We start from the raw sequence: 68,927 nt of genomic DNA, 5'->3' as shown, positions 1-68,927 counted from the left end.
GGGTGCACCGGACAGTCCGGTGCACACCGGACACTGTTCGGTGCCCGATTTCCTTCCTTAAATGACGAAGTCGACCGTTGCAGATGCGGGAGCCGTTGGCGCACCGGACATGTCTGGTGCACACCGGACAGTCCGGTGCCCCCTTCCGACCGTTGGCTCGGCCACGTGTCCCGCGCAGATCGCGCGGCCGACCGTTGGCCCGGCCGACCGTTGGCTCACCGGACAGTCCGGTGCACACCGGACAGTCCGGTGAATTTTAGCCGTATGCCGTCGGCGAATTCCCGAGAGCGGCTACTTCGCGCTGAGGCAGCCTGGCGCACCGGACACTGTCCGGTGCACCACCGGACAGTCCGGTGCCCCAGACCGAAACAGCCTCTTGGCTGTACACAGCCAACTCTTCTCTTTTCTTCTTCTTTCTGTTTCTGATACTTAGACAAGTATATTAGTACACAAAACCAATGTACCAAGACTTAGAAACATACCTTTGCTCTTGATTTGCACTTTGTTCACCCATGGCTATAGATTCACTTTTAAGCACTTGTGTTGACACTCAATCACCAAAATACTTAGAAATGGCCCAAGGGCACATTTCCCTTTCATCCTTCCCTTTGGAGGAGTCTTTCTTTTCCTTCCTCTTGGTGCAGGACTCTTCCGATGAAGTGCTCCCGTGGCTTGTAGTGGGCTTTTCACCGGTCTCCATCTCCTTCTTGGCGTGATCTCCCGACATCACTTCGAGCGGTTAGGCTCTAATGAAGCACCGGACTTTGATACCAATTGATAGTCGCCTAGAGGGGGGGTGAATAGGGCGAAACTGAAATTTACAAATATAAACACAACTACAAGCTGGGTTAGCGTTAGAAATAAAACCGAGTCCGCGAGAGGGTGTAAAACAAATCGCAAGCGAGTAAAGCGGTGAGACACAAGGATTTGTTTTACCGAGGTTCGGTTCTCGCAAACCTACTCCCCGTTGAGGAGGCCACAAAGGCCGGGTCTTTTTCAACACTTTCCCTCTCTCAAACGGTCCCTCGGACCGAGTGAGCTTCTCTTCTCAAATCACTTGGGAATCAAACTTCCCGCAAGGACCACCACACAATTGGTGTCTCTTGCCTCAATTACAAGTGAGTGTTTGATCACAATAAAGAATGCCAAGGAAAAGAAGCGATCTAAGCGCAAGAGCTCAAATGAACACTACAAATCACTCTCTCTAGTCACTAATGCTTTGTGTGGAGTTGGGAGAGGATTTGATCTCTTTTGGTGTGCTTTGCAATGAATGCTAGCTCTTGTATAGTGGTTGGAAGATGGAGAACTTGGATGCAATGAATGGTGGGGTGGTTGGGGTATTTATAGCCCCAACCACCAAACATGACCGTTGGTGGAGGCTGTCTGTCGTATGGTGCACTGAACAGTCCGATGTACACCGGACATGTCCGGTGCGCCAGCCACGTCACCAATGCCGTTGGATTCCGACCGTTGGAGCTTCTGTCTTCTGGGCCCGCCTGGATGTCCGGTGCACACCGGACATGTACTGTTCAATGTCTGGTGCGCCAGTATGGGCGTGCCTGACTTCTGCGCGCTTCTGGCGCGCATTGAATGCGCCTGCAGGTGACCGTTGGCTCGAAGTAGCCGTTGCTCTGCTGGTTCACCGGACAGTCCGGTGTACACCGGACATGTCCGGTGAATTATAGCGGAGCAGCCGCTGCGTTTTCCCGAGGCTGGCGAGTTCCAGAGGCCGCTCTTCCTTGGAGCACCGGACACTGTCCGGTGTACACCGGACAGTCCGGTGAATTATAGCGGAGTGCCTCTGGAAATTCCCAAAGGTGGCAAGTTTAAGTTGGAGTCCTCTGGTGCACCGGACACTGTCTGGTGGTACACCGGACAGTCCGGTGCCCCAAACCAGAGGTGCCTTCGGTTGTCCCTTTGCTCCTTTGTTGAATCCAATATTTGATCTTTTTATTGGCTAAGTGTGAACCTTTTACACCTGTATAACTTATACACTTAGAGCAAACTAGTTAGTCCAATTATTTGTGTTGGGCAATTCAACCACCAAAATTATTTAGGAACTAGGTGTAAGCCTAATTCCCTTTCAATACACCCAAGTGATCAAATCCTCTCCCAATTCCACAAAAGCTTTAGTGTTAAGTGAGAGAGATTTGTTGTGTTCTTTTGAGCTCTTGCGCTTGGATTGCTTTCTTTCTTATTCTTTCTTGAGATCAAACTCACTTATAATTGAGGCAAGAGACACCAATCGTGTGGTGATCCTTGTGGGAACTTTGTGTTCCAAGTGATTGAGAAGAGAAGCTCACTCGGTCCGAGGGACCGTTTGAGAGAGGGAAAGGGTTGAAAGAGACCCGGTCTTTGTGACCACCTCAACGGGGAGTAGGTTTGCAAGAACCGAACCTCGGTAAAACAAATCCGTGTGTCACACTCTTTATTCGCTTGCGATTTGTTTTACGCCCTCTCTCTCGGACTCGTTTCTATTTCTAACGCTAACCCGGTTGTAGTTGTGATTAATTTTGTGAATTTCAGTTTCGCCCTATTCACCCCCTCTAGGCGACTTTCAATTGGTATCGGAGCCCGGTGCTTCATTAGAGCCTAACCGCTCGAAGTGATGTCGGGAGAACACGCCAAGAAGGAGATGGAGACCGGCGACAAGCCCACTACAAGCTACGGGAAGGCTTCATCGGAAGAGTCCCGCAAAAAGGGGAAAGGGAAGGAGAAGAAAGCCTCTTCCCACAAGTCACATCGGAGTGGCGACAAGAAAAAGAAGATGAGGAAGGTGGTCTACTACGAGACCGATACTTCATCACCTTCCACCTCCGGCTCCGACGCGCCCTCCGTAACTTCTAAACGCCATGAGCGCAAGAAGTTTAGTAAGATCCCCCTACGCTACCCTCGCATTCCTAAACATACACTTTTACTTTCCGTCCCATTAGGCAAACCACCAACCTTTGATGGTGAAGATTATGCTAGGTGGAGTGATTTAATGCGGTTTCACCTAACCTCACTCCACAAAAGTATATGGGATGTTGTTGAGTTTGGTGTACAGGTACCATCCGTAGGGGATGAGGACGAGGTGGCCCAAATCGAGCACTTCAACTCCCAAGCCACAACTATACTCCTCGCCTCTCTAAGTCGAGAGGAGTATAACAAGGTGCAAGGATTAAAGAGCGCCAAGGAAGTTTGGGACGTGCTCAAGACCGCGCACGAGGGAGATTAATTAACCAAGATCACCAAGCGGGAGACGATCGAGGGGGAGCTCGGTCGCTTCCGGCTTCGCAAAGGGGAAGAGCCACAAGACATGTACAACCGGCTCAAAACCTTGGTGAATCAAGTGCGCAACCTTGGGAGCAAAAAGTGGGATGACCACGAGATGGTTAAGGTTATTCTTAGATCACTTATTTTCCTTAACCCTACTCAAGTTCAATTAATTCGTGGTAATCCTAGATATACACTAATGACTCCCGAGGAAGTAATAGGGAATTTTGTGAGCTTTGAGTATATGATCAAGGGCTCAAAGAAAATCAATGAGCTAGATGATCCCTCCACATCCGAAGCACAACCGGTTGCATTCAAGGCAACGGAGGAGAAGAAGGAGGAGTCTACATCAAGTAGACAACCAATCGACGCCTCAAAGCTCGACAATGAGGAAATGGTGCTCGTCATCAAGAGGTTCCGCCAAATCCTCAAGCAAAGGAGGGGGAAAGATTACAAGCCCCGCTCCAAGAAAGTTTGCTACAAGTGTGGTAATCCCGGTCACATTATAGCAAAATGTCCTATTTCTAGTGACAGTGACAGGGGCGACGACAAGAAGGGGAGAAGAAAAGAGAAGAAGAAATACTACAAGAAGAAGGGTGGCGACGCTCATGTATGCCGCGAGTGGGACTCGGACGAGAGCTCCTCCGACTCCTCCTCCGACGAGGACGCCGCCAACATCGCCATCAACAAGGGCCTTCTCTTCCCCAACGTCAGCCACAAGTGCCTCATGGCAAAGGACGACAAAAAGAAGAAGGTTAAATCCAAATCCTCCACTAAATATGAGTCCTCTAGTGATGATAATGCTAGTGATGAGGAGGATAATTTGCGTACCCTTTTTGCCAACCTAAACATGCAACAAAAGGAAAAATTAAATGAATTGATTAGTGCTATCCATGAAAAGGATGATCTCTTGGACTCTCAAGAGGACTTCCTTATTAAAGAAAACAAAAAGCATGTTAAGGTAAAAAATGCTTATGCTTTAGAAGTAGAAAAGTGCGAAAAATTATCTAGTGAGCTAAGCACTTGCCATGAGACCATTGACAACCTTAGAAATGAAAATGCTAAGTTGTTAGCTAAGGTTGATTCAAATGTTTGTGATGTTTTAATTCCCAATCTTAGAAATGATAATGATGATTTGCTTGTTAAGATTGAAGAATTAAACATCTCTCTTGCTAGCCTTAGGATTGAGAATGAAAAATTACTTGCTAAGGCTAAAGAACTAGATGTTTGCAATGTTACAATTTCCGATCTTAGAGATAAAAATGATATATTGCGTGCTAAGATTGTTGAACTTAATTCCTGCAAACCCTCTACATCTACCACTGAGCATGTCACTATTTGCACTAGATGTAGAGATATTGATATTGATGTTATTCATGATCATATGGTACTAATCAAGCAACAAAATGATCATATAGCAAAATTAGATGCTAAAATTGCCGAGCATGAACTTGAAAATTAAAAATTTAAACTTGCTCGTAGTATGCTTTATAGTGGGAGACGCCCTGGCATTAAGGATGGCATTGGCTTCCAAAAGGGGGACAATGTCAAACTTAATGCCCCTCCTAAGAAATTGTCCAACTTTGTTAAGGGCAAGGCTCCCATGCCTCAGGATAACGAGGGTTACATTTTATACCCTGCCGGTTATCCCGAGAGCAAAATTAGGAGAATTCATTCTAGAAAGTCTCACTCTGGCCCTAACCATGCTTTTATGTATAAGGGTGAGACATCTAGTTCTAGGCAGCCAACCCGTGCTAAGTTGCCTAAGAAGAAAACTCCTAGTGCATCAAATGAACATAGCATTTCATTTAAAACTTTTGATGCATCTTATGTGTTAACTAACAAATCCGGCAAGGTAGTTGCCAAGTATGTTGGGGGCAAGCACAAGGGGTCAAAGACTTGTGTTTGGGTACCCAAAGTTCTTATGTCTAATGCCAAAGGACCCAAAACCATTTGGGTACCTAAAGTCAAGAACTAAAATTGTTTTGTAGGTTTATGCATCCGGGGGCTCAAGTTGGATCATCGATAGCGGGTGCACAAACCACATGACAGGGGAGAAGAAGATGTTCTCCTCCTACGAGAAAAACCATGATCCCCAACGAGCTATTACATTCGGGGATGGAAACCAAGGTTTGGTCAAAGGATTGGGTAAAATTGCTATATCTCCTGACCATTCAATTTCAAATGTTTTTCTTGTAGATTCCTTAGATTACAATTTGCTTTCCGTTTCGCAATTATGTCAAATGGGCTACAACTGTCTTTTTACTGATGTAGGTGTCACTGTCTTTAGAAGAAGTGATGATTCAATAGCATTTAAGGGAGTGTTAGAGGGTCAGGTATACTTAGTAGATTTTGATAGAGCTGAACTCGACACTTGCTTAATTGCTAAGACTAACATGGGTTGGCTATGCACCGCCGACTAGACCATGTTGGGATGAAGAATCTTCATAAGCTTCTAAAGGGAGAACACATTTTAGGATTAACAAATGTTCATTTTGAGAAAGACAGGATTTGTAGCGCATGCCAAGCAGGGAAGCAAGTTGGTGCTCATCATCCACATAAGAACATCATGACGACTGACAGACCACTGGAACTCCTACACATGGACCTATTCGGCCCGATAGCTTACATAAGCATCGGCGGGAGTAAGTACTGTCTAGTTATTGTGGATGATTATTCTCGCTTCACTTGGGTATTCTTTTTGCAGGAAAAATCTCATACCCAAGAGACATTAAAGGGATTCTTAAGACGGGCTCAAAATGAGTTCGGCTTAAGGATCAAGAAAATAAGAAGCGACAACAGGACGGAGTTCAAGAACTCACAAATCGAAGGTTTCCTTGAGGAGGAAGGCATCAAGCATGAGTTCTCTTCTCCCTACACCCCACAACAAAATGGTGTAGTGGAGAGGAAGAATAGAACTCTATTGGACATGGCAAGAACCATGCTTGATGAGTACAACACTTCGGATCGGTTTTGGGCCGAGGCGGTCAACACCGCTTGTTACGCCATCAACCGGTTGTATCTACACCGAATCCTCAAGAAGACATCATACGAACTCCTAACCGGTAAAAAGCCCAATATCTCATATTTTAAAGTCTTTGGTAGCAAATGCTTTATTCTTATTAAAAGAGGTAGAAAATCTAAATTTGCTCCTAAGACTGTAGAAGGCTTTTTACTAGGATATGATTCAAACACAAGGGCATATAGAGTCTTTAACAAGTCCTCTGGACAAGTTGAAGTTTTTTGTGACGTTGTGTTTGATGAGACTAACGACTCTCAAGTAGAGCAAGTTGATCTTGATGAGATAGGTGATGAAAAGGCTCCGTGCATCGCGCTAAGGAACATGTCCATTGGGGATGTGTGTCCTAAGGAATCCGAAGAGCCTCCAAATGCACAAGATCAACCATCCTCCTCCACGCAAGCATCTCCACCAACTCAAAATGAGGATGAGGCTCAAGTTGATGAAGGAGAAGATCAAGCAAATGAGCCACCTCAAGATGACGGCAATGATCAAGGGGGAGGTGCAAATGATCAAGACAAGGAGGATGAAGAACAAAGACCGCCACACCCAAGAGTCCACCAAGCAATCCAACGAGATCACCCCGTCGACACCATTCTAGGCGACATTCATAAGGGGGTAACAACTAGATCTCGTGTTGCACATTTTTGTGAGCATTACTCTTTTGTTTCCTCTATTGAGCCACACAGGGTAGAGGAAGCACTACAAGATTCAGATTGGGTGGTGGCGATGCAAGAGGAGCTCAACAACTTCACTAGGAATGAGGTATGGCATTTGGTTCCACGTCCTAATCAAAATGTTGTAGGAACCAAGTGGGTTTTCTGCAACAAGCAAGATGAGCATGGTGTGGTGACAAGGAACAAAGCCCGACTTGTGGCCAAAGGATACTCCCAAGTCGAAGGTTTGGATTTCGGTGAAACCTATGCACCCGTAGCTAGGCTTGAGTCAATTCGTATATTATTGGCCTATGCTACTTACCATGGCTTCAAGCTTTATCAAATGGACGTGAAGAGTGCCTTCCTCAATGGACCAATCAAGGAAGAGGTCTATGTTGAGCAACCTCCCGGCTTTGAAGATAGTGAGTACCCTAACCATGTATATAAACTCTCCAAGGCGCTTTAGCCGGCTCAAGCAAGCCCCAAGAGCATGGTATGAATGCCTTAGAGATTTTCTTATCACTAATGGATTCAAAGTCGGAAAGGCCGATCCTACACTCTTTACCAAAACACTTGAAAATGATTTGTTTGTATGCCAAATTTATGTTGATGATATTATATTTGGGTCTACTAACGAATCTACATGTGAAGAGTTTAGTAGGATCATGACACAAAAATTCGAGATGTCTATGATGGGGGAGTTGAAGTATTTCTTAGGATTTCAAGTGAAGCAACTCCAAGAGGGCACCTTCCTAAGCCAAACGAAGTATACTCAAGATATTCTAAGCAAGTTTGGGATGAAGGATGCCAAACCCATCAAGACACCCATGGGAACCAATGGGCATCTCGACCTCGACACGGAAGGTAAGTCCGTGGATCAAAAGGTATACCGGTCGATGATAGGTTCTTTACTCTATTTATGTGCATCTCGACCGGATATTATGCTTTCCATATGCATGTGTGCAAGATTCCAAGCCGACCCTAAGGAAGCTCACCTTACGACCGTAAAACAAATCTTGAGATATTTAGTTTATACTCCTAAGTTTGGGCTTTGGTATCCTAGGGGATCCACATTTGATTTGATTGGTTATTCGGATGCCGATTGGGCGGGATGTAAGATTAATAGAAAAAGTACATCGGGGACTTGTCAGTTCTTGGGAAGATCCTTGGTGTCTTGGGCTTCAAAGAAGCAAAATTCCGTAGCCCTTTCTACCGCCGAACCCGAGTACATTTCCGCAGGCCATTGTTGCGTGCAATTGCTTTGGATGAGGCAAACCCTTAGGGACTATGGTTACAAATTAACCAAAGTTCTTCTTCTATGTGATAATGAGAGTGCAATCCGCATGGCGGATAATCCCGTTGAGCATAGCCGCACTAAACACATAGCCATTCGGTATCATTTCTTAAGGGATCACCAACAAAAGGGAGATATCGAGATTTCATACATTAATACTAAAGATCAATTAGCCGATATCTTTACAAAGCCACTTGGTGAACAAACCTTTAACAAACTTAGGCATGAGCTAAATATTTTTGATTCTAGGAATTTCTTTTGATGTCTTGCATGCATAGCTCATAAATATACCTTTGATCATGTCTCTTTCATGTGCTATGACTAATGTGTTCTCAAGTGAATTTCAACCCAAGTCATAGGTGTATTGAAAGGGAATTTATGTCTTCGGCGAAGACAAAGGCTTCCACTCCATAACTCATCCTTCGCCGTCGCTCCGAGCAACTCTCCGTCTTTGGTATAATCTTCACTCATGTTTTATTTGCCAAAGGGGAGAAAGTAGCTAGGAAAGGGCTTATATCTCACTCAAGTATCCGTTTTTGGCGATTCATGCCAAAGGGGGAGAAAGTATCAGCCCAAAGCAAAAGGACCGCACCACCACCTAATTTAAAAAAAAGAATTTCTCAATTGGTATGATTTTCAAATTAGTATCTCATTATGTTCAAAAAGGGGAGAGGAGTAGTATTTTCAAAATCGATATCTTAAAACCCTCTTGAACACTAAGAGGAGGATTTCATTAAGGGGGAGTTTTGTTTAGTCAAAGGAAAAGCATTTGAAACACGGGGATAAAATTTCAAATCTTCAAAATGCTTCGAAAAATCTTATTCATTTATCTTTGACTATTTGCAAAAGAACTTTGAAAAGGATTTACAAAAGAATTTGCAAAAACAAAACATGTGGTGCAAGCATGGTCCAAAATGTCAAAAAATTAAAGAAACAATCCATGCATATTTTATAAGTATTTATATTGGCTCAATTCCAAGTTACCTTTGCACTTACATTATGCAAACTAGTTCAATTATGCACTTCTATACTTGCTTTGGCTTGTGTTGGCATCAATCACCAAAAAGGGGGAGATTGAAAGGGAATTAGGCTTACACCTAGTTCCTAATTGATTTTGGTGGTTGAATTGCCCAACACAAATAATTGGACTAACTAGTTTGCTCTAGTCTATAAGTTATACAGGTGCCAAAGGTTCACACTTAGCCAATAAAAAGACCAAGAAATGGGTTCAACCAAAAGAGCAAGGGACAACCGAAGGCTGCCCTGGTCTGGCGCACCGGACTGTCCGGTGTGCCACCGGACAGTGCCCGGTGCACCAGGGGACTCCAAGCCAAACTTCGTATCTTCGGGAATTTTCAGAGGCGCTTCGCTATAATTCACAGGACTGTCCGGTGCACCACCGGACAGTGTCCGGTGCTCCAGAGGAGAGCGACTCTGAACTCGCCAGCTTCGAGAATCCGCTCCGCTATAATTCACCGGACATGTCCGGTGCACATCGGACTGTCCGGTGAGCCAGCGGAGCAACGGCTACTTCGCGCCAACGGTCGACTGCAACGCATTAAATGCGCGCCAGCGCGCGTAGAGGAGCAGAGCACGCGCGGGTGGCACACCGGACAGTCTATAGGACTTGTCCGGTGCACCACCGGACAGCCAGGCGGGCCCACACGTCAGAGCTCCAACGGTCGGAACCCAACGGCCTGGTGACATGGCTGGCCCACCGGACAGTGTCCGGTGGCGCACCGGACTGTCCGGTGCGCCATGCGACAGCAGCCTCCACCAAACGGCTAGTTTGGTGGTTGGGGTTATAAATACTCCCAACCACCCCACATTCAAGTCATCCAAGTTTTCCAACTTCCAACCACTTACAAGAGCTCTAGCATTCAATTCTAGATACACCCAAGTGATCAAATCCTCTCCCAATTCCACAAAAGCTTTAGTGTTAAGTGAGAGAGATTTGTTGTGTTCTTTTGAGCTCTTGCGCTTGGATTGCTTTCTTTCTCATTCTTTCTTGAGGTCAAACTCACTTGTAATTGAGGCAAGAGACATCAATCGTGTGGTGATCCTTGTAGGAACTTTGTGTTCCAAGTGATTGAGTAGAGAAGCTCACTCGGTCCGAGGGACCGTTTGAGAGAGGGAAAGGGTTGAAAGAGACCTGGTCTTTGTGACCACCTCAACGAGGAGTAGGTTTGCAAGAACCGAACCTCGGTAAAACAAATCTGTGTGTCACACTCTTTATTCGCTTGCGATTTGTTTTACGCCCTCTCTCTCGGACTCATTTCTATTTCTAACGCTAACCCGACTTGTAGTTATGATTAATTTTGTGAATTTCAGTTTCGCCCTATTCACCCCCTCTAGGCGACTTTCAAGTCTCATCAAACACAACGTCACAAGAAACTTCAACTAGTCCTGAGGACTTGTTAAAGACTCTATATGCCCTTGTGTTTGAATCATATCCTAGTAAAAAGCCTTCTACTGTCTTAGGAGCAAATTTAGATTTTCTACCTCTTTTAACAAGAATAAAGCATTTGCTACCAAAGACTCTAAAACAAGAAATATTAGGCTTTTTACCGGTTAGGAGTCCATATGATGTCTTCTTAAGGATTCAGTGTAGATATAACCAGTTGATGGCGTAGCAAGCGGTGTTGACCGCCTCGGCCCAAAACCGATCCGAAGTCTTGTACTCATCAAGCATGGTTCTTGCCATGTCCAATAGAGTTTGATTCTTCCTCTCCACTACACCATTTTGTTGTGGCGTGTAGGGAGAAGAGAACTCATGCTTAATGCCCTCCTCCTCAAGGAAGCCCTCAATTTGAGAGTTCTTGAACTCCGTCCCGTTGTCGCTTCTAATTTTCTTGATCCTTAAGCCGAACTCATTTTGAGCTCGTCTCAAGAATCCTTTTAAAGTCTCTTGGGTATGAGATTTTTCCTGCAAAAAGAACACCCAAGTAAAGCGAGAATAATCATCCACAATAACTAGACAGTACTTACTCCCGCCGATGCTTATGTAAGCTATCGGGCTGAATAGGTCCATGTGTAGGAGCTCGAGTGGCCTGTCAGTCGTCATGATGTTCTTATGTGGATGATGAACACCAACTTGCTTCCCTGCTTGGCATGCACTACAAATCCTGTCTTTTTCAAAATGAACATTTGTTAGTCCCAAAATGTGTTCTCCTTTTAGAAGTTTGTGAAGATTCTTCATTCCAACATGTGCTAGTCGGCGATGCCAGAGCCAGTCCATGTTAGTCTTAGCAATTAAGCAAGTGTCGAGTTCAGCTCTATCAAAATCTACTAAGTATAGCTGACCCTCTAACACTCCCTTAAATGCTATTGAATCATCACTCCTTCTAAAGATAGTAACACCTGCATCTGTGAAAAGACAGTTGTAGCCCATTTTGCATAATTGAGATACGGAAAGCAAATTGTAATCTAAAGAATCTACAAGAAAAAACATTGGAAATGGAATGGTCAGGTGAGATAGCAATTTTACCCAAACCTTTGACCAAACCTTGGTTTCCATCCCCGAATGTGATAGCTCGTTGGGGATCTTGGTTTTTCTCGTAGGAGGAGAACATCTTCTTCTCCCCTGTCATGTGGTTTGTGCACCCGCTATCGATGATCCAACTTGAGCCCCCGGATGCATAAACCTATAAAACAAATTTAGTTCTTGACTTTAGGTACCCAAATGGTTTTGGGTCCTTTGGCATTAGACACAAGAACTTTGGGTACCCAAACACAAGTCTTTGACCCCTTGTGCTTGCCCCCAACATATTTGACAACTACCTTGCCGGATTTGTTAGTTAAAACATAGGATGCATCAAAAGTTTTAAATGAAATATTATGATCATTTGATGCACTAGGAGTTTTCTTCTTAGCCAATTTAGCATGGATTGATTGCCTAGAGCTAGATGTCTCACTCTTATACATAAAAGCATGATTTGGGCCAGAGTGAGACTTCCTAGAGTGAATTCTCCTAATTTTATTCTCGGGATAACTGGCAGGGTACAAAATGTAACCCTCGTTATCCTGAGGCATGGGAGCCTTGCCCTTAACAAAGTTTGACAATCCTTGATGCCAGGGCGTCTCCCGCTATAGAGCATGCCTCTAGCAAATTTAAATTTTCCATTTTCTAAGTCATGCTCATTGATTTTAGCATTAAGTTGAGCTATGTGATCATTTTGTTTCTTAATTAAAGCTAGATGGTCATGAATAGCATCAACATTAATGTCTCTACATCTAGTACAAATAGAAGTATGTTTAACGGTAGATGTAGAGGGTTTGCAAGATTTTAATTCTACAACCTTAGCATGCAATATATCATTTTTACTTCTAAGGTCGGAAATGGAAGCATTGCAAACATCTAATTCTTTAGCCTTAGCAAGCAATTTTTCATTTTCATCTCTAAGGCTAGCAAGAGAGATATTCAATTCTTCAATCTTAGCAAGCAAATCAATATTATCATCTCTAAGATTGGGAATTGAAACATCACAAGCATTCGAATCAACCTTAGCAATTAAATTTGCATTCTCATTTCTAAGGTTGGTAATAATATTATGACAAGTGCTTAGCTCACTAGATAGTTTTTCACATTTTTCAACTTATAGAGCGTAAGCATTTTTAACCTTAACATGCTTTTTGTTTTCTTTAATAAGGAAGTCCTCTGGGGTGTCCAAGAGATCATCCTTCTCATGAATAGCACTAATCAATTCATTTAATTTTTCTTTTTGTTGCATGTTTAGATTGGCAAAAAGGATGCGCAAGTTATCCTCCTCATTACTAGCATTATCCTCATCGCTAGAGGTCTCATATTTAGTGGAGGATCTTGATTTTACCTTCTTATTTTTGCCGTCCTTTGCCATGAGGCACTTGTGGCCGACGTTGGGGAAGAGGAGTCCCTTGGTGACGGCGATGTTGGCGGCGTCCTTGTCGGAGGAGTCGGTGGAGCTCTCGTCGGAGTCCCACTCCCGACAAACATGGGCATCGCCGCCCTTCTTCTTGTAGTACCTCTTCTTCTCCTTTCTTCTCCCCTTCTTGTCGTCGCCCCTGTCACTATCACTAGACAATGGACATTTAGCAATGAAATGACCGGGCTTACCACATTTGTAGCAAACTTTCTTGGAGCGGGGCTTGTAATCGTTCCCCCTCCTTTGTTTGAGGATTTGGCGGAAGCTCTTGATGATGAGTGAAAGTCGCCTAGAGGGGGGGTGAATAGGGCGAAACTGAAATTTACAAAATTAATCACAACTACAAGCTGGGTTAGCGTTAGTAATAGAAACGAGTCCGAGAGAGAGGGCACAAAACAAATTGCAAGCGAATGAAGAGTGTGACACGTGGATTTGTTTTACCGAGGTTCGGTTCTTGCAAACCTACTCCCCGTTGAGGTGGTCACAAAGACCGGGTCTCTTTCAACCCTTTCCCTCTCTCAAACGGTCCCTCGGACCGAGTGAGCTTTTCTTCTCAATCACTTGGAACACAAAGTTCCTATAAGGATCACCACACGATTGGTGTCTCTTGCCTCAATTACAAGTGAGTTTGATCTCAAGAAAGAATGAGAAAGAAAGCAATCCAAGCGCAAGAGCTCAAAAGAACACAACAAATCACTCTCACTTAACACTAAAGCTTTTGTGGAATTGGGAGAGGATTTGATCACTTGGGTGTGTCTTGTATTGAATGTCTAGCTCTTGTAAGTGGTTGGAAGGTGGAAAACTTGGATGACTTGAATGTGGGGTGGTTGGGGGTATTTATAACCCCAACCACCAAACTAGCTGTTTGGTGGAGGCTACTGTCGCATGGCGCACCGGACAGTCCGGTGCGCCACCGGACACTGTCCGGTGCGCCAGCCACGTCACCTGGCCGTTGGGTTCCGACCGTTGGAGCTCTGACGTGTGGGCCCGCCTGGCTGTCCGGTGGTGCACCGGACAAGTCCTGTAGACTGTCCGGTGTGCCACCCGCGCGTGCTCTGCTCCTCTGCGCGCGCTGGCGCGCATTTAATGCGTTGCAGACGACCGTTGGCGCGAAGTAGCCGTTGCTCCGCTGGCTCACCGGACAGTCTGGTGTGCACCGGACATGTCCGGTGAATTATAGCGGAGCGGAAATCCGAAGCTGGCGAGTTCAGAGTCGCTCTCCCCTGGAGCACCGGACACTGTCCGGTGTGCACCGGACATGTCCGGTGAATTATAGTGAAGCGCCTCTGAAAATTCCCAAAGGTGAAGAGTTTGGCTTGAAGTCCCGTGGTGCACCGGACACTGTCCGGTGGCACACCGGACAGTCCGGTGCGCCAGACCAGGGCTGCCTTCTGTTAACCCTTGCTCTCTTTGTTGAACCCATTTCTTGGTCTTTTTGTTGGCTAAGTGTGAACCTTTGGCACCTGTATAACTTATTGACTAGAGCAAACTAGTTAGTCCAATTATTTGTGTTGGGCAATTCAACCACCAAAATCAATTAGAAAAATAGATGTAAGCCTAATTCCCTTTCAATCTCCCCCTTTTTGGTGATTGATGCCAACACAAACCAAAGTAAGTATAGAAGTGTATAATTGAACTAATTTGCAAAATGTAAGTGCAAAGATTACTTGGAATTGAGCCAATATTAATACTTATAAGATACGCATGGATTGTTTCTTCATTTTTAACATTTTGGACCACGCTTGCACCACATGTTTTGTTTTTGCAAATTCTTTTATAAATCCTTTTCAAAGTTCTTTTGCAAATAGTCAAAGGTAAATGAATAAGACTTTGCGAAGCATTTTCAAGATTTGAAATTCTCTCCCCCTGTTTCGAATGCTTTTCCTTTGACTTAAACAAAACTCCCCCTTAATGAAATTCTCCTCTTAGTGTTCAAGAGGGTTTTAAGATATTGATTTTGAAAATACTACTCTCTCCCCTTTTTGAACACAAGGAGATACCAAATTGAAAATCATATCATTTGAAAAACTCTTTTTAAAATTAGTGGTGGTGCGGTCCTTTTGCTTTGGGCTAATACTTTCTCCCCCTTTGGCATGAATCGCCAAAAACGGATACTTGAGTGAGATATAAGCCCTTAGAATTACTTTCTCCCCCTTTGGTCATAAATAAATGAGTGAAGATTATACCAAAGTCGGAGAGATGCTCGGAGCGACGACGAAGGATGAGTTACGGAATGGAAGCCTTTGTCTTCGCCGAAGACTCTAATTCCCTTTCAATACACCTATGACTTGGTTTGAAATATACTTGAAAACACATTAGTCAGAGCATATATAAAAGAGACATGATCAAAGGTATACTTATGAGCTATGCATGCAAGATATCAAAAGAAATTCCTAGAATCAAGAATATTTAGTTCATGCCTAAGTTTGTTAAAAGTTTGTTCATCAAGTGGCTTGGTAAAGATATCGGCTAATTGATCTTTAGTATTAATGTATGCAATCTCGATATCTCCCTTTTGTTGGTGATCCCTTAAGAAATGATACCGAATGGCTATATGTTTAGTGCGGCTATGCTCAATGAGATTATCCGCCATGCAAATTGCACTCTCATTATCACATAGAAGAGGAACTTTGGTTAATTTGTAACCGTAGTCCCTAAAGGTTTGCCTCATCCAAAGTAGTTGCGCGCAACAATGTCCTGCGGCAATATACTCGGCTTCGGCGGTAGAAAGAGCTACGGAATTTTGCTTCTTTGAAGCCCAAGACACCAAGGATCTTCCTTAGAACTGGCAAGTCCCCGATGTGCTCTTTCTATTAATCTTACACCCCGCCCAATCGGCATCCGAATAACCAATCAAATCAAACGTGGATCCCCTAGGATACCAAAGCCCAAACTTAGGAGTATAAACTAAATATCTCAAGATTCGTTTTATGGCCGTAAGGTGAGCTTCCTTAGGGTCGGCTTGGAATCTTGCACACATGCATATGGAAAGCATAATATCCGGTCGAGATGCACATAAATAGAGTAAAGAACCTATCATCGACCGATATACCTTTTGATCGACGGATTTACCTTCCGTGTCGAGGTCGAGATGCCCATTGGTTCCCATGGGTGTCTTGATGGGTTTGGCATCCTTCATCCCAAACTTGCTTAGAATATCTTGAGTATACTTCGTTTGGCTTAGGAAGGTGCCCTCTTGGAGTTGCTTCACTTGAAATCCTAAGAAATACTTCAACTCCCCCCATCATAGACATCTCGAATTTTTGTGTCATGATCCTACTAAACTCTTCACATGTAGATTCGTTAGTAGACCCAAATATAATATCATCAACATAAATTTGGCATACAAACAAATCATTTTCAAGTGTTTTGGTAAAGAGTGTAGGATCGGCCTTTCCGACTTTGAATCCATTAGTGATAAGAAAATCTCTAAGGCATTCATACCATGCTCTTGGGGCTTGCTTGAGCCCATAAAGCGCCTTGGAGAGTTTATATACATGGTTAGGGTACTCACTATCTTCAAAGCCGGGAGGTTGCTCAATGTAGACCTCTTCTTTGATTGGTCCATTAAGGAAGGCACTCTTCACGTCCATTTGATAAAGCTTGAAGCCATGGTAAGTAGCATAGGCTAATAATATGCGAATTGACTCAAGCCTAGCTACGGGTGCATAGGTTTCACCGAAATCCAAACCTTCGACTTGGGAGTATCCTTTGGCCACAAGTCGGGCTTTGTTCGTTGTCACCACACCATGCTCATCTTGCTTGTTGCGAAACACCCATTTGGTTCCTACAACATTTTGATTAGGACGTGGAACCAAATGCCATACCTCATTCCTCGTGAAGTTGTTGAGCTCTTCTTGCATCGCCACCACCCAATCCGAATCTTGAAGTGCTTCCTCTACCCTGTGTGGCTCAATAGAGGAAACAAAAGAGTAATGCTCACAAAAATGTGCAACACGAGATCTAGTGGTTACCCCCTTATGAATGTCGCCGAGGATGGTGTCGACGAGGTGATCTCGTTGGATTGCTTGGTGGACTCTTGGGTGTGGCGGCCTTGGTTCTTTATCCTCCTTGTCTTGATCATTTGCATCTCCCCCTTGATCATTGCCGTCATCTTGAGGTGGCTCATCTCTTTGATCTTCTCCTTTATCAACTTGAGCCTCATCCTCATTTTGAGTTGGTGGGGATGCTTGCGTGGAGGAGGATGGTTGATCTTGTGCATTTGGAGGCTCTTCGGATTCCTTAGGACACACATCCCCAATGGACATGTTCCTTAGCGCGATGCACGGAGCCTCTTCATCACCTATCTCATCAAGATCAACTTGCTCTACTTGAGAGTCGTTAGTCTCATCAAACACAACGTCACAAGAAACTTCAACTTGTCCAGAGGACTTGTTAAAGACTCTATATGCCCTTGTGTTTGAATCATATCCTAGTAAAAAGCCTTCTACAGTCTTAGGAGCAAATTTAGATTTTCTACCTCTTTTAACAAGAATAAAGCATTTGCTGCCAAAGACTCTAAAATATGAAATATTGGGCTTTTTATCGGTTAGGAGTTCGTATGATGTCTTCTTGAGGATTCGGTGTAGATACAATCGGTTGATGGCGTAGCATGCGGTGTTGACCGCCTCGGCCCAAAACCGATCTGAAGTCTTGTACTCATCAAGCATGGTTCTTGCCATGTCCAATAGAGTTCTATTCTTCCTCTCCACTACACCATTTTGTTGTGGTGTGTAGGGAGAAGAGAACTCATGCTTGATGCCCTCCTCCTCAAGGAAACCTTCAATTTGAGAGTTCTTGAACTCCGTCCCGTTGTCGCTTCTGATTTTCTTGATCCTTAAGCCGAACTCATTTTCAGCCCGTCTCAAGAATCCTTTTAAAGTTTCTTGGGTATGAGATTTTTCCTGCAAAAAGAATACCCAAGTGAAGCGAGAATAATCATCCACAATAACTAGACAGTACTTACTCTCGTCGATACTTATGTAAGCAATCAGGCCGAATAGATCCATGTGTAGGAGTTCCAGTGGCCTGTCAGTCGTCATGATGTTCTTGTGTGGATGATGAGCACCAACTTGCTTCCCTGCTTGGCATGCGCTACAAACCCTGTCTTTCTCAAAATGAACGTTTGTTAATCCTAAAATGTGCTCTCCCTTTAGAAGCTTATGAAGACTCTTCATTCCAACATGGGCTAGTCGGCGGTGCCAGAGCCAACCCATGTTAGTCTTATCAATTAAGCAAGTGTCGAGTTCAGCTCTGTCAAAATCTATCAAGTATAGCTGACCCTCTAACACTCCCTTAAATGCTATTGAATCATCACTTCTTCTAAAGACAGTGACACCTACATCAGTAAAAAGACAGTTGTAGCCCATTTGACATAATTGAGAAACAGAAAGCAAATTGTAATCTAGGGAATCTACAAGAAAAACATTGGAAATTGAATGGTCAGGAGATATAGCAATTTTACTCAATCCTTTGACCAAACCTTGGTTTCTATCCCCGAATGTGATAGCTCATTGGGGATCTTGGTTTTTCTCATAGGAGGAGAACATTTTCTTCTCCCCTGTCATGTGGTTTGTGCACCCGCTATCGATGATCCAACTTGAGCCCCCGGATGCATAAACCTACAAAACAAGTTTAGTTCTTGACTTTAGGTACCCAAATGGTTTTGGGTCCTTTGGCATTAGACACAAGAACTTTGGGTACCCAAACACAAGTCTTTGACCCCTTGTGCTTGCCCCAACATATTTGGCAACTACCTTGCCGGATTTGTTAGTTAACACATATGATGCATCAAAAGTTTTAAATGAAATGTCATGATCATTTGATGCACTAGAAGTTTTCTTCTTAGGCAACTTAGCACGGGTTGGTTGCCTAGAACTAGATGTCTCACCCTTATACATAAAAGCATGGTTAGGGCCAGAGTGAGACTTCCTAGAATGAATTCTCCTAATTTTGCTCTCGGGATAACCGACAGGGTATAAAATGTAACCCTCGTTATCCTGAGGCATAGGAGCCTTGCCCTTAACAAAGTTGGATAATTTCTTAGGAGGGGCATTAAGTTTGACATTGTCCCCCTTTTGGAAGCCAATGCCATCCTTAATGCCAGGGCGTCTCCCACTATAAAGCATACTACGAGCAAATTTAAAATTTTCATTTTCTAGTTCATGCTCGGTAATTTTAGCATCTAGTTTAGCTATATGATCATTTTGTTGTTTAATTAAAGCCATGTGATCATGAATAGCATTAATATCAACATCTCTACATCTAGTGCAAATAGTGACATGCTCAGTGGTAGATGTAGAGGGTTTGCAAGAATTAAGTTCAACAATCTTAGCACACAATATATCATTTTTATCTCTAAGATCGGAAATTGTAACATTGCAAACATCTAATTCTTTAGCCTTAGTAAGCAATCTTTCATTTTCATTTCTAAGGCTAGCAAGAGACATGTTTAATTCTTCAATCTTAGCAAGCAAATCATCATTATCATTTCTAAGATTGGGAATTGAAACATCACAAACATTTGCATCAACCTTAGCTAGCAAATTAGCATTCTCATTTCTAAGGTTGTTTATAGTCTCATGGCATGTGCTTAGCTCACTAGATAGTTTTTCACATTTTTCTACTTCTAGAGCGTAAGCATTTTTAACCTTAACATGCTTTTTGTTTTCTTTAATAAGGAAGTCCTCTTGAGAGTCCAAGAGATCATCCTTTTCATGGATAGCACTAATTAGTTCATTTAGTTTTTCCTTTTGTTGCATGTTGAGGTTAGCAAAAAGAGTACGCAAATTATCTTCCTCATCACTAGCATTATCATCGCTAGAGGACTCATATCTAGTGGAGGATTTGGATTTAACCTTCTTCTTTTTGTCGTCCTTTGCCATGAGGCACTTGTGGCTGACGTTGGGGAAGAGAAGTCCCTTGGTGACGGCGATGTTTGTGGCGTCCTCGTCGGAGGAGGAGTCGGTGGAGCTCTCGTCGGAGTCCCACTCACGACAAACATGGGCATCGCCGCCCTTCTTCTTGTAGTACCTCTTCTTCTCCTTTCTTCTCCCCTTCTTGTCGTCGCCCCTGTCACTGTCACTAGAAATAGGACATTTTGCAATAAAGTGACCGGGCTTACCACACTTGTAGCAAACTTTCTTGGAGCGAGATTTGTGATCCTTCCCCCTCCTTTGCTTGAGGATTTGGCGGAAGCTCTTGATGACGAGCGTCATCTCCTCATTGGCGAGCTTTGAGGCGTCGATTGGTTGTCTACTTGGTGTAGACTCCTCCTTCTTCTCCTCCGTCGCCTTAAATGCGACCGGTTGTGCTTCGGACGTGGAGGGACCATCAAGCTCGTTGATCTTCCTTGAGCCTTTGATCATGAACTCAAAGCTCACAAAATTCCCGATCACTTCCTCGGGAGTCATTAGTGTATATCTAGGATTGCCACGAATCAATTGAACTTGAGTAGGGTTAAGGAAAATAAGTGATCTTAGAATAACCTTAACCATTTCGTGGTCATCCCATTTTTTGCTCCCGAGGTTGCGCACTTGATTCACCAAGGTTTTGAGCCGGTTGTACATGTCTTGTGGCTCCTCCCCTTGGAGAAGACGGAAGTGACCGAGCTCTCCCTCGATCGTCTCCCGTTTGGTGATCTTGGTTAGCTCATCTCCTTCGTGCGCGATCTTGAGCACGTCCCAAACTTCCTTGGCGCTCTTTAATCCTTGCACCTTGTTATACTCTTCTCGACTTAGAGAGATGAGGAGTATAGTTGTGGCTTGGGAGTTGAAGTGCTCGATTTGGGCCACCTCGTCCTCATCATAATCCTCATCCCCTACGGATGGTACCTGTGCTCCAAACTCAACAACATTCCATATACTTTTGTGGAGTGAGGTTAGGTGAAATTTCATCAAATCACTCCACCTAGCATAATCTTCACCGTCAAAGGTTGGCAGTTTGCCTAATGGAACGGAAAGTAATGGAGTATGTTTAGGAATGCGAGGGTAGCGTAGGGGGATCTTACTAAACTTCTTGCACTCATGGCGCTTAGAAGTTACGGAGGGCGCGTCGGAGCCGGAGGTGGAAGGCGATGACGTATCGGTCTCGTAGTAGACCATCTTCCTCATCTTCTTTTTCTTGTCGCCACTCCGATGCGACTTGTGGGAAGATGATTTCTTCTCCTTCCCTTTCCCTTTGTTGCGGGACTCTCCCGATGAGGCTTTCCCGTGGCTTGTAGTGGGCTTATCGCCGGTCTCCATCTCCTTTTTGGCGTGATCTCCCGACATCACTTCGAGCGGTTAAGCTCTAATGAAGCACCAGGCTCTGATACCAATTGAAAGTCGCCTAGAGGGGGAGTGAATAGGGCGAAACTAAAATTTACAAAATTAATCACAACTACAAGCCGGGTTAGCGTTAATAATAGAAACGAGTCCGAGAGAGAGGGCGCAAAACAAATCGCAAGCGAATGAAGAGTGTGACACGTGGATTTGTTTTACCGAGGTTCGGTTCTTGCAAACCTACTCCCCATTGAGGTGGTCACAAAGACCGGGTCTCTTTCAACCCTTTCCCTCTCTCAAACGGTCCCTCGGACCGAGTGAGCTTTTCTTCTCAATCACTTGGAACACAAAGTTCCTACAAGGATCACCACACGATTGGTGTCTCTTGCCTCAATTACAAGTGAGTTTGATCTCAAGAAAGAATGAGAAAGAAAGCAATCCAAGCGCAAGAGCTCAAAAGAACACAACAAATCACTCTCACTTAACACTAAAGCTTTTATGGAATTGGGAGAGGATTTGATCACTTGGGTGTGTCTTGTATTGAATGCCTAGCTCTTGTAAGTGGTTGGAAGGTGGAAAACTTGGATGACTTGAATGTGGGGTGGTTGGGGGTATTTATAACCCCAACCACCAAACTAGCCGTTTGGTGGAGGCTGCTGTCACATGGCGCACCAGACAGTCCGGTGCGCCACCGGACACTGTCCGGTGCGCCAGCCACGTCACCTGGCCGTTGGGTTCCGACCGTTGGAGCTCTGACGTGTGGGCCCGCCTGGCTGTCCGGTGGTGCACCGGACAAGTCCTGTAGACTGTCCGGTGTGCCACCCGCGCGTGCTCTGCTCCTCTGCGCGCGCTGGCGCGCATTTAATGCGTTGCAGACGACCGTTGGCGCGAAGTAGTCGTTGCTCCGCTGGCTCACCGGACAGTCCGGTGTGCACCGGACATGTCCGGTGAATTATAGCGGAGCGGAAATCCGAACCTGGCGAGTTCAGAGTCGCTCTCCCCTGGAGCACCGGACACTGTCCGGTGTGCACCGGACATGTCCGGTGAATTATAGTGAAGCGCCTCTGAAAATTCCCAAAGGTGAAGAGTTTGGCTTGAAGTCCCGTGGTGCACCGGACACTGTCCGGTGGCACACCGGACAGTCCGGTGCGCCAGACCAGGGCTGCCTTCTGTTAACCCTTGCTCTCTTTGTTGAACCCATTTCTTGGTCTTTTTGTTGGCTAAGTGTGAACCTTTGGCACCTGTATAACTTATAGACTAGAGCAAACTAGTTAGTCCAATTATTTGTGTTGGGCAATTCAACCACCAAAATCAATTAGAAAAATAGATGTAAGCCTAATTCCCTTTCAATGAGCGCCATCTCCTCATTGTCGAGCTTTGAGGCGTCGATTGGTTGTCTACTTGATGCAGACTCCTCCTTCTTTTCCTCCATCGCTTTGAATGCGACCGGTTGTGCTTCGGACGTGGAGGGGCCATCAAGCTCGTTGATCTTCTTTGAGCCTTTGATCATCAATTCAAAGCTCACAAAATTCACGATTACTTCCTCAGGAGTCATTAGTGTATATCTAGGATTGCCACGAATTAATTGAACATGAGTAGGGTTAAGGAAAACAAGTGATCTTAGAATAACCTTAACCATTTCGTGGTCATCCCATTTTTTGCTCCCGAGGTTGCGCACTTGGTTCACCAAGGTTTTGAGCTGGTTGTACATGTCTTGTGGCTCCTCCCCTTGGCGAAGTCGGAAGCGACCGAGCTCCCCCTCGATCGTCTCCCGCTTGGTGATCTTGGTCACCTCGTCTCCTTCGTGCGCGGTCTTTAGCGTGTCCCAAATCTCCTTAGCACTTTTCAATCCTTGCACCTTGTTATACTCCTCTCGACTTAGAGAGGCGAGGAGTATAGTTGTGGCTTGGGAGTTGAAGTGTTGGATTTGGGCCACTTCGTCCTCATCATAATCTTCATCCCCTACGGATGGTACATGTACGCCAAACTCAATAACATCCCATATACTTTTGTGGAGTGAGGTTAGGTGATATCGCATCAAATCACTCCACCTAGCATAATCTTCACCATCAAATGTTGGTGGTTTGCCTAATGGGACGGAAAGTAAAGGTGCATGTTTAGGAATGCGAGGATAGCGTAGGGGGATCTTACTAAACTTCTTGCGCTCATGGCGCTTAGAAGTTATGGACGGCGTGTCGGAGCCAGAGGTGGATGGCGACGAGGAGTCGGTCTCGTAGTAGACCACCTTCCTCATCTTCTTTTTCTTGTCACTGCTCCGACGCGACTTGTGTGAAGGGGATTCCTTTTCCTTCCCCTTCCCTTTGTTGTAGGACTCTCCTGATGGAGCCTTCCCGTGGCTTGTAGCGGGCTTCTTGGCGTGATCTCCCGACATCACTTCGAGCGGTTAGGCTCTAATGAAGCACCGAGCTCCGATACCAATTGAAAGTCGCCTAGAGGGGGGGTGAATAGGGCGAATCTGAAATTTAACAACTTAAGCACAACTACAAGTCGGGTTAGCGTTAGAAATAAATGTGAGTCCGAGAGAGGGCACAAAAACAAATAGTAAGCGAATAAGAAGTGAGACACAAGGATTTGTTTTACCGAGGTTCGGTTCTCGCAAACCTACTCCCCGTTGAGGTGGTCACAAAGACCGGGTCACTTTCAAGCCTTTCCCTCTCTCAAACGGTCCCTCGGACCGAGTGAGCTTCTCTTCTCAATCAAACGGAACACGAAGTTCCCGCAAGGACCACCACACAATTGGTGTCTCTTGCCTTGGTTACAATTAAGTTTTGATCACAAGAAAGAATGAGAAAGAAGCAATCCAAGCGCAAGAGCTCAAAAGAACACAACAAATCTCTCTCTCTAATCACTAGAGCTTTGTGTGGAGTTGGGAGAGGATTTGATCTATTTGGTTGTGTCTAGAATTGAATGCTAGAGCTCTTGTAAGTAGTTGGAAGGTGGAAAACTTGGATGACTTGAATGTGGGGGTGGTTGGGGTATTTATAGCCCCAACCACCAAACTTGACAGTTGGTGGAGGCTGCTGTCGACGGGCGCACCGGACAGTCCGGTGCGCCACCGGACACTGTCCAGTGCGCCAGCCACGTCACCCGGCCGTTGGGTTCCGACCGTTGGAGCTCTGACTTGTGGGCCCGCCTGGCTGTTCGGTGGTGCACCGGACAGGCCCTGTAGGCTGTCCGGTGTGCCACCCGCGCGTGCTCTGCTCCTCTGCGCGCGCAGGCGCGCATCTAATGCGCTGCAGTCGGCCGTTGCGCGCGAAGTAGTCGTTGCTCCGCTGTCACACCGGACAGTCCGGTGAATTTTAGCGGAGCGGATTCCCGAAGCTGGCGAGTTCAGAGTCGCTCTTACTTGGGGCACCGGACAGTCCGGTGAATTATAGCGGAGCGCCTCTGAGAATTCCCGAAGGTGAGGAGTTCAGCTTGGAGTCCCCTGGTGCACCGGACACTGTCCGGTGGCACACCGGACAGTCCGGTGCGCCAGACCAGGGCACACTTCGGTTATCCCTTGCTCTCTTGTTTGAACCCTTTTCTTGGTCTTTTTATTGGCTTATTGTGAACCTTTGGCACCTGTAGAACTTATAGACTAGAGCAAACTAGTTAGTCCAATTATTTGTGTTGGGCAATTCAACCACCTAAATCAATTAGGAAATAGGTGTAAGTCTAATTCCCTTTCACATGTCCTTCAACAAGCAATATTCTCAACATGACAAAAATACATGTCTACATGTCTCAACAGAGCAGAGCGGAGCTCAGTGCAGCTGCGCAGGGTGGAGCTCAGAGCAGGGCGGATTTCAGATTTTCAGAGCTGCGTCTACGCGGGGGCCGACGGCGCTTAGAGCAGGGCGGAGCTTGGAGCTGCGTCTGCACGGGGGGCCGGGGCAACGCGGGTGGCTTGCGGGTTGCCTAGGCGGCGCGGGTGGCTTTTGCGCTTGAGGCTGCAGGATGACTGGGAGGCTGGGATTGAACGATTGAGGCTAGGGGATGGTCGGATGGGGATTGGGAAATTAGGGATTATGGTGGGCTGGTGGCTTGGTGCTTTGGTGCGCTGAATGTTACTTTGGTGGGCTGGCGCCTGGGCTCAATAATAAACTAATGGTTAATTTCGGATATCCAACGGATTATCCACGGGTGAGATTTAATATCCAAATCCATGCCCACTTTATCTCGGATCGGATACGGGTCTAACCCGCGGGTCAAAAAACATATCCATATCCTAATCCGTCGGGTTGGATATCCGCCGGATATCCAAATCCACGGATTAAATTTCCATCCCTAGTACTCATGCATATACCTGCTCACCACATTGATGACATTGGGGCGGGGGGACACAACGTCGCTTTGCCATCGTGTGACGACCGCCTCATGCTCTTCACCAGTGCTTTATGATGCGCATTGCTCCACCCTCTCCTCGCTTTGGTACGCACATAATGCCAACCACTCTTTGCCAGGATCCCACAACCCCATTGATGCAAAACCTTGTCATTGCCGATGTCTCGTGGAATCGGGCGCCGACATGCATTACCGATGTGAAGCTTGGTCCTTCGGAGTGAAGAAGGTGAGCACTCGCATTTTTTACTAGTGTTACAGATTGCTTGGTTCACATTATTATTTTCTTCGTGTGATTCTACAACACAGAATGCCAAGTGAGGGTCAACATTAATCAAATCTGAAACACACAAACACATTTAAGGGAAGGCAGGAAGATTCGGTACTTGATTTTACCTGTCATAATCACCATTGTTTTAACAGCTGACATCGATCCATCCATTACTAGCTCAGCTGTGGAGATAGTAGGATCATTATAACTGTAATATGGATTCAAAAAAATTATGCAACAAAAATGCAAAGAAGTGTCAAGCCTGTTTTTCATCTTCCCATCAATAACACATATGATGTTTGTATATAGAGCCCATTATTGTCAGAACTATGTTCAGCCAAACATTTGGACAGTAGGTGTTGCAGAATTAAGCTATCCCCGAGCATGTCTACGAGGTTAGGGCTCCTTTGGGTTGAAGGATTATTTCCTAAATCCTGTGTTTTTCCTAGGTTTTGACTAATTCCTATAAAATTCCTATATGGTTTATGTGAAATTCCCGCGTTCCAAAGAAGTACGCACATATAAAGATCAACTCAAAACTATGTGACACAAATTAAAGTCACCTTTGACTTGTTGTGATTATTGGCCTATAGGGATAGTAATGCTATAAACAATACATTGGAAAAGTTGCATATTCGGAAATGTTACTTGAAATCATTTATTTATTATTTTGAGCAGAACCATATTCAGAAATGTGCAATACCATGATGTTTAAGATGTAACTTCTTTAATTGGATTGGCTGGCAGAGGATGAGAATGGGGAGGGAGGGAGGCGGGCCGGCCGGCGGGATGCTCCCGTCGGTGACCAAGGTGGGATAACATGGTCTGGTAAGAAATAACCAAAAAATGGAAATGATTAAAAGGAAGTCAGAATACTATTTTAAAGGATAGATGAACTTGTTAATACATTTAGACAGAAACTAAAATCGTGAGTACGAAAGAGTACTAAGGCTATGTTAATACTATAGTGAACCAGTACTAAGGCCTACAAAATCATTACTATAGTAAATAAACCAGCGAATGTTCCAAACTTCTAAAACTAATTATTAGCTGTTAAAATTAGCCAAGAGGTTTAGAACAGGTTAGTTAATAAACCAACTATCAAATAGCTATTACTCCTGATTAGGATACCAGGGAAATTCGACCAAATGAAATGGAGGGAGGGATGTCAATACTGCTCGGTACTCGGTGTCGGTAGCCAAGGCATTGGCTGAAACAAGTAGATTACACCAGTATATTCGGAGAGGCGAATTTACAAAGTCAAGGTATCACTTGACCCCAACTGCAACTCTACGGTCTTGTTTGGGACAAAGGGTAATGGAGGGGATTGAGGGGGCTATAATCCCTCACTATTCAAAATTAAGTAATAGAGGATTCTAGCCCCCTTAATCCACTCCATAACCCTTGATCCCAAACAAGCCCTACAGGTAGAAATTTACACTTGAACAGGCTGTTTTTTTTTGTTTTTGTCATCATTCAGGCTAACAAATTCTCAGAAAAATTGAACCACTCTTCCGCAGGCTGTACTGCAGCTAAGCCTATTATATTATATACAGTGAGACGTAGCACTCGAGCTGAAGCCGGAGTTCAGAGACAACATCCTGCATCGCTCGAGCCGCGTCAGCCACCTGGGGAAACGCGGCGGCCGCCGCCATCTCTGTTCTTGTCGCCTTCCTTGCGCGCGGGTGCCTCGGGGGTGATGAAGCACCGGAACAGGCTCGCGAAGATGCGCAGCTTGATCTGCCCGCGCCGCGGCAGGGTCCGCCTCGCCGCCTCCTGCCGCTCCATTGCCGCCGCGGGTGGCTTCTTGCTCAGGAAGGCACGGGAATCAGGGGACTGAAGAGCCGTCTGCTGAGTGTGTTGTGTCTGATGTCAGAGTGAGTGACGGCAGGAGGCGAAGGCTTGCTCACTTTTATAGGCGCAGAGCAGATGAGATGCTGGGGACATGCGGCGATGGGGGAGAGTGTGTGTGACAAACTTCCTTGGGGAGCAAGGAGCTCGTCTCTCAGGTTTGAAAAGGTCCCGGAATGTATTGTACCCCATCTTCTATTCCATTCACACAGGGAAAGAAAGTCCTGGCCACCACCGTGGACCAATTGTCTGTTAAAACACATCCTAATGCCTAAGGCTTATTATTGTATGAAGGCAATGATCTGACATTGACCTGAATTTATCTGTAATAAGAAACGTGATTTTCATGTGTCCATCAGTTCCCCATTGCCCAAACACTCCCAACACTAGTACAAGCTTTCACAGGTTAATACAGCTTTAGGCTATCTCCACCAGATCGTGCGTAGTCGTACAAAACACTATTTTATGCTGCATAGAGTGAAGTTTGAAATATGTATGTGGTGGGAGATAGGATTGGTAAGTTGCTGTTTAGAAACACACATCAGGAGCATCGAATATCGACCAACATATAATTCTACCTGACCCCAAATATTTCTTCATTATAATAAGTGAATATAAGACTCAGACAGCAGCCATTTAGCACACAATTGAAGAAAACCTCCAGAATGGAATGGACAGTGGTGTTGTATCTACATGATTGCAATTGAATCAATACTGCTATAGTTGCCATAGTACACGTAAAAAATGTACAATGCAGACTTCCCAATTGAAATGCTACTAGTTTACAGCTCACCCCCCCTAGTAGTTGTCACCTCTGCAGTTACTTGGGAGGAGGAACAACTAGTGTATAGATTAGCAATGTCAAGACGATGATAATCGCCCCGACCAAGGTGAACTGGGGGCTTGTCCACAGCATCAAGTTAGATCTTTCAGTTCTCTTGATTGGATCCACCTCTTCTGACAATGGATACTCGCTGCGCCGTGGGTTCCAGGTCACGTACTTGTCCGGTGAGAAATCAGAAAACAGGGTCCTCTTCCCTTTCTTCTTGAAGGCAGACCATGCCTTGTCCCAATCAGCAGAGGTTTCACCTGACGAGGAAGAGAAGAGATGGTTACTTTTACCGTCATAATGGTATCCAAAATAAACTAAGTAACTATGGACAGATAAGTAGTGCGATTTTTTTTTCTTGTTAAAAAGGAAGGCAGGAACGGTGTCATCTTGATCAAAAAGGGAAGTAAGAAACTTTAAAAGGCACAGTGGGGTCACACCAGCAGATTTAAATCTATACAGAAGGTTTAACTTCCTAATGCTAACTTTGTTTGAGCAATATCCTCCCTGATGATGACGTAGTAGATGCTATATGATTGTCAGTTTTTTTTTTTTGAAACACGCTATGGTTTGGTGTATTGCGACGGTTTCACAAGATGTAGCCAACGATGCCACTCGCTTCCTTTCTCATTTCCACCAGAACTATTACCACATTTCTAGGAGGTCTTTTGCAATTGCAGACTAGAGCTACAGCTAGCCACGTACATCCAGTTCGGGGTTTTTCCAAACATCCTGTGCAAAGGAACAATATAGAGCAATGTACTTTGTGTTTTCAGGCTGATGGGAGCAAATTTTAGAACAGTGCCCCATCCTCTCCTTGCAAGCTATCTAATCTATGGTTAGAATTTTGTTTTGCAGGAGAGACCCGAGCCATCTACTGTTATTTTATTAGTACAGCAACAAAATTCTGGCCATAAGATGTTTCTCAGATCATACATAACCTTGTACCATAATGTAGAATAGACTTCTAAAAACAACTATAATTAAGATGGAAATTCATCAATCATCACCACCAAAAATCCACCAAAGCAAATGTAGGGATAAACAGAATCAAAGTCGGGTAGTAACTTTTTCTGTGTAAAGGGATTAGGTATACGAAGAATAGTGCAAATTCGAGTGTGGAAATCTCCGGAAAGCAGAAACACTGTTTCTTCTGTTAGAATTGTACCCCTGTATTTGTAATGGGCCAGGCCCAACTCAGTCTATTAATGAAAGGGAATTAGGCTTACACCTAGTTCCTAAATAATTTTGGTGGTTGAATTGCCCAACACAAATCTTTGGACTAACTAGTTTGCCCAAGTGTATAGATTATACAGGTGTAAAAGGTTCACACTCAGCCAATAAAAAGACCAAGTTTTGGATTCAATAAAGGAGCAAAGGGGCAACCGAGGGCACCCCTGGTCTGGCGCACCGGACTGTCCGGTGTGCCACCGGACAGTGAACAATACCTGTCCGGTGCACCAGGGGACTCAGACTCAAACTCTTCACCCTCGGGATTTCTCGGAAGCCGGCGCGCTATAATTCACCGGACTGTCCGGTGTGCACCGGACATGTCCGGTGCTCCAAGGAAGCGCGGCCTCCGGAACTCGCCAGCCTCGGTTTCGCGTGGCAGCCGCTCCGCTAAAATTCACCGGACTGTCCGGTGTGCACCGGACTGTCCGGTGTGCCAGCGGAGCAACGGCTCTCTTCGGCGCCAACGGCTCTCTGCGGTGCATTTAATGCGCGCGCAGCGCGCGCAGACGTCAGACTTGCCCATACCGGTGCACCGGACATCAAACAGTACATGTCCGGTGTGCACCGGACACCCAGGCGGGCCCACAAGTCAGAAGCTCCAACGGCTAGAATCCAACGGCAGTGATGACGTGGCAGGGGCACCGGACTGTCCGGTGTGCACCGGACTGTCCGGTGCGCCATCGAGCAGACGCCTCCAGCCAACGGTCAAGTTTGGTGGTTGGGGCTATAAATACCCCAACCACCCCACCATTCATTGCATCCAAGTTTTCCACTTCTCAACTACTACAAGAGCTCTAGCATTCAATTCTAGACACACTAAAGAGATCAAATCCTCTCCAATTCCACACAAAGCCCTAGTGACTAGTGAGAGTGATTTGCCGTGTTCATTTGAGCTCTTGCGCTTGGATTGCTTCTTTTCTTTCTCACTTGTTCTTGAGATCACACTCCATTGTAATCAAGGCAAGAGGCACCAATTGTGTGGTGGCCCTTGCGGGGAAGTTTTGTTCCCGGCTTTGATTAGAGAAGAGAAGCTCACTCGGTCCGAGGGACCGTTTGAGAGAGGGAAGGGTTGAAAGAGACCCGGCCTTTGTGGCCTCCTCAACGGGGAGTAGGTTTGCAAGAACCGAACCTCGGTAAAACAAATCTCCGTGTCTCTCTTGCTTATTCGCTTGGGATTTGTTTTGCGCCCTCTCTCTCGGACTCATTTATATTTCTAACGCTAACCCGGCTTGTAGTTGTGTTTATATTTGTAAATTTCAGTTTCGCCCTATTCACCCCCCCTCTAGGCGACTATCAATTGGTATCAGAGCCCGGTGCTTCATTAGAGCCTAACCGCTCGAAGTGATGTCGGGAGATCACGCCAAGAAGGAGATGGAGACCGGCGAAAAGCCCACTACAAGCCACGGGAGCACTTCATCGGAAGAGTCCCGCACCAAAAGGAGGGAGAAGAAGAAGAGCTCCTCCAACAAAGGGAAGGAGAAGAAATCTTCTTCTCATCACAAAGAGAAGAAGGAAAAATCTTCTTCCCACAAGCCGCATCGGAAAGGCGACAAGCACAAGAGGATGAGGAAGGTGGTCTACTACGAGACCGACACTTCATCAACATCGACCTCCGACTCCGATGCGCCCTCCGTCACTTCTAAGCGCCAAGAGCGCAAGAAGTATAGTAAGATCCCCCTACGTTACCCTCGCATTTCCAAACATACACCTTTACTTTCCGTCCCATTAGGCAAACCACCAACATTTGATGGTGAAGATTACGCTAGGTGGAGCGATTTAATGCGATTTCATCTAACCTCGCTCCACAAAAGCATATGGGATGTTGTTGAGTTTGGCGCGCAGGTACCATCCGTAGGGGATGAGGACTATGATGAGGATGAAGTGGCCCAAATCGAGCACTTCAACTCTCAAGCAACAACAATACTCCTCGCCTCTCTAAGTAGAGAGGAGTATAACAAAGTACAAGGGTTAAAGAGCGCCAAGGAGATTTGGGATGTACTCAAAACCGCGCACGAGGGAGACGAGCTCACCAAGATCACCAAGCGGGAAACGATCGAGGGGGAGCTCGGTCGGTTCCGGCTTCACAAAGGAGAGGAGCCACAACACATGTACAACCGGCTCAAGACTTTGGTGAACCAAGTGCGCAACCTCGGGAGCAAGAAGTGGGACGATCACGAAGTGGTAAATGTTATTTTAAGATCTCTCATTTTTCTTAATCCCACTCAAGTTCAATTGATTCGTGGTAATCCTAGATATACTAAAATGACCCCCGAGGAAGTTATCGGGCATTTTGTAAGTTTTGAGTGCATGATAGAAGGCTCGAGGAAAATCAACGAGCTTGGCGACTCGTCCGAAGCCCAACCCGTTGCATTCAAGGCAACAGAGGAGAAGAAGGAGGAGGCTACACCAAGTCGACAACCAATCGACGCCTCCAAGCTCGACAATGAGGAAATGGCGCTCGTCATCAAGAGCTTCCGCCAAATCCTCAAACAAAGGAGGGGGAAAGACTACAAGTCCCGCTCCAAGAAGGTTTGCTACAAGTGTGGTAAGCCCGGTCATTTTATTGCTAAATGTCCTATATCTAGTGACAGTGACCGAGGTGACGACAAGAAGGGGAGACGAAAGGAAAAGAAGAGGTATTACAAGAAGAAGGGCGGCGATGCCCATGTTTGTCGCGAGTGGGACTCCGACGAGAGCTCAAGCGACTCCTCCGACGACGAGGACGCCGCCAACATCGCCGTCACCAAGGGACTCCTCTTCCCCAACATCGGCCACAAGTGCCTCATGGCAAAGGACGGCAAAAAGAAGGTTAAATCTAAATCCTCCACTAAATATGAATCCTCTAGTGATGACAATGCTAGTGATGAGGAAGATAATTTGCGTTCCCTTTTTGCCAACCTCAACATAGCTCAAAAAGAAAAATTAAATGAATTAGTTAGTGCTATTCATGAAAAGGATGACCTTTTGGACTCCCAAGAGGATTGTCTAATTAAAGAAAACAAGAAACATGTTAAGGTTAAAAAGGCTTATGCTCTAGAAGTAGAAAAATGTGAAAAATTATCTAGTGAGCTAAGCACTTGCCGTGAAATAATTGACAACCTTAGGAATGAAAATGCTATTTTAAATGCTAAGGTTGATTCTCATGTTTGTGATGTTTCAATTTCCACTCCTAGAGATAATAATGATGATTTGCTTGCTAGGATTGAAGAATTGAACATTTCTCTTGCTAGCCTTAGAGTAGAAAATGAAAAGTTGATTACTAAGGCTAAAGAACTAGATGTTTGCAATGTTACAATTTCTGACCTTAGAACTAAAAATGATATGCTGCATGCTAAGGTTGTAGAATTAAAATCTTGCAAACCCTCTACATCTATTGTTGAGCATGTATCTATTTGTACTAGATGTAGAAATGTTGATATTGATGCTATTCATGATCACATGATTTTAATTAAGCAACAAAATGATCATATAGCTAAACTAGATGCTAAAATTGCCGAGCACAACTTAGAAAATGAGAAATTTAAATTTGCTCGTAGCATGCTTTATAATGGGAGACGCCCTGGCATCAAGGATGGCATTGGCTTCCAAAGGGGAGACAATGTCAAACTTAATGCCCCTCCTAAGAACTTGTCTAACTTTGTTAAGGGCAAAGCTCCCATGCCTCAGGATAACGAGGGTTACATTTTATACCCTGCCGGCTATCCTGAGAGCAAAATTAGGAAGATTCATTCTAGGAAGTCTCACTCTGGCCCTAATCATGCTTTTATGTATAAGGGTGAGACATCTAGTTCTAGGCAACCAACCCATGCTAAGTTGCCTAAGAAGAAAATTCCTAATGCATCAAATGATCATGCCATTTCATTTAAAACTTTTGATGCATCTTATGTGCTTACTAGCAAATCCGGCAAGGTAGTTGCCAAATTTGTTGGGGGCAAACACAAGGGCTCCAAGACTTGTGTTTGGGTACCCAAAGTTCTTGTTTCTAATGCCAAAGGACCCAAAACCGTTTGGGTACCTAAAGTCAAGAACTAAAATTGTTTTGTAGGTTTATGCATCCGGGGGCTCAAGTTGGATACTCGATAGCGGGTGCACAAACCACATGACAGGGGAGAAAAGGATGTTCTCCTCATATGAGAAAAACCAAGATCCCCAACGAGCTATCACATTCGGGTATGGAAATCAAGGTTTGGTCAAAGGTCTTGGTAAAATTGCTATATCTCCTGACCATTCCATTTCCAATGTTTTTCTTGTAGATTCCTTAGATTACAACTTGCTTTCTGTTTCTCAATTATGTCAAATGGGCTACAACTGTCTATTCACTGATGTTGGTGTCACTGTCTTTAGAAGAAGTAATGATTCAATAGCATTTAAGGGAGTGTTAGAGGGTCAGCTATACTTGGTAGATTTTGATAGAGCTGAACTCGACACTTGCTTAATTGCTAAGACTAACATGGGTTGGCTCTGGCATCGTCGACTAGCCCATGTTGGGATGAAGAATCTTCATAAGCTTCTAAAGGGAGAGCACATTTTAGGATTAACAAATGTTCATTTTGAGAAAGACAGGATTTGTAGCGCATGCCAGGCAGGGAAGCAAGTTGGAGTCCATCACCCACACAAGAACATCATGACGACCGACAGGCCGCTTGAGCTACTCCACATGGATCTATTCGGCCCGATTGCTTACATAAGCATCGGCGGGAGTAAGTATTGTCTTGTTATTGTGGATGATTATTCTCGCTTCACTTGGGTATTCTTTTTACAGGAAAAATCTCAAACCCAAGAGACCTTAAAGGGATTCTTGAGACGAGCTCAAAATGAGTTCGGCTTAAGGATCAAGAAAATAAGAAGCGACAACGGGACGGAGTTCAAGAACTCTCAAATTGAAGGCTTCCTTGAGGAGGAGGGCATCAAGCATGAGTTCTCCTCTCCCTACACGCCACAACAAAATGGTGTAGTGGAGAGGAAGAATCGAACTCTATTGGACATGGCAAGAACCATGCTTGATGAGTACAAGACACCGGACCGGTTTTGGGCCGAAGCGGTCAACACCGCCTGCTACGCCATCAACCGGTTATATCTTCACCGAATCCTCAAGAAGACATCATATGAACTCCTAACCGGTAAAAAGCCCAACATTTCATATTTTAGAGTTTTTGGTAGCAAATGCTTCATTCTTATTAAAAGAGGTAGAAAATCTAAATTTGCTCCTAAAACTGTAGAAGGCTTTTTACTTGGTTATGACTCAAACACAAGGGCATATAGGGTCTTTAACAAGTCCACTGGACTAGTTGAAGTCTCTTGTGACGTTGTGTTTGATGAAACTAACGGCTCTCAAGTAGAGCAAGTTGATCTTGATGAGATAGGTGAAGAACAGGCTCCATGCATCGCGCTAAGGAACATGTCCATCGGGGATGTGTGTCCTAAGGAATCCGAAGAGCCTCCAAGTACACAAGATCAACCATCCTCCTCCATGCAAGCATCTCCACCAACTCAAAATAAGGATGAGGCTCAAAATGATGAAGAGCAAAATCAAGAAGACGAGCCACCTCAAGATGATAGCAATGATCAAGGGGGAGATACAAATGATCAAGAAAAGGAGGATGAGGAAGAACCAAGACCGCCACACCCAAGAGTCCACCAAGCAATCCAACGAGATCACCCCGTCGACACCATCCTCGGCGACATTCATAAGGGGGTAACTACTCGATCTCGGGTTGCTCATTTTTGTGAACATTACTCTTTTGTTTCCTCTATTGAGCCACACAGGGTAGAGGAAGCTCTCCAAGATTCGGATTGGGTGGTGGCGATGCAAGAGGAGCTCAACAATTTCACGAGGAATGAGGTCTGGCATTTTGTTCCACGTCCTAACCAAAATGTTGTAGGAACCAAATGGGTCTTCCGCAACAAGCAAGATGAGCATGGTGTGGTGACAAGGAACAAAGCTCGACTCGTAGCCAAAGGGTATTCACAAGTCGAAGGTTTGGATTTCGGTGAAACCTATGCACCCGTAGCTAGGCTTGAGTCAATTCGCATATTATTGGCCTATGCTACTTACCATGGCTTTAAGCTCTATCAAATGGACGTGAAAAGTGCCTTCCTCAATGGACCGATCAAGGAAGAGGTCTATGTTGAGCAACCTCCCGGCTTTGAAGACAGTGAGTATCCTAATCATGTCTATAGGCTCTCTAAGGCGCTTTATGGGCTCAAGCAAGCCCCAAGAGCATGGTATGAATGCCTTAGAGATTTCCTTATTGCTAATGGCTTCAAAGTCGGCAAGGCCGATCCTACACTCTTTACTAAAACTCTTGAAAATGACTTGTTTATATGCCAAATTTATGTTGATGATATTATATTTGGGTCTACTAACGAGTCTACATGTGAAGAGTTTAGTAGGATCATGACACAGAAATTCGAGATGTCGATGATGGGGGAGTTGAAGTATTTTCTAGGATTCCAAGTCAAGCAACTCCAAGAGGGCACCTTCATTAGCCAAACGAAGTACACTCAAGACATTCTTGCTAAGTTTGGGATGAAGGATGCCAAACCCATCAAGACACCCATGGGAACTAATGGGCATCTCGATCTCGACACGGGAGGTAAGTCCGTGGATCAAAAGGTATACCGGTCGATGATTGGTTCATTGCTTTATTTATGTGCATCTCGACCGGACATTATGCTTTCCGTTTGCATGTGTGCAAGATTCCAATCCGACCCTAAGGAATCCCACCTTACGGCCGTAAAACGAATCTTGAGATATTTGGCTTATACCCCTAAGTTTGGGCTTTGGTACCCTCGGGGATCCACATTTGATTTACTTGGTTATTCGGATGCCGATTGGGCGGGGTGCAAAATCAATAGGAAGAGCACATCGGGGACTTGCCAGTTCTTGGGAAGATCCTTGATGTCTTGGGCTTCAAAGAAGCAAAATTCGGTCGCTCTTTCCACCGCCGAAGCCGAGTACATTGCCGCAGGACATTGTTGCGCGCAATTGCTTTGGATGAGGCAAACCCTGCGGGACTACGGTTACAAATTAACCAAAGTCCCTTTGCTATGTGATAATGAGAGTGCAATTAAAATGGCCGACAATCCCGTCGAGCATAGCCGCACTAAGCACATAGCCATTCGGTATCATTTTCTTAGGGATCACCAACAAAAGGGGGATATCGAGATTTCTTACATTAATACTAAAGATCAATTAGCCGATATCTTTACCAAGCCACTTGATGAACAATCTTTTACCAGACTTAGGCATGAGCTCAATATTCTTGATTCTAGAAATTTCTTTTGCTAAGCTTGCACACATAGCTCATTTGAATACCTTTGATCATATCTCCTTTATATGCTATGACTAATGTGTTTTCAAGTCTATTTCAAACCAAGTCATAGGTATATTGAAAGGGAATTGGAGTCTTCGGCGAAGACAAAGGCTTCCACTCCGTAACTCATGCTTCGCCATCACTCCGAGCAACTCTCTATTCCTTGGGGAGAAATGAGCATCAAAGAAAAGGACTTCATCCTTGGAGGAGAGAGTAAAAGCTCAAAAGCAAAAGGACCGGATTTCGTCTTTGGTATAATCTTAACTCATTTACTTTTGACCAAAGGGGAAGAAATTACTTTAAGGGCTCTACTGATTCCGTTTTTGGCGATTCATGCCAAAAAGGGGGAGAAATGAGCCCAAAGCAAAAGGACCGCACCACCACCAATTTCAAAAACTTAGTATTTTCAAAGAAGTATTTATCAATTGGTATCCTATTGTGTTCAAAGGGGGAGCAAGTAGCATTTCAAAATGATATATCAAAACCCTCTTGAACACTAAGAGGTGGATATCTTTTAGGGGGAGTTTTGTTTAGTCAAAGGAAAAGCATTTGATTCAGGGGGAGAAAATTTCAAATCCTAAAAATGCTTTGCAAACTCTTATTCATTTACCTTTGACTATTTGCAAAAGATCTTTGAAATGGATTTACAAAAGGACTTGCAAAAACAAAACATGTGGTGCAAACGTGGTCCAAAATGCTAAATAAGAAAGAAACATTCCATGCATATCTTGTAAGTAGTTTTATTGGCTCAATTCCAAGCAACCTTTTACAAACTAGTTCAATTATGCACTTCTCTATTTGCTTTGGTTTGTGTTGGCATCAATCACCAAAAAGGGGGAGATTGAAAGGGAATTAGGCTTACACCTAGTTCCTAAATAATTTTGGTGGTTGAATTGCCCAACACAAATCTTTGGACTAACTAGTTTGCCCAAGTGTATAGATTATACAGGTGTAAAAGGTTCACACTCAGCCAATAAAAAGACCAAGTTTTGGATTCAATAAAGGAGCAAAGGGGCAACCGAGGGCACCCCTGGTCTGGCGCACCGGACTGTCCGGTGTGCCACCGGACAGTGAACAATACCTGTCCGGTGCACCAGGGGACTCAGACTCAAACTCTTCACCCTCGGGATTTCTCGGAAGCCGGCGCGCTATAATTCACCGGACTGTCCGGTGTGCACCGGACATGTCCGGTGCTCCAAGGAAGCGCGGCCTCCGGAACTCGCCAGCCTCGGTTTCGCGTGGCAGCCGCTCCGCTAAAATTCACCGGACTGTCCGGTGTGCACCGGACTGTCCGGTGTGCCAGCGGAGCAACGGCTCTCTTCGGCGCCAACGGCTCTCTGCGGTGCATTTAATGCGCGCGCAGCGCGCGCAGACGTCAGACTTGCCCATACCGGTGCACCGGACATCAAACAGTACATGTCCGGTGTGCACCGGACACCCAGGCGGGCCCACAAGTCAGAAGCTCCAACGGCTAGAATCCAACGGCAGTGATGACGTGGCAGGGGCACCGGACTGTCCGGTGTGCACCGGACTGTCCGGTGCGCCATCGAGCAGACGCCTCCAGCCAACGGTCAAGTTTGGTGGTTGGGGCTATAAATACCCCAACCACCCCACCATTCATTGCATCCAAGTTTTCCACTTCTCAACTACTACAAGAGCTCTAGCATTCAATTCTAGACACACTAAAGAGATCAAATCCTCTCCAATTCCACACAAAGCCCTAGTGACTAGTGAGAGTGATTTGCCGTGTTCATTTGAGCTCTTGCGCTTGGATTGCTTCTTTTCTTTCTCACTTGTTCTTGAGATCACACTCCATTGTAATCAAGGCAAGAGGCACCAATTGTGTGGTGGCCCTTGCGGGGAAGTTTTGTTCCCGGCTTTGATTAGAGAAGAGAAGCTCACTCGGTCCGAGGGACCGTTTGAGAGAGGGAAGGGTTGAAAGAGACCCGGCCTTTGTGGCCTCCTCAACGGGGAGTAGGTTTGCAAGAACCGAACCTCGGTAAAACAAATCTCCGTGTCTCTCTTGCTTATTCGCTTGGGATTTGTTTTGCGCCCTCTCTCTCGGACTCATTTATATTTCTAACGCTAACCCGGCTTGTAGTTGTGTTTATATTTGTAAATTTCAGTTTCGCCCTATTCACCCCCCCTCTAGGCGACTATCAATTAATATACAAGCCCACCCTAGTGTAGGGTTAGGGTTTCAGTTATTCCAATATGGTATAGAGCCAGTTTTTTTTTCTCCCTTCTCCCAGCCGCCGGCACAGGCGCCGCCTCCCCTGCACCAGCGCCGGCCGCTCCCCTGCTCCTTCTCCTCCCCTGGTCGCGCCACCCTCTGCTCCTGCTGGTCGCGCCGCCGCCAGGGCCCCAACGCCGCTACTGCTCCTGCTGGTCGCGTCGCCGCCAGGGCCCCAGCGCCGCCACCAGCGCTCCTGCGCGCGCCGCCGCTCCACCGCCGCCGGCCCCTGCGCCGTCGTCCGTGCTCCACTGAGCCGCGCCGCCTGCACTCCTCTGCGCGCGCCGCCGGCACTCCTCTGCCCGCGCGCCGCCGCTCCTCCTCCTCCGTCCCATCTCCCGCCAGCGCGGACGCGACGGTCCCCAACAGCGGCCACATCCGGTGCTGCTTCTGCTACAAGGGCCGCGGCTTCGTCTGCTCCACCGCTCGCGCCCTCGACGGCCATGGACCACCTTCACACCGTCGCCCTGCAGACCGTCGGCGTCGGCACGCCCGACGCGGCCGCCCACGCCAGAGCAGCCGTCAGTCTGGCTCCTGCTGGCGCTGCCGCGGGTCTAGTCCCTGCTGGCGCTGCCGCAGGTCTACCCACTGCTGGCGCAGCAACCACCGGCGTCGACGTGCGCCTGGCTGCCAGCCCCTACATGCCTAGCGCCACTGCTGCGGCCAGCGCACGCGCTGCTGACCTCGCCCCCTTCGGGCTCGGCCTACCGGGCTACCCGGCGTCTACTGGCGCCCTTACCGGTCTTCTATCGCCGACCCGCCTCCCCAGGCAGCCACCCCCTGGGTTCTCCACCACTCGTCCGCTCGTCGCCGATGCCACCTGGGCTTCCCCGACGCTCTCCACCGACTCCACCATGTCATCGCCCATCGCGGCTCTCCAGGCTGCCCTGGCCGCCTCTCAGGAGCGCGAGCGCGCCGCGTCCCGCGCCCTAGAACAGGAGCGCGCCTTGGCCGCCACCCTGACCGCCCAGATGGCCACTGCGCAGCGTCTCGTCATCGGACCTCCTCCGGTCGCCCAGGAGACACCCCCGCCCACCCCAGAGGCTCCCCACGCCTCTGGCCTCGATGCTAACCACATCGCCGCTCTCCACGCCCAGGCGGCCGGACTTCAGAACATCCGGTCCCTCGTGTTCGTCGTTCTGGACCCGGCGTCCTCCCACTACCCTCGCTGGAGGGGGCAAGTCCTCCTCACCTTGCGGCGCTACGCCCTCGACGACCACGTCCTCGACGACATCGCCACCCCGCCGTCCCCAGCCTGGTCCCTGATGGACTCCGTGGTCCTCTCCTGGCTCCACGGAACCATCACCGTCGAGCTCCAGGACATCATCCGCGACCAGGCGGACACGGGCCGTCAGGCGTGGCTCGCCCTCGAAGAACAGTTCCTCGGGAACCGGGACGCTCGCGCTCTGCACCTCGACGCCCAGTTCCACCTGTTCTCTCAGGGGGACCTCTCCGTGGACGAGTACTGCCGCCAGATGAAGGGCATGGCGGACTCTCTCCGCGATCTCGGCGAGCCTGTCGCCGACCGGACCTTGGTGTTGAACCTTTTGCGTGGCCTCAGCCCCCGCTATGGTCACCTGAAGGCTCTCATCAAGAGGACCGTTCCCTTTCCCACATTCCATGCCGTCAGGAACGAGCTTCTCCTCGAGGAACTCACCATGGCGTCTGAGGCCGCTGCTCCGGCTCCGGCGCTCTACAGCGCACCTCCCGGTGGTCAGGCTCCTTCAGGGGGCTCGGCCCCTCGTCCTCCGTCGACCGGGGCCCCTACCCGCCCCACACCCGCCGTCCCTGTGGCCCCTCGTCAGACGTCCGCCGCCGATGGTGGTCGTCGTTCCCGCAAGGGCGGCCGTGGGGGTGGCGGCTCCTCTCGTGGTGGTTCCCTCGGTCGGGGTGCCGGCCAGGCGTGGCCGTCACTCTATAACCCCTGGACCAGGACCATCGCCATGTGGTCGGGCCAGGCCCCACGTGCCTCCCGTCCCCCGGCGCCGGCTCTCCTGACTGCGCCACCCTACGGCGTGCCTCCCACGCCTCCCTACGGCGTGCCTCCAACGCCTCCCTACGGCGTGCCTGCATTGCCCCCGGGGACCCCCATGACGACTTGGTCCCCGCTGTCTGGAGGCTGGGACAACGCCTCCCTCGCCGCCGCTTTCAGCACCATGGCGATGACCCCTCCCTCCTCCGACTGGGTGATCGACTCTGGTGCCTCCTACCACACCACTCCCACTACAGGCACGCTCTCCCGCTCCCATCCCCCCATCCCTCTCATCCTTCATCGATCGTCGTTGGGAACGGTTCCACTCTGCCAGTCACCTCAGTAGGTGCCTCGGTTCTCCCTGGACCATTCTATCTCAACGACGTTCTCGTAGCCCCCCACATCACTCATAATCTCCTCTCTGTTCGTCGTTTCACCACTGACAACTCCTGTTCCATCGAGTTTGACCCCTCTGGTTTTTCTGTGAAGGATCTGGCCACCAGGACTCCCCTCGCCCGCTGTGACAGCTCGGGGCCCCTCTACACGCTCCGGCCCTCCACCTCCGGCGCGTCTCCGCCTCCTGCCCTGGTCTCCACCACCTCCTCCACCACTTGGCATCGTCGTCTCGGCCATCCAGGACCTGCCGTCATGACCAAGATTACCAGTAGCCTAGATCCTTCATGTAGTAGGGGACATTTTGAGGGTCTATGTCATGCTTGTCAGTTAGGCCGGCATACTCGTCTCCCATTCACCACTTCCTCTTCTCGGGCTGAGCAGGCTTTTGACCTGGTTCATTGTGATCTCTGGACCTCTCCTGTACTCAGTCTTTCTAGTTATAAATACTATTTGGTGATTTTGGATGACTTTTCCCATTTTCTTTGGACTTTTCCTCTTAGATTGAAGTCCGACACGTTCACCACCCTCACACACTTCTTCGCCTGGGTCTCCACCCAGTTTCACCGCCCGGTCCGTGCCCTGCAGTGTGACAACGGCCGCGAGTTCGACAATCACGCCTCCCGCTCTTTCTTTCTCACTCATGGCGTCCAGTTGCGTCTCTCGTGCACTTACACATCTGCCCAAAACGGTCGGGCCGAACGCATGATTCGCACCACCACCAATATGATCCGCTGTCTTCTCTTCCAGGCGTCTCTCCCTGCCAGCTACTGGGTAGAGGCCCTGCACACCGCCACCCACCTTCTCAACCGTCTTCCCTCCAAGGCGGTGAGCCACCCTACTCCCCACTTCGCACTGTACGGCACAACCCCCACCTACGACCATCTTCGCGTGTTCGGCTGTGCCTGCTACCCTAACACTTCTGCTACTGCCCCTCATAAGCTCTCTCCTCGCTCCACCCGCTGCCTCTTCCTTGGCTATTCATCTGACCACAAGGGGTATCGGTGTCTGGACCTCGCCTCCCACCGCATCATCATCTCTCGTCACGTCGTCTTCGACGAGGATGTGTTTCCCCTTGCTGGCCCCTCCCCACCCACTGATCTCGACACTCTCCTCGAGTCCGATCCGGTCTCCCCCTCCTCCCAGGCGCCCCGTCTTGCGCCGTTACCCGCACCCCATGCGGCCTCGGCGCCGCGGCTCGCGCCTATTTCCGCGCCACGCGCGGCCCCGTCGGTCACGCTTGCGCCACGTGCGGCCCCGCCGACCACGCCTGCGCCTCGCGCGGCCCCATCGACCACGCCTGCGCCACGCGCGGCCCCGTCGACCACCGCCTGCGCCACGCGCGGCCCCATCGACCACGCCTGCGCCACGCGCGGCCCCGTCAACCACGACTGCGCCACGCGCGGCCCCGCCGACCACGACTGAGCCACGCGCGGCCCCGCCGACCACGACTGCGCCACGCGCGGCCCCGCCGACCCCTCCCGCACCATGCGCGGCCCCGTCGACGCCCACGGCTCGCTTCGCGGACCCCGCGCTCGTCTACCGCCGCCGCCACGTCACTACCTCGGCACCTGCCGACCCGGGCCCGTCGACGAGCCCGGTGCGCTTCGCCGACCCCGCTGTCGTCTATCACCGCCGCGAGTCGGCCACGCCCGCGGCCCCCGACGTCCAGGCTGACCGCCCCGAGCCATCGGTGTACCACCCGGTCGCCATCCACCGTGACCCCGGGCACGTCCACCCGATGGTGACCCGGCGCGCCGCCGGCATTCTTCGACCTGTCGACCGGCTGATCTTGGCAGCTGATACGACTACCACTCCACCGGACGCCTCCCCGGTCCCCTCCTCCGTTCGTACCGCTCTCGCCGACCCACACTGGCGACGCGCTATGGAGGAGGAGTACGCGGCCCTCCTGGCCAACCACACCTGGGACCTGGTGCCGTGTCCACCAGGCACCAACGTGGTCACCGGCAAGTGGCTATTTCGCCACAAGCTTACCTCGGACGGCTCCCTCGACCGCTACAAGGCCCGTTGGGTCCTTCGGGGCTTCACCCAACGCCCCGGAGTGGACTACGACGAGACCTTCAGCCCCGTCGTCAAGTTCGCCACTGTTCGCACCGTTCTCTCCCTCGCCCTCTCCCGGGACTGGGCGATCCATCAGCTCGACGTCAAGAATGCCTTCCTCCACGGCACTCTGACGGAGACTGTCTACTGCAGCCAGCCTACCGGCTTCGTCGACGAAGCTCGTCCGGACCTGGTCTGCCGGCTGAACCGCTCCCTCTACGGCCTCAAGCAGGCGCCGCGGGCCTGGTACAGTCGCTTCGCTTCCTACTTGGCCTCCATCGGCTTCGTCGAGGCCAAGTCGGACACGTCCCTCTTCATCTACCGTCGCGGCGACGACACCGTCTTCCTTCTGCTCTACGTCGACGACATTGTGCTCACGGCATCCACTGCCGACCTTCTACAGCGCACGATCGTTGCCCTGCAGCGGGAGTTCGCGATGAAGGACCTGGGGCCCCTCCACCACTTCCTCGGCATCACCGCCGAGCGCCGGCCCCAGGGTCTCTTCCTCCATCAGCGCCAGTACGCCATCGACATACTGGAGCGGGCTGGCATGTCCGACTGCAAGCCCTGCTCCACGCCTGTCGACACTCAGGCGAAGCTCTCAGAGGACGACGGGCCCCCGGTCGCCGATGCGACGTCCTACCGGAGCCTGACCGGCGCGCTCCAGTACCTCACCTTCTCCAGACCTGACATCGCCTACGCCGTTCAGCAGGTGTGCCTGCATATGCACACCCCGCGGGAGCCTCATCTCACCGCTCTCAAGCGGATCCTGCGCTACCTCCGCGGCTCCCTCGACTATGGCCTCCTACTCCGACCATCCCCGACGTCGGAACTCGTGGTCTACACCGACGCCGACTGGGCTGGCTGTCCAGACACGCGTCGATCTACCTCCGGTTACGCCGTGTTCCTGGGCGCCAACCTCGTCTCCTGGGCCGCCAAGCGGCAGCCCGTTGTCTCTCGCTCCAGTGCTGAGGCCGAATACCGCGTTGTGGCCAACGGCGTGGCAGAGGCCTCCTGGATGCGACAGCTCCTCCATGAGCTCCACAGTCCCCTCCAGCGCGCCACCCTCGTCTACTGCGACAACGTCAGCGCGGTCTACCTCTCCACCAATCCCGTGCAACATCAACGCACGAAGCACGTGGAGATCGACCTGCACTTCGTCCGGGAGCGTGTCGCCGCCGGTGACGTTCGGGTTCTCAGCGTCCCCACCACGCTGCAGTTCGCCGACATCTTCACCAAGGGGTTACCGTCGAGTGTATTTTTAGACTTTCGCTCCAGTCTCAACATCTGTACAGGATAGAGTTGCGACTGCGGGGGGGTGTTAGAATTGTACCCCTGTATTTGTAATGGGCCAGGCCCAACTCAGTCTATTAATATACAAGCCCACCCTAGTGTAGGGTTAGGGTTTCAGTTATTCCAATATCTTCTTCAAAACCATCATACTGCTGACATTTTTTTTAAAAAAAAGAAAAGGTTTCAATTACAGTGAAGGAGAGTTTGCATCGTGTCAAAAACCAAAAAAATGGAGTAACAGTGTTTTGGATTAGTCAGGACCTAACTACTGGATTGTGGACTGTAAACCTCATTCAGACACACACAAAGGGAAATGAACGCCAACATGAGGACGGTCTACACAACTGGTGCATCTTTGATTTTTTTCTCTCGCTCGGCTTAATACAACTCCTTACGTCAAACTATAACGTATACATATCTTGTCTAAAGGTCGCAGACAACCACCAAAACCTGCACCGGCCTCTTGAAATTGAAGCAAGCAAGCAAGCAGGGCCAACTCAAATCTTAGCAGGCCCTACGCGATCAGATAAACAGATCGCATCAAGCAGGCAGTTGCGTCCTGCACTCCTGATGCGATGACCGGGCTACTTCTTAAACCGTGTTGGATCTCTCAGTGGCATTTCACCAAACAGTTCTACGGTAGCAGAAAGGAACTAGACAGTGACAGTTACCGGATCGCGTACCTTTGTCGCTGCCGCTTTTGTCCGGGGAGCCTCGAGAGCAGCGAGGGGAGGCCGTCGCGCCAAGAACCTCCCGGAACCTAGCAGTACACCCATATATGGCTGGCCGCCAAGATTCTGCAAACCGGACAGGAACCTCGATCAGAGATTCTTCCTTTTTCACTGTTCCTTTCGCCGCACCGCGGGGGGTAGACAGCCAGCAGCAGGAAGGACCTGTTGATCACGCACGGGGTGCACTGACTCGCGCGGCCGAGATCGGGAACTTGGGAGACGCAGAGCAAAACTTGTGGCTGCGGATAAAAGAACGGAAGCTAACCCTACCTTCTAAATTTCTCACCCTATATTCCATTTTTTTCTCTATTTCAATATCTTCGTCAACCATTCCCTCTATTTTAACCTCACCGCCACCATAAAATACCGTTTTTTTCTTTCGACCACCATAATTACCTCCCATTCCCCGTTATTTATTTATTTGTTCATGATTAAATCATGTAACATACATCAAAGTAAGGTGGCTAATTTTTTATACAATATTACTGATGCATAATATCGACTTGACTCCGAATGTTATTAATTAATAATGTACGTACGATTTTTTCCCAAAATTAATAATTGTTATCATGTTACTACCAGATCAGAGACAAGCTAATATTCTTGCCTTAACAAATGACTACACAAGATATTTATCCCTACCGGCGCTCGGCGCTCCAGGTGAGTAGGGTTCCAAGGATTTGACAACTCTCATTGCTTGTATTTGCAAGGTCGTCTGCCTTTGATCTGCATCCAAGGTGGAGCCGAACCGGCTTGCTGCCCATATAAGTGATGCGCACTGCTCACCAAACAGAATTTTCATTTGTTCATGTATGGGAGAGTTTTCCTTCACAAAAACAAGTCCAATGAGCAACAATAGGAACTCCCCACATTTCAATAGCAGCTCTCTCTTTCCCTAGTCGTAAAACTGAACTGAAAACTACACGTGTTTCAGTTCAGTTGAAAACGGTGTAGTCAGTTTTCGTAGTCATAAATCTTGGTTTCAGACAGGGAGAATTACCAGGTGTTCAGTTCAGACCTGGGGAATTATCAGGTGCTCACTTTTCTCCTGGCGCCCCTTGAGCAGCTCGTCGTAGGTTCCTTCGCCGCGGCCATGGATAAATCACCAAGATCAATTCCTATCGGATCTGGACCTGCTAGGGCCGACACAAGCAAAGATGTCGCAGTAGTTGCAGATGGGATTAGGCGCACAGGCATCGTCGACACGAGCAACATTGATTATGGCACTAGTAGATTACGTCCGCGCCATCGATTATGTAGGACACATGATCCGGTATGTTTTTACTGTAAATAACATAATGTGTTATTATAGTAACAGTCATTACTATAATGTGATATTGAATGTCATTATTCAATTGGTTGTAGGCGCAGAGATATAATCAAGTTTGGGATGGTCTTTTAGACGCCATTAGACAGATGCAATTATCTGCCGATGAGTTGAGGAAGTTGAGCCGCCGCAATCATGTGCCTGAGTATTATGATATGGTGCACAAGAATGCATTGGTTAATGCCATGAGTGATGTTACTGAAATTGCAAAAGGTCTAGACACTATGAGCAGGGATTTGGAGGAAGTTCTTATTGGTCCGCAACCTCTACTTGAGGATTACGAAGCCCTTGGAATGTACGATGATTTCAAAACTGATGTTCATTGTGATTGTACTGAGCTGTGTGGTTCGGATGAAGACAACTCTTCTTTTGACTCGGATGAGATCCCTGATCGCCGTATGAAGGGCCCTATCTGAGCTATTTGTCTGTGATAGAGTCGCCTCCTCGACAATAGCCATGTATTTTTAGTTCAACTTGGTTTCGGCCATGATTGTTTTGGCCATAATGTATCTTCAACTTGTAGTTCATGATGTATCTTCAACTATTTGTGCCCAGTTTAATGAATTCAGCTTATTCCAGCTTGTACATTGATCTAAACATTATTTCAGAATATGCTCCTTTCAAGTTTGTACATGTATTTCATAATATGGTCCGTTGTTGATCCATCTAAACATTATTTGAGAAGCTTGTTTTCAGAAATCTGGGCTGCCAGAAAATCTGGCAGTTAACCAGAAAATATGGTCCGTTGTTGATTCTACTGTATTTTGATCCATGCAACTGGTTAACTGACCAAGCGACTGGTTAACTGGTCCATTGTTGATCCATGCAATTCAGTAGCACTTGAATATGTGAAGCTAACTGCAATGACATGGAAATGGCCAGTTTTTATAAGCTAGCAAATTAAGAATATGTGGCTAACTGGCTAACTGGTTAACTGGTCCATTGCTCGGTCCTTGAAGATTAAAGACAAAATCAAATAATGTTTTGCTGGCTTGTGACAAAGGGAAGTTTCAGTTAATTTTCCTGCCAGTGCCACCTTTAGTCAGTGACAAAATCAAATATGTGGTTTCTGAAAACTGAAGATAACTGAATAATTGGCAAACTGCATTTTCACCATACCAAACTGCATTATTGAAATTGTTCACACAACTGCCACACAGCAGCATGATCACTACAGCAACTTGATCAGTTCTAAACCGATGCCTGTACACTAGCAACTTGAAAATCTGTACACTAGCAACTTTACATTCACAGTCTTGAACTGAAGCTGACTTAACTTGCCAGAAATAGTTGACAACTGAGCTGAGCTGACTTAACTTTACATTCACAGAGCGATGGACACTGATCTGATGAGCACAAAGGTAAATGTTGATGGACACTGAGCTGATGGGCACAAACAGAAACAGCAGTTCACCCTGCCAGAAATTGTTGACAGCTGGGCACAAACAGAAAATGTTGACTACATTTTCATGTCATTCACAAACAGAAATAGTTCACTACTTCAATCACTACTGGGCGTTTCTGTTTCACTATATTTTCATGTCATTCACAAACAGAAATAGTTCACTACATTTTCACTACTTCAACAGGGTGAATGACATTTCTAAACACACTCAGTACTACATTTTCATCTCAGGCACAAACAGAAATTGTTGACAGCTGCCAGAAACAACTGCCATAATTCATACTTAAAATACAGGCACAACTGCCATAATTCATACTTAAAATACAGACACAACTGCCATAATTCATACTTAAAATACAGACACAACTGTCATACTTAAGCAGCTACTCAGAAGCAGATCTTCTTCTTCGGAGTAATCTTCTTTTTGACAGCACGCCTCACACTCCTCTGTGGGGTAGTACCAACTATTTCTTCTGGAACATCAATGGAGACAAGTTGGTGTTGACCAGAATCCCCTAGTTCTGGCTGTGATGAAGAAGCTTCAGCTGGCTCCTTAGGAAACCATTTCTTTGTTGAGTTCTTTCTTGGTTTCCTTTTCCTGTGCAGATGATTATTAGATAAACAACCAAAATTAATTTATAAAAACAGATATGAGATTATACGAGTACCTTTTCTTTGTTCCATTTAGGGGGCATTTGTAGCTAGTCTTCCTATGCCCTAACTCCCCACAATTAGGGCACTTGAATTTGCCTCGAATAATCTTCTTAGCTTTCTCACTTTCGTTGGCAGGCTTTTTCTTACTACTCCCACCTTCTAGACAACTCTTGAACCTATTTTTCCTTTGACGTCCCACGCCTCTCTTGCCTAGTGGAGCACCAACCTCCTTTGCAAAATCCACCTTTGGCCAAAATAATTTGCTTTCAATTGGCTCCACCAATCTCTCATAAGCTTTCCTAAACATGTCAACTGAGTAGTAATCGTCGACAAACTCCTCCATCATTACATTTCTATATTGCTGTGCGGTAATTAGACATAATGCATGGTGGCAGGGCTTCCCTGTATGTTGCCATTCCTTACATGAACATTCTCTAAGATGAGCCTTCACCACATATCTAGAAAAACAATCACCATTGTCTCTCACCTCTGCAACATAGTCATCGCCTTTTATGACCTCCAAGTGTCCAAGTCCTCTAGTTCTTGCATTGAGTTGTGCTATGATAGAAGGTAAAATTTTTCCCTCCAACCTCCTTCCTATCCGCCTCCTCTTGTAAAATAGTTGCATGATCATTATCCTAATTTTGTCAGCCAGGTCACAAACAGGGAGGTCTTTGTAGTCCTTTATCCAGTTATTGAACACCTCAGCAATGTTATTTGTTACATAGTCGCATTTGATAGTAGGGTTGAATGCACTTCGGTACCACAACAAGGAATGGAACCTATCTAACCAAGCAGCAATATCAGGATTGCTTCTGACATTTGCAATGTACATGTCATATACTTCTGCCTTGTACGCCCTGGCAGCAGGGTACATGTATTCTGATCTAGCATATTGCTTGACATAATTGTTCATTAGGTGCCGGAAACACTCTCTTTTCTCAGCTTCTGGAAAAACATCCTTCATTGCATTTGTTAGCCCTTTGCAAGCATCAAAACACAATGCTAGGTTAGGTAAATCCCCGATGGCCTTGCGTAACTGTAGAAGGAACCAATGCCAGTTGTCCTCTGTTTCGGACTCAAAAAATCCATATGCAACAGGGAACATCCAGTTGTGGCCGTCGACGGCTGTTGCAGATGGTAGGTGACCATTCCATCTACCATTCAAAGCTGTCGAATCAACACTCAAGTAAGGTCTGCATCCATGTAAGAAACCACTAATACAAGGTGATAGTCGCCTAGAGGGGGGGTGAATAGGGCGAAACTGAAATTTTTACAAATAAATACACAACTACAAGCCGGGTTAGCGTTAGAAATATAAATGAGTCTGCGAGAGAGGGTGCAAAACAAATCGCAAGCAAATAAAGAGTGTGACACGCGAATTTGTTTTACCGAGGTTCGGTTCTCGCAAACCTACTCCCCGTTGAGGAGGCCACAAAGGCCGGGTCTCTTTCAACCCTTCCCTCTCTCAAACGGTCCCTCGGACCGAGTGAGCTTTCTCTTCTCAATCACTTGGAACACAAAGTTCCCACAAGGACCACCACAGGTTTGGTGTCTCTTGCCTCAATTACAAGTGAGTTTGATCGCAATGAAAGAATCAAGAAAGAAGAAAGCAATCCAAGCGCAAGAGCTCGAAAGAACACAAGCAAATCACTCTCTCTAGTCACTATAGCGTTGTGAGGAATTTGGAGAGGATTTGATCTCTTTGGTGTGTCTAGAATTGAATACTAGAGCTCTTGTAGTAGTTGGGAAGTGGAAAACTTGGATGCAATGAATGGTGGGGTGGTTGGGGTATTTATAGCCCCAACCACCAAAAGTGGCCGTTGGGAGGCTGTCTGTTCGATGGCGCACCGGACAGTCCGGTGCACACCGGACATGTCCGGTGCCCCCGCCACGTCATCACTGCCGTTGGATTCTGACCGTTGAAGTTTCTGACTTGTGGGCCCGCCTGGGTGTCCGGTGCACACCGGACATGTACTGTTTACTGTCCGGTGTGCCAGTATGGGCACGCCTGACATCTGCGCGCGCATTTAATGCGCCGCAGGTAGCCGTTGGCGCGGAGGAAGCCGTTGCACCGGAGTTGCACCGGACAGTCCGGTGCACACCGGACATGTCCGGTGAATTATAGTGGACTAGCCGTTTGAGATTCCCGAAGCTGGCGAGTTCCTGAGGCTGCTCTTCCTTGGCGCACCGGACACTGTCCGGTGTACACCGGACAGTCCGGTGTACACCGGACAGTCCGGTGAATTATAGCGGAGTCGCCTCTGGAAATTCCCGAAGGTAGCAAGTTCGCGTTGGAGTCCTCTGGTACACCGGACATGTCCGGTGGTGCACCGGACACTGTCCGGTGGCACACCGGACAGTCCGGTGCGCCAGACCAGAGGTGCCTTCGGTTGGCCCTTTGCTCTTTTGTTGAACCCAACTCTTGGTCTTTATAATGGCTAAGTGTGAACCTTTAGCACCTGTATAACTTATACACTAGAGCAAACTAGTTAGTTCAATTATTTGTGTTGGGCAATTCAACCACCAAAATTAATTAGGGACTAGGTGTAAGCCTAATTCCCTTTCAATCTCCCCCTTTTTGGTGATTGATGCCAACACAAACCAAAGCAAATATAGAAGTGCATAATTGAACTAGTTTGCATAATGTAAGTGCAAAGGTTGCTTGGAATTGAGCCAATATAAATACTTACAAGATATGCATGGATTGTTTCTTTTAGTCTTAATATTTTGGACCTCGCTTGCACCACATGTTTTGTTATTGCAAACTCTTTTGTAAATCCTTTTCAAAGTTCTTTTGCAAATAGTCAAAGGTAAATGAATAAGATTTTGTAAAGCATTTTCAAGATTTGAAATTTTCTCCCCCTGTTTCAAATGCTTTTCCTTTGACTAAACAAAACTCCCCTAAATGAGATCCTCCTCTTAGTGTTCAAGAGGGTTTTGATATATCTTTTTTGAAATACTACTTTCTCCCCCTTTTGAACATAATAGGAAAGCCAATTGATAATATCCTTGGAAACACAAAGTTTTTGAAATTGGTGGTGGTGCGGTCTTTCTCCCCCTTTTGAACATAATAGGAAAGCCAATTGATAATATCCTTGGAAACACAAAGTTTTTGAAATTGGTGGTGGTGCGGTCCTTTTGCTTTGGGCTCTTACTTTCTCCCCCTTTGGCATGAATCGCCAAAAACGGAATCATTAGAGCCCTAGAAGTAATTTCTTCCCCTTTGGTCATAAACAAATGAGTTAAGATTATACCAAAGATGAAGTCCTTTTGCTCTCTCCCCCAAAGATGGAGAGTCTCTTGGAGCGACGGCGAAGGATGAGTTACGGAGTGGAAGCCTTTGTCTTCGCCGAAGACTCCAATTCCCTTTCAATATACCTATGACTTGGTTTGAGATAGACTTGAAAACACATTAGTCATAGCATATAAAAGAGATATGATCAAAGGTATATAAACTAGCCATGTGTGTAAATTAGCAAAAGAAATTGCGCGAATCAAGAATATTGAGCTCATGCCTAAGTTTGGTAAAAGTTTGTTCATCAAGAGGCTTGGTAAAGATATCGGCTAATTGATCTTTAGTGTTAATGTAAGAAATCTCGATATCTCCCTTTTGTTGGTGATCCCTAAGAAAATGATACCGAATGGCTATGTGCTTAGTGCGGCTATGCTCGACGGGATTATCCGCCATCTTAATTGCACTCTCATTATCACATAGCAAAGGGACTTTGGTTAATTTGTAACCGTAGTCCCGCAGGGTTTGCCTCATCCAAAGCAATTGCGCGCAACAATGACCTGCGGCAATGTACTCGGCTTCGGCGGTAGAAAGAGCGACCGAATTTTGCTTCTTTGAAGCCCAAGACACCAAGGATCTTCCCAAGAACTGGTAAGTCCCCGATGTGCTCTTTCTATTGATTTTGCACCCCGCCCAATCGGCATCCGAATAACCAATCAAATCAAAAGTGGATCCCCTAGGATACCAAAGCCCAAACTTAGGAGTATAAGCCAAATATCTCAAGATTCGTTTCACGGCCGTAAGGTGAGCTTCCTTAGGGTCGGCTTGGAATCTTGCACACATGCATACGGAAAGCATAATATCCGGTCGAGATGCACATAAATAGAGTAAAGAACCTATCATCGACCGGTATACCTTTTGATCCACGGACTTACCTCCCGTGTCGAGGTCGAGATGCCCATTGGTTCCCATGGGTGTCTTGATGGGCTTGGCATCCTTCATCTCAAACTTGTTTAGAATGTCTTGAGTGTACTTCGTTTGGCTAATGAAGGTGCCCTCTTGGAGTTGCTTCACTTGAAATCCTAAGAAGTACTTCAACTCCCCCATCATAGACATCTCGAACTTTTGAGTCATAATCCTACTAAACTCTTCACATGTAGACTCGTTAGTAGATCCAAATATAATATCATCAACATAAATTTGGCATACAAATAAGTCATTTTCAAGAGTTTTAGTAAAGAGTGTAGGATCGGCCTTTCCGACTTTGAATCCATTTGTAATAAGAAAGTCTCTAAGGCATTCATACCATGCTCTTGGGGCTTGCTTGAGCCCATAAAGCGCCTTAGAGAGCTTATAGACATGGTTAGGATACTCACTGTCTTCAAAGCCGGGAGGTTGCTCAACATAGACCTCTTCCTTGATTGGTCCATTGAGGAAGGCACTTTTCACGTCCATTTGATAAAGCTTAAAGCCATGGTAAGTAGCATGGGCCAATAATATGCGAATTAACTCAAGCCTAGCTACGGGTGCATAAGTTTCACCGAAATCCAAACCTTCGACTTGTGAATACCCTTTGGCCACGAGTCGAGCTTTGTTCCTTGTCACCACACCATGCTCATCTTGCTTGTTGCGGAAAACCCATTTGGTTCCTACAACATTTTGATTAGGACGTGGAACTAAATGCCATACCTCATTCCTAGTGAAGTTGTTGAGCTCCTCTTGCATCGCCACCACCCAATCCGAATCTTGAAGTGCTTCCTCTACCTTGTGTGGCTCAATAGAGGAAACAAATGAGTAATGCTCACAAAAATGTGCAACACGAGATCTAATAGTTACCCCCTTATGAATGTCTCCGAGGATGGTGTCAACGGGGTGATCTCGTTGGATTGCTTGGTGGACTCTTGGGTGTGGCGGCTTGTGCTCTTCATCCTCCTTGTCTTGATCATTTGCATCTCCCCCTTGATCTATGCCGTCATCTTGAGGTGGCTCATTTGATTGATCTTCTTCTTCATCAACTTGAGCCTCTTCCTCATTTTGAGTTGGTGAAGATGCTTGCATGGAGGAGGACGGTTGATCTTGTGCTTTTGGAGGCTCTTCGGATTCCTTAGGACACACATCCCCAATGGACATGTTCCTTAGAGCGATGCACGGAGCCTGTTCTTCACCTATCTCATCAAGATCAACTTGCTCTACTTGAGAGCCGTTAGTCTCATCAAACACAACGTCACAAGAAATTTCAACTTGTCCAGTGAACTTGTTAAAGACTCTATATGCCCTTGTGTTTGAATCATATCCTAGTAAAAAGCCTTCTACAGTCTTAGGAGCAAATTTAGATTTTCTACCTCTCTTAACAAGAATAAAACATTTGCTACCAAAGACTCTAAAATATGAAATATTGGGCTTTTTACCGGTTAGGAGTTCGTATGATGTCTTCTTGAGGATTCGGTGTAGATACAACCGGTTGATGGCGTAGCAAGCGGTGTTGACTGCCTCGGCCCAAAACCGATCCGAAGTCTTGTACTCATCAAGCATGGTCCTTGCCATATCCAATAGAGTTCGATTCTTCCTCTCCACTACACCATTTTGTTGAGGTGTGTAGGGAGAAGAGAACTCATGCTTGATGCCCTCCTCCTCAAGGAAGCCTTCGATTTGAGAGTTCTTGAACTCCGTCTCGTTATCGCTTCTTATTTTCTTGATCCTTAAGCCGAACTCATTTTGAGCTCGTCTCAAGAATCCCTTTAAGGTCTCTTGGGTTTGAGACTTTTCCTGCAAAAAGAACACCCAAGTGAAGCGAGAATAATCATCCACAATAACTAGACAGTACTTACTCCCGCCGATGCTTATGTAAGCAATCGGGCCGAATAGATCCATGTGGAGTAGCTCAAGCGGCCTGTCGGTCGTCATGATGTTCTTGTGTGGATGATGAGTTCCAACTTGCTTTCCTGCCTGGCATGCGCTACAAATCCTGTCTTTCTCAAAATGAACATTGGTTAGTCCTAAAATGTGTTCTCCCTTTAGAAGCTTGTGAAGATTCTTCATCCCAACATGGGCTAGTCGGCGGTGCCAGAGCCAACCCATGTTAGTCTTAGCAATTAAGCATGTGTCGAGTTCAGCTCTATCAAAATCTACTAAGTATAGCTGACCCTCTAACACACCCTTAAATGCTATTGAATCATCACTTCTTCTAAAGACAGTGACACCTACATCAGTAAAGAGACAGTTGTAGCCCATTTTGCATAATTGAGATACAGAAAGCAAATTGTAATCTAATGAATCTACAAGAAAAACATTGGAAATAGAATGGTCAGGAGATATAGCAATTTTACCCAATCCTTTGACCAAACCTTGATTTCCATCCCCGAAAGTGATTGCTCGTTGGTGATCTTGGTTTTTTTCATAGGAGGAGAACATTTTCTTCTCCCCTGTCATGTGGTTTGTGCACCCGCTGTCGAGTATCCAACTTGAGCCCCCGGATGCATAAACCTACAAAACAAGTTTAGTTCTTGACTTTAGGTACCCAAATGGTTTTGGGTCCTTTGGCATTAGACACAAGAACTTTGGGTACCCAAACACAAGTCTTTGACCCCTTGTGCTTGCCCCCAACATATTTGGCAACTACTGTGCCGGATTTGTTAGTCAACACATAAGATGCATCAAAAGTTTTAAATGAAATGCTATGATCATTTGATGCACTATGAGTTTTCTTCTTAGGCAACTTAGCACGGGTTGGTTGCCTAGAGCTAGATGTCTCACCCTTATACATAAAAGCATGATTAGGGCCAGAGTGAGACTTCCTGGAGTGAATTCTCCTAATCTTGCTCTCGGGATAACCGGCAGGGTATAAAATGTAACCCTCGTTATCCTGAGGCATGGGAGCCTTGCCCTTAACAAAGTTGGACAATCTTTTAGGAGGGGCATTAAGTTTGACATTGTCTCCCCTTTGGAAGCCAATGCCATCCTTGATGCCAGGGCGTCTCCCACTATAGAGCATACTTCTAGCAAATTTAAATTTTTCATTTTCTAAGTTATGCTCGACAATTTTAGCATCTAATATTGCTATATGATCATTTTGTTGTTTAATTAAGGCCATATGATCATGAATAGCATCAACATCAATATCTCTACATCTAGTACAAATAGTGACATGCTCAATGGTAGATGTAGATGGTTTGCAAGAATTTAAGTTCAACAATCTTAGCATGTAGAATATCATTTTTATCTCTAAGATCGGAAATTGTAACTTTGCAAACATCAAAATCTTTAGCCTTAGCAATCAAATTTTCATTTTCTAATCTAAGACTAGCAAGAGATATGTTCAATTCTTCAATCCTAGCAAGTAAATCATCATTATTATCTCTAGGGTTGGGAATTGAAACACTGCAAACATGAGAATCAACCTTAGCTAACAAATTAGCATTTTCATTTCTACGGTTGTCTATTGTTTCATGGCAAGTGCTTAGCTCACTAGATAATTTTTGACATTTCTCAATTTCTAGAGCATAAGCATTTTTAACCTTAACATGCTTCTTATTTTCTTTAATAAGGAAGTCCTCTTGGGTGTCCAAGAGATCATCCTTTTCATGGATGACACTAATCAATTCATTAAGTTTCTCTTTTTGTTGCATGTTGAGGTTGGCAAAAAGGTTACGCAAATTATCTTCCTCATCACTAGCATTATCATCACTAGAGGATTCATATCTAGTGGAGGATTTAGATTTAACCTTCTTTTTGCCGTCCTTTGCCATGAAGCACTTGTGGCCGACGTTTGGGAAGAGGAGTCCCTTGGTGACGGCGATGTTGGCGGCGTCCTCATCGTCGGAGGAGTCGCTTGAGCTTTCGTCGGAGTCCCACTCCCGACAAACATGGACATCACCGCCCTTCTTCTTGTAGTACCTCTTCTTCTCCCCTTCTTGTCGTCGCCCCTGTCACTATCACTTGATAATGGACATTTAGCAATAAAGTGACCGGGCTTACCACACTTGTAGCAGACCTTCTTGGAGCGGGACTTGTAGTCTTTCCCTCTCCTTTGCTTGAGGATTTGGCGGAAGCTCTTGATGACGAGCGCCATTTCCTCATTATCGAGCTTGGAGGTGTCGATTGGTTGCCGACTTGGTGTAGACTCCTCCTTCTTTTCCTCCGTCGCCTTGAATGCGACGGGTTGAGCTTCGGATGTGGAGGGATCATCAAGCTCGTTGATCTTCCTCGAGCCTTCGATCATGCACTCAAAACTTACAAAATTCCCGATAACTTCCTCGGGGGTCATTTTAGTATATCTAGGATTACCACGAATTAATTGAACTTGAGTGGGGTTAAGGAAAATGAGAGATCTTAGAATAACCTTAACCATTTCGTGGTCGTCCCACTTCTTGCTCCCGAGGTTGCGCACTTGGTTTACCAAGGTCTTGAGCCGGTTGTACATGTGTTGTGGCTCTTCCCCTTTGCGAAGCCGGAACCGACCGAGCTCCCCCTCGATCGTTTCCCGCTTGGTGATCTTTGTAAGCTCATCTCCCTCGTGCGCGGTTTTGAGCACATCCCAAACCTCCTTGGCGCTCTTCAACCCTAGAACTTTGTTATACTCCTCTTTACTTAAAGAGGCGAGGAGTATTGTTGTAGCTTGAGAGTTGAAGTGCTCGATTTGGGCCACCTCATCCTCATCATAGTCTTTATCCCCTACGGATGGTACCTGTGCACCAAACTCAACAACGTCCCATATACTTTTGTGGAGTGAGGTTAGATGAAATCGCATTAAATCACTCCACCTAGCATAATCTTCACCATCAAAGGTTGGTGGTTTGCCTAATGGGACGAAAAGTAGAGGTGCATGTTTAGAAATGCGAGGATAGTGTAGGGGGATCTTACTAAACTTCTTACGCTCTTGGCGTTTAGAAGTTACGGAGGGCGCATCGGAGCCGGAGGTTGATGTTGATGAAGTGTCGGTCTCGTAGTAGACCACTTTCCTCATCCTCTTTTGCTTGTCCCCACTCCGATGCGGCTTGTGGGGAGAAGATTTTTCCTTCTTCTCTTTGTGGTGAGAAGAAGATTTCTTCTCCTTCCCTTTGTTGGAGGAGCTCTTCTTCTTCTCCCTCCTTTTGGTGCGGGACTCTTCCGATGAAGTGCTCCCGTGGCTTGTAGTGGGCTTTTCGCCGGTCTCCATCTCCTTCTTGGCGTGATCTCCCGACATCACTTCGAGCGGTTAGGCTCTAATGAAGCACCGGGCTCTGATACCAATTGATAGTCGCCTAGAGGGGGGTGAATAGGGCGAAACTGAAATTTACAAATAAATACACAACTACAAGCCGGGTTAGCGTTAGAAATATAAATGAGTCTGCGAGAGAGGGTGCAAAACAAATCGCAAGCAAATAAAGAGTGTGACACGCGGATTTGTTTTACCGAGGTTCGGTTCTCGCAAACCTACTCCCCGTTGAGGAGGCCACAAAGGCCGGGTCTCTTTCAACCCTTCCCTCTCTCAAACGGTCCCTCGGACCGAGTGAGCTTTCTCTTCTCAATCACTTGGAACACAAAGTTCCCACAAGGACCACCACAGGTTTGGTGTCTATTGCCTCAATTACAAGTGAGTTTGATCGCAATGAAATAATCAAGAAAGAAGAAAGCAATCCAAGCGCAAGAGCTCGAAAGAACACAAACAAATCACTCTCTCTAGTCACTATGGCGTTGTGAGGAATTTGGAGAGGATTTGATCTCTTTGGTGTGTCTAGAATTGAATACTAGAGCTCTTGTAGTAGTTGGGAAGTGGAAAACTTGGATGCAATGAATGGTGGGGTGGTTGGGGTATTTATAGCCCCAACCACCAAAAGTGGCCGTTGGGAGGCTGTCTGTTCGATGGCGCACCGGACAGTCCGGTGCACACCGGACATGTCCGGTGCCCCCGCCACGTCATCACTGCCGTTGGATTCTGACCGTTGAAGCTTCTGACTTGTGGGCCCGCCTGGGTGTCCGGTGCACACCGGACATGTACTGTTTACTGTCCGGTGTGCCAGTATGGGCACGCCTGACATCTGCGCGCGCATTTAATGCGCCACAGGTAGCCGTTGGCGCGGAGGAAGCCGTTGCACCGGAGTTGCACTGGACAGTCCGGTGCACACCGGACATGTCCGGTGAATTATAGTGGACTAGCCGTTGGAGATTCCCGAAGCTGGCGAGTTCCTGAGGCTGCTCTTCCTTGGCGCACCGGACACTGTCCGGTGTACACCGGACAATCCTGTGAATTATAGCGGAGTCGCCTCTGGAAATTCCCGAAGGTAGCAAGTTCGCGTTGGAGTCCTCTGGTACACCGGACAGTCCGGTGCGCCAGACCAGAGGTGCCTTCGGTTGGCCCTTTGCTCTTTTGTTGAACCCAACTCTTGGTCTTTATAATGGCTAAGTGTGTACCTTTAGCACCTGTATAACTTATACACTAGAGCAAACTAGTTAGTTCAATTATTTGTGTTGGGCAATTCAACCACCAAAATTAATTAGGGACTAGGTGTAAGCCTGAGAGCACCTAGAGGAGGGGGTGAATAGGTGATCCTGTAAAAACTTAAGCTTATAGCCACAAAACTTGTTAAGGGTTAGCACAATAATTGCCAAGTGGCTAAACAGGAGATCTTGCACAATACGACAATCACAAAGAATTCAACACAGAGGAGACACGGTGATTTATCCCGTGGTTCGGCCAAGTACAAAACTTGCCTACTCCACGTTGTGGCGTCCCAACGGACGAGGGTTGCAATCAACCCCTCTCAAGCGGTCCAAAGACCCACTTGAATACCACTGTGTTTTGCCTTGCTTATCTTTATCCCACTTGCGAGGAATCTCCACAAATTGGAGTCTCTCGCCCTTACAATTAAGATTCACAAAGAAGCACGGAGTAAGGGAGGGAAGCAACACACACAAATCCACAGCGAAATGCGCACACACACGGCCAAGAATCGAGCTCAAAGACTATCTCAAAGTTCTCACAAGAACGGAGCTCGAATCACTTAGAATGACAATCGGATGCGCAAAGACTGAGTGTGGTTGATCAAGAGTGCTCTAAGGTTGCTTGGTATTCTCCTCCATGCGCCTAGGGGTCCCTTTTATAGCCCCAAGGCAGCTAGGAGCCGTTGAGAGCAAATCCAGAAGGCCAATCTTGCCTTCTGTCGTCGAGCGCACCGGACAGTCCGGTGCACACCGGACACTGTCCGGTGCCCGATTTATTTCCATAAACAGCTCAGCCGACCGTTGCCGACCGTTGCAGATCTGGCGCACCGGACAGTCCGGTGCACACCGGACAGTCCGGTGCCTCCTTCCGACCGTTGGCCAGACCACGTGTCGCGCGCAGATTTCGCGGCCGACCGTTGGCTCGGCCGACCGTTGGCTCACCGGACAGTCCGGTGCACACCGGACGGTCCGGTGAATTTTAGCCGTACGCCGTCAGCAAATTCCCGAGAGCGGCCTCTTCGGCCGAGGCAGCCTGGCGCACCGGACACTGTCCGGTGCACCACCGGACAGTCCGGTGCTCCAGACCGAAACAGCCTGTTGGCTGTACACAACCAACATTCTCCTTTTCTTCTTCTCTCTGTTTCTAATACTTAGACAAATATATTAGTACACAAAACCAATGTTCTGAGGCTTAGAAACATACCTTTACTTGTGATTTGCACTTTATTCATCCATGGGCATAGATTTACATTTAAACACTTATGTTGGCACTCAATCACCAAAATACTTAGAAATGGCCCAAGGGCACATTTCCCTTTCAATCTCCCCCTTTTTGGTGATTTATGCCAACACAACATAAAGCAACTAGAACAAGTGCAAAATCACTTCAAATAAAAATAAATTTGAGTTTTATTCGATTTTGGCATATATGGATCATCCTTTGCCACCACTTGGTTTGTTTTTGCAAATCAAACTCAAATCTCTATCTCTAAGTCAAACACACATGTTGGAGCATAAAGAGAGTCATCCCAAAAGAGATTGATCAAGGATTTCAAAAACTCCCCCTATTTCCCATAATCAGCACTTCTCCCCACAAGACGCCAACTTTTGACAAGAGAGACAATGAGAGACAATAAAAGCGTTTGACAAAACAAAAACTCTATTCTACTATTTTCAAAATCTCTCAAGTGGTAGCTGATCCATTTATCGCTTTGGCCTTTATTTTCTCCCCCTTTGGCATCAAGCACCAAAACGGGATCAATCTTGGCCTTTTTAACCCCATTGCCTTACCAAAATCTTCAAATGAGAACACAAAGGCAATAAGAGTCTAAAGATGAACTTGGAATAAGTTACCCTCTCATCAGAGTGCAGTGGAAGTCTTTCATGGTCCAAGTCCACCTCTTCCCTTTCAATCCTCCTTCGAGACTAAATCATCAAACTCAAGCACATGGTTAGTCTCAAAGGATCAAGTTGTAACACATCTCCCCCTAAACATGTGCATCACTTTGCAGCGGACTTGTGAGGTCCAGGGAGTGTTTGTACAACTTGAGCACCATAATAAGCAATAAAATGCAAAAAGGAACATGATCAAAAGCATAAATACATGTATGCTACAATTCAATCCAGGTTCCGCGAATCTAAGACATTTAGCTCACTACGCAACCTGCAAAAGGTCTTCTCGTCTAGAGGCTTAGTGAAGATATCGGCTAGTTGGTTCTCGGTGCTAACATGAAACACTTCGATATCTCCCTTTTGCTGGTGGTCTCTCAAAAAGTGATGCCGGATGTCTATGTGCTTTGTGCGGCTGTGTTCAACAGGATTTTCCGCCATGCGGATAGCACTCTCATTATCACATAGGAGTGGGACTTTGCTCAGATTGTAGCCAAAGTCCCGGAGGGTTTGCCTCATCCAAAGTAGTTGCGCGCAACACTGTCCTGTGGCAACATACTCGGCCTCAGCGGTGGATAGGGCAACGGAGGTTTGTTTCTTAGAGTTCCACGACACCAGGGACCTTCCTAGGAATTGGCACGTCCCTGATGTACTCTTCCTATCGACCTTACATCCAGCATAGTCGGAGTCTGAGTATCCAACTAAGTCAAAGGTAGACCCCTTTGGATACCAGAGCCCGAAGCAAGGCGTAGCAACCAAATATCTAAGAATTCGCTTCACCGCCACTAAGTGACATTCCTTAGGATCGGATTGAAATCTAGCACACATGCATACGCTAAGCATAATATCCGGTCTACTAGCACATAAGTAAAGCAAAGATCCTATCATTGACCGGTATGCTTTTTGATCAACGGACTTACCTCCTTTGTTGAGGTCGGTGTGTCCGTCGGTCCCCATCGGAGTCTTTGCGGGCTTGGCGTCCTTCATCCCAAACCGCTTTAGCAGATCGTGCGTGTACTTTGTTTGGGAGATGAAGGTGCCGTCCTTGAGTTGCTTCACTTGGAACCCAAGGAAGTAGTTCAACTCGCCCATCATCGACATCTCGAACTTCTGCATCATCACCCTGCTAAACTCTTCACAAGACTTTTGGTTAGTAGAACCAAATATTATGTCATCGACATAAATTTGGCACACAAACAAGTCACCATCACATGTCTTTGTAAAAAGAGTTGGATCGGCTTTCCCGACCTTGAAAGCATTAGTAATCAAAAAGTCTCTAAGGCATTCATACCATGCTCTTGGGGCTTGCTTAAGTCCATAGAGCGCCTTAGCGAGCTTACACACGTGGTCGGGGTACCGTTCATCCTCGAAGCTAGGGGGTTGCTCCACGTACACCTCCTCCTTGATTGGCCCATTGAGGAAAGCGCTCTTCACATCCATTTGGTACAACCTGAAAGAATGGTGAGCGGCATATGCTAGCAAGATACGAATTGATTCTAGCCTAGCCACAGGAGCAAACGTCTCCTCAAAGTCCAAACCTGCGACTTGGGCATACCCTTTTGCCACAAGTCGAGCCTTGTTCCTTGTCACCACCCCGTGCTCGTCCTGTTTGTTGCGGAACACCCACTTGGTTCCCACAACATTTTGCTTGGGACGAGGCACCAGTGTCCAAACTTCATTGCGTTTGAAGTTGTTGAGCTCCTCCTGCATGGCTAACACCCAGTCCGGATCTAGCAAGGCCTCCTCTACCCTGAAAGGCTCAATAGAAGACACAAAGGAGTAATGCTCACAAAAATTAACTAATCTAGATCGAGTAGTTACTCCCTTACTAATGTCACCCAAAATTTGGTCGACAGGATGATCCCTTTGAATCACCGCTCGGACTTGGGTTGGAGGTGCCGGTTGCGCATCTTCCTCCATCACATGATCATCTTGTGCTCCCACTTGATCACACGCCTCCTGTTGATGAACCTGTTCATCGTCTTGAGTTGGGGGTTGCACCATAGTTGAGGAAGAAGGTTGATCTTGCTCCAATTGTTCCTGTGGTCGCACATCACCAATCGCCATGATGCGCATAGCGGCCGTTGGAACGTCTTCTTCATCTACATCATCAGGATCAACAACTTGCTCTCTTGGAGAGCCATTAGTCTCATCAAATACAACGTCGCTAGAGACTTCAACCAAACCCGATGATTTGTTGAAGACTCTATACGCCTTTGTATTTGAGTCATAACCTAACAAAAACCCTTCTACTGCTTTGGGAGCAAATTTAGAATTTCTATCCTTCTTCACTAGAATGTAGCACTTGCTCCCAAATACACGAAAATACGATACATTGGGTTTGTTATCGGTTAGAAGCTCATATGACGTCTTCTTGAGGAGGCGGTGAAGGTAGACCCTGTTGATGGCGTGGCAAGCCGTGTTCACGGCTTCCGACCAAAAACGCTCGGGGGTCTTGAATTCTCCAAGCATAGTCCTCGCCATGTCGATTAGCGTCCTGTTCTTCCTCTCTACCACACCATTTTGCTGTGGTGTGTAGGGAGCGGAGAACTCATGCTTGATCCCTTCCTCCTCAAGGAACTCCTCCACTTGAAGGTTCTTGAACTCGGACCCGTTGTCGCTCCTTATCTTCTTCACTTTGAGCTCAAACTCATTTTGAGCTCTCCTGAGGAAGCGCTTGAGGGTCCTTTGGGTTTCAGACTTATCCTGCAAAAAGAACACCCAAGTGAAGCGGGAAAAGTCATCAACAATAACTAGACCATACTTACTCCCTCCTATGCTCAGATAGGTGACGGGTCCGAAGAGGTCCATATGCAGCAGCTCCAGGGGTCTTGAAGTGGTCATCACATTCTTGCTGTGATGTGCTCCTCCCACTTGTTTACCTGCTTGACAAGCTGCACAAGGTCTATCTTTTTCGAATTGCACGTTAGTCAAACCTATCACGTGTTCTCCCTTTAGAAGCTTGTGAAGGTTCTTCATCCCCACATGTGCTAAGCGGCGATGCCACAGCCAGCCCATGCTAGTCTTAGCTATTAAGCATGCATCTAGACCGGCCTCTTCTTTTGCAAAATCAACTAAATAAAGTTTGTCGTCTAATACACCCTTAAAAGCTAGTGAATCATCACTTCTTCTAAAGACAGACACATCTACATTTGTAAATAGACAGTTATACCCCATGTTGCATAATTGACTAACAGATAGCAAATTATATCCCAAGGACTCAACTAAAAACACATTAGAAATTGAGTGCTCATTTGAGATTGCAATTTTACCTAATCCTTTTACCTTGCCTTGATTCCCATCACCGAATATAATTGAATCTTGGGAATCCTTATTCTTGACGTAGGAGGTGAACATCTTCTTCTCCCCCGTCATATGGTTTGTGCATCCGCTATCAATAATCCAGCTTGAACCCCCGGATGCATAAACCTGCAAGGCAAATTTAGGCTTGGGACTTAGGTACCCAACTCTTGTTGGGTCCTACAAGGTTAGTCACAATTTCCTTAGGGACCTAAATGCAAGTTTTGTCTCCCTTGCATTTTGCCCCTAACTTCCTAGCAACTATCTTCCTATCCTTTCTACAAATAGCAAAGGAAGCATTTAGAGCACAATAAATTGTAGAAGGTTCATTTACTACTTTCCTAGGAGCATGAATAGTATTCTTTCTAGGCACATGATGAATAACATTTCTCCTAGTCATATCTCTACCATTCTTATAGGAAGAACTAGAAGCAAACATGGCATGAGAATCATAAGCATGTGAATCAAAATCATTATAAGCATTTCTAGCATGTCTCCTATCATGGTACAAGAAAGCATGGTTCCTTTTAGCACTACTAGCCATAGGGGCCTTCCCTTTCTCCTTGACGAAGATGGGAGCCTTATGGCTTGTTAAGTTCTTGGCCTCTCTCTTGAAGCCAAGACCATCCTTAATTGAGGGGTGTCTACCTACTGTGTAGGCATCCCTTGCAAATTTTATTTTATCAACTTCACTCTTGCTGGTCTTAAGTTGAGCATTAAGACTAGCCACTTCATCATTTAGTTTTGAAATTGAAACTAAGTGTTCACTACAAGCATTAACATCAAAATCCTTACACCTAGTGCAAATTGTAATATTTTCAACACACGAGTTACTTGCTACTTCTAGTTTAGCAGTTAAAACATTAATTTCACCTTTTAAAGAAGAAATGGTTTCATTACAAGTAGAAAGTTCACAAGAAAGTATTCCATTTCTTTTAACTTCTAGAGCAAGTGAATTTTGTGCACTAACAAATTTATCATGTTCTTCATATAACAGGTCTTCTTGTTTCTCTAAGATTCTATCCTTTTCATTTAAGGCATCGATCAACTCATTAATCTTAGCTATCTTAGTTCTATCCAATCCCTTGAATAAACTAGAGTAATCAATTTCATCCTCACTAGATTCATCATCACTAGAAGAATCATAAGTATTTGCATTACGAGTGATTACCTTCTTTTCCCTTGCCATGAGGCAAGTGTGATGCTCGTTGGGGAAGAGAGCCGATTTGTTGAAGGCAGTGGCGGCGAGTCCTTCGTCGTCGGAGTCGGACGAAGAGCAATCCGAATCCCACTCCTTTCCAAGGTGTGCTTCGCCTTTGGCCTTCTTGTACACCTTCTTGTTCTCTCTCTTCCCATTTTTCCCTTGCTCCTGGTCACTATCATTTTCGGGACAGTTAGCAATAAAATGACCAAGCTTACCGCATTTGAAGCATGATCGCTTTCCCTTGGTCTTGGCCTTGCTTGGCTGTCCCTTTCGACCTTTTAGCGCCGTCTTGAATCTCTTGATGATGAGAGCCATCTCTTCATCATTGAGCCCAGCCGCCTCAACTTGCGCCACCTTGCTAGGTAGCGACTCCTTGCTCCTAGTTGCCTTTAGAGCAATGGGTTGAGGCTCGTGGAGTGGACCGTTCAACGCGTCGTCGACGTATCTTGCCTCCTTGATCATCATCCGTCCGCTCACGAATTTTCCAAGTACTTCCTCAGGCGTCATCATCGTGTACCTAGGATTCTCACGAATATTGTTCACGAGATGAGGATCAAGAACGGTAAAGGACCTGAGCATTAGGCGGACGACGTCGTGATCCGTCCAACGCGTGCTTCCGTAGCTCCTTATTTTGTTGATAAGGGTCTTGAGCCGGTTGTAAGTTTGAGTTGGCTCCTCTCCCCTTATCATGGCGAATCGTCCAAGCTCGCCCTCCACCAACTCCATCTTGGTGAGCATGGTGATGTCGTTCCCCTCGTGAGAGATCTTGAGGGTGTCCCATATCTGCTTGGCATTGTCCAAGCCGCTCACCTTATTGTACTCTTCCCTGCACAAAGACGCTAAGAGAACAGTAGTAGCTTGTGCATTTCTATGAATTTGTTCATTTATAAGCATAGGGCTATCCGAGCTATCAAATTTCATTCCATTCTCCACAATCTCCCATATGCTTGGATGGAGAGAGAATAAGTGACTACGCATTTTGTGACTCCAAAATCCGTAGTCCTCCCCATCGAAGTGTGGAGGTTTGCCAAGAGGAATGGAAAGCAAATGCGAATTCGAACTATGTTGAATACGAGAATAATCAAATGAAAAGTTCGAATTGACCGTCTTTTTGTAGTCGTTGTCATCATCCTTTTGGGAAGAAGTAGACTCATCACTATCGTCGTAGTAGATGATCTCCTTGATGCGCCTTGTCTTTTTCTTCTTTCCTTCCTTCCGTCTATGCCCCGAGCCGGAGTCGGTAGGCTTGTCGTCCTTTGGCTCGTTGACGAAGGATTCCTTTTCTTTGTCGTTGATCACGATTCCCTTCCCCTTAGGATCCATCTCTTCAGGCGGTAAGTCCCTTTGTGAAGAGAACGGCTCTGATACCAATTGAGAGCACCTAGAGGGGGGGTGAATAGGTGATCCTGTAAAAACTTAAGCTTATAGCCACAAAACTTGTTAAGGGTTAGCACAATAATTGCCAAGTGGCTAAACAGGAGATCTTGCACAATACGACAATCACAAAGAATTCAACACAGAGGAGACACGGTGATTTATCCCGTGGTTCGGCCAAGTACAAAACTTGCCTACTCCACGTTGTGGCGTCCCAACGGACGAGGGTTGCAATCAACCCCTCTCAAGCGGTCCAAAGACCCACTTGAATACCACTGTGTTTTGCCTTGCTTATCTTTATCCCACTTGCGAGGAATCTCCACAAATTGGAGTCTCTCGCCCTTACAATTAAGATTCACAAAGAAGCACGGAGTAAGGGAGGGAAGCAACACACACAAATCCACAGCGAAATGCGCACACACACGGCCAAGAATCGAGCTCAAAGACTATCTCAAAGTTCTCACAAGAACGGAGCTCGAATCACTTAGAATGACAATCGGATGCGCAAAGACTGAGTGTGGTTGATCAAGAGTGCTCTAAGGTTGCTTGGTATTCTCCTCCATGCGCCTAGGGGTCCCTTTTATAGCCCCAAGGCAGCTAGGAGCCGTTGAGAGAAAATCCAGAAGGCCAATCTTGCCTTCTGTCGTCGGGCGCACCGGACAGTCCGGTGCACACCGGACACTGTCCGGTGCCCGATTTATTTCCATAAACAGCTCAGCCGACCGTTGCCGACCGTTGCAGATCTGGCGCACCGGACAGTCCGGTGCACACCGGACAGTCCGGTGCCTCCTTCCGACCGTTGGCCAGACCACGTGTCGCGCGCAGATTTCGCGGCCGACCGTTGGCTCGGCCGACCGTTGGCTCACCGGACAGTCCGGTGCACACCGGACGGTCCGGTGAATTTTAGCCGTACGCCGTCAGCAAATTCCCGAGAGCGGCCTCTTCGGCCGAGGCAGCCTGGCGCACCGGACACTGTCCGGTGCACCACCGGACAGTCCGGTGCTCCAGACCGAAACAGCCTGTTGGCTGTACACAGCCAACATTCTCCTTTTCTTCTTCTCTCTGTTTCTAATACTTAGACAAATATATTAGTACACAAAACCAATGTTCTGAGGCTTAGAAACATACCTTTACTTGTGATTTGCACTTTATTCATCCATGGGCATAGATTTACATTTAAACACTTATGTTGGCACTCAATCACCA

General features: G+C 46.8%; 1 protein-coding gene and 1 pseudogene across 1 annotated transcript; one reads left to right on the top strand and one right to left on the bottom strand.

The window, feature by feature from the left end:
- Positions 1-28,424: 28,424 nt before the first annotated feature.
- Positions 28,425-46,184, bottom strand: LOC111590557 (uncharacterized; annotated as a pseudogene).
- Positions 46,185-46,331: 147 nt separating this feature from the next.
- On the top strand, positions 46,332-47,880 carry LOC109943496 (uncharacterized). The gene is made up of 3 exons (XM_020546667.2): positions 46,332-46,573; positions 46,980-47,186; positions 47,279-47,880. Exons 1-3 carry the CDS (start codon positions 46,529-46,531, stop codon positions 47,654-47,656), a joined length of 630 nt encoding a protein of 209 aa, XP_020402256.1. The 5' UTR covers positions 46,332-46,528; the 3' UTR covers positions 47,657-47,880.
- Positions 47,881-68,927: the final 21,047 nt, after the last annotated feature.

Source organism: Zea mays, chromosome 1 (genome assembly GCF_902167145.1).
Source record: "Zea mays cultivar B73 chromosome 1, Zm-B73-REFERENCE-NAM-5.0, whole genome shotgun sequence".
NCBI classification, from domain to species: Eukaryota; Viridiplantae; Streptophyta; class Magnoliopsida; order Poales; family Poaceae; genus Zea; species Zea mays.
Note: the sequence above shows the minus strand (reverse complement) of the source record. Positions and strands in the feature narration are given on the sequence as shown.

What these genes read in the sequence shown, in the direction of transcription:
- LOC109943496 (XM_020546667.2), top strand. Translation starts at nt 46,529, where the DNA reads ATGACTACACAAGATATTTATCCCTACCGGCGCTCGGCGCTCCAG. An exon ending in ACCGGCGCTCGGCGCTCCAG is followed by an intron (nt 46,574 to 46,979) that starts GTGAGTAGGGTT and finishes CCCCTTGAGCAG; the next exon opens with CTCGTCGTAGGTTCCTTCGC. An exon ending in TATGTAGGACACATGATCCG is followed by an intron (nt 47,187 to 47,278) that starts GTATGTTTTTAC and finishes AATTGGTTGTAG; the next exon opens with GCGCAGAGATATAATCAAGT.